The following is a 69,523-nucleotide window of genomic DNA, read 5'->3' as shown; positions in this document are numbered from 1 at the left end:
CACCCGGAACAATGTACAACAGAGCAGGCTGCATATGATGAGAAAATGAAGACAACGAAAGAAGGGGTTAATAATTCAGAGGCAACTTTCTCTCTGTTATAACTGGAGTAGCCGTTGGATCTTGGTGTGACTTTTTTTTTCCTTGGATTTTGATGTTATTTTTCCTTCTACAATGTTTATAGCTTCCTTTGTACTAATACAAGTTTATAGGGTGGAGGTGCTGTAGAGGCAGCAGATCCACCAATATAATTACATTTCTCTTATTTATGCATGTATTTTGTTTAAAATAATTGATATGCCATAGGCTCTCCCTCACAGTTTGCCTTGGCAAAGAAAAGAAAGAACAGAGGCAACACGATGGCAAGAATCCTTAGTAATATAACTCACCTGTGCAGCTTGAAACCAGTTCATCACTATTATTGTTACGGTCAGACCCACGGTATAACCCAAAAATGCACTGTTAAAGTAACGGTTCTTAATTCCTCTTGAGACATCAAAGCGCAGTGCAAGTGCAACAAATATACCTGGAATCAAAAGTAGAGGTGCATATTATGTGTTAATAGAAGTGTTACAGATTGCATAAATATGTAAGAATTTCATCATTTACAATCCTGAATGATGCAGAGGCTGCTTAGGAAAGGCAATTTATCAGCAAGTAGCAACAATAAGTTCTTCGCACTTCAGTGCCAATAAAGATAACAAGGAATTTAATGCATCATTGAAAGGAAGGCACCTACATACAGTCACTAACATACCGCCCAACCAAACTAATCCCTGGAAGGAAAATGTCAAATCAGGGCTTCAAAGTAGAAGTGATTCTGTGATTCATTGTATTTGCTATGATTCAACTATATCAATTACCAAGTAATATCATACCGAAAACCAACATATATCCTCATTATACAACTAAGTAGTTTGAAGCCAATCTTGTTAGCTTTGTCTAAACTAGCATAGCCCATGCGTTGCAATGGTATTTCTACATGTAGCCCCCCCCCCCCCCCCCCCCCCCGACATACGCACACAGAGACTCCTTTCTTCCATAAAAAGTAGGGAGTTAGTAGTGGGGTGGAGGTGGTGGCAGATTGACCACTCACCTTCATCGCGTGCTTCTTTTAAAGTAGTATAGATAACAAAGGCAGAATTCAGATTCAGAATAGACTTTTACAAGCAACTCAAAGCAGCTACATTTATAATTATTTTCTGGCAATACACGCACCTGTACTCCTAGTACCAGCAAAAGGAACTTAAATGGTATCTACATTATTTTATGATAGTTCTTTCATTTCTTAGCAACGCCCCTTTAGAGCCACAGAAAAAAAGAACTCAAATGATGTAGCAAACAGATACAATTTGAATCAGTTACTATTGTCAACAAACAATCCAGCTGACCTAATAGCTTGGAGTTTGCTATAGATCATAAGTTCAAACAAGTTCTCAATCTAATGTAGCTGACAGCCTGAATGACATCACTATTAAATCAGAAACCACAGGCCAAATAAACGTTGAAATAAATAATCTAAAGATTTTAATACTAACCAGGAATTACAATGTCACCAAGGCCAAGCATAGAGAATGGGCGTGCAGCATCACCTGTTGGAAATAGAAGCTATGCAAAAAGGGGGGAGAACTAGATTAATTAAAAAATGACATGGTTATCAAAACAAGAGTGAATTCAAAGAACACTTACCTTTATTGGAGCATCAAATGACTTAGCAACACTGACCATAACTGGAGTGAAGAAGACCCAGAAAATATCATAGACAAAGAGTCCAGCCTGAATTAAAAAGAAATACCACAATACAGTGGAGTTAGAAATTAAAAATGCTTTAACTACAGTGGTCTTTAGAAACATGGACTTTAATTTAATAGGCAAACAAAAGGCATATCAGAAAAATCTAATTTAATTGAAATGCTCCAGTAGTAATGATTTAGATAGCAGAACAGTGAGAAAAAAAGTAAGATTCATGGGTGGCTGAAATAATAAACGGTATTTTGACAAGTACGACCAGAAAATATGAGTGTCAGTTCAGTACAAACAATCCATACCAAGAGAATAGCACCAGTTTTAAATGATCCAAGTGATAGCATCTCGATCCCCTGGATGACAAAGAGATTCAGGGATTCAACGTTGTCTACCAGTAAAGTTCGATGAGATAAAAAAAAACATATCTACAAAGCTTTCATACCACAATTATTTACTAATGCATATTAACATTATATTTTAAAATGGCAATAAGCGCAAACCTGAATGCAGAAAGCAATCCCCAAAACATTGTTCGCGAGCCAATGCTTCTTTGCAGCATACCATATGCAAAATAAAAATCCTGGGATCGATGCAACAACTTGAGATCTGGTAAACTCCACCGAAAGTGCTGAAATAAGAGATTAATGAACTTAAAAAGATCACCAAGACTTGAGCTTGTAAAGAGGCTACTAGCATGATATAATTCCAATGTTATTGAAAGGGGCATCCTTTTTTACTTTTTCAATAATTTACTAACAAAAGGAGCTTCCATATTAGTAGCAGCAAGATCATTGCAATTTTTGCAGACCGCAAATCTGTATAGTTCAACCAGGAAAATGGGATACCTCAGTATGCTGTTAAGAAAGCACATGTAGATGCCAGTTAATTGTTTAGGTACAATTGAAATACTTGAACTCTACTCTAACATCATTTCAATAAGTTGGGTTGCTTGCTTGTATTGAGAAATATCATGTATTTATGATACTGGAATACAGTACAGATAGTTTCAAGTTCTGCTCTAGGAGGAATTGGTCTACCGAGAAAAAAAATGCTGCCTAAAATAAAACGAAGTCCTTACTATATGTGGCACACAATAAGTATATGGAATTATGGATTATGTCACCACAGCATTGTTTTGATGCATGGTAAATTGGCAAATGGCAATATTAGAGATGCAACCAAATAGTTCCCTCAGATAGTAGACTAGTAGTTGATACATAGATGTATTGGTTGGCATGAAACATGATGGAGATAATGAGGAGTGTCATACAGTGGAAAAGTGGAGCGTGCCAAACGATAGCATTATCGTTCCATTCTTTTGGAAGAAATCTTTTTATTGAAGGCAACAATGTTGCACTGCAGGAGGGAGAAAATATAAGCATTCTTAATTTCACAAAAACAGTACTAAGTAGTTACATGTATGGGAAACCTCTTCCATGGAGGGTTTGGGCTTACCAGAGAGCAGCAATGCCAAGAATGAAAAAGTAGGCAGTGAGAACAGTATTGACCAAATCTTTTGAGAGAAATTTGAATAGAAGAAAGAGGGACAAAAGCATAGCACTTCCCACCAAAGGAAACCGCATAGCATGTTCTTTGGACATCGTCTCCTGTATAAGAAAAAGGTAAAAGTTAAGTTATTCAGGGCTATATTTAGGAGGTTGGATGAACAACCTATCACGTTAGTGGATAAAACGAGTTCAAGCATATTGCTTACAGAAGGTGGAGTTGATTTAACAGAACGGTAACAACCCACATACACAGCAAGGCATGCTGTTAATATCACATTCACATTGGGGTTCACTTTAACCACAAGTGGAGCCAAGCTCAAACCTGCGTACAATGTAAAAATGTATCGAACTGCAGATCAGCAAAAAATATTCAGCCTGTCCGAAAGAAAAGAAAATGGTAATGGGAAGTGTCAAAGCCATGGTGGCTGAACTGAACGCATAAATGTACCTGCAAGAGCAAAATTAGCAGCTCTCTCATGCGTTTTCATTGTCATGGAAACTTTCAGGAAGATTAGTTCTGAAGTTTCGAGGTGAATCCACGAAAATAACGAAGAAACAGCCCAGGTGCTTCACAGATTTGTCACTGCTGAGAAATAAAAGATCATGGGTCACTTAATTATGGTTTAGTAAAGATGAAAAGTATGCTAGCAAGATTTCACCTTCCATTTTATTTACCCATTTAAAAGTATCTGGGAGCGATGGTGTGCTCTACACCCACAAACAAACCTAATCAACAGAGGACAGACCTAACGTGGGGCATTGCCGCATTGGGCTTCATTGGGGTTTTTTTTTTTTTTTTTGGGGGGGGGGGGGGGGAACACAAGCTGCTACTACCACTACAGCACGCATCAAACAAATTCAGAAGAAACATGACGCGTTAATTGGGTGCAAACAGATCAATCAACTCGTGATGAATTTCCAATCCACACCACGCCGGCTCATCAAGTGGCAAGGCGCGGAGGAGGGAGGGCTACGACGACGAGAGAAGAACGAGGAAGCAGACCCTCAATTCGAGCCGAGCCAGGCCGAGACGGAGGCAGGTGGGATGAGATCAGCCGCGCCGCGCCGCGCGGCCCCTCCAGATCCGCTCGACGGCCCGCGAGGCCGCCGCTGGCACTGCAGACAGGAGAGGAGAGCACACCGATGCGAGAGGGTTTTGAGGACTCGAGGTGTCGCAGAGCCCCGGCACCATCCATCGCCATGGATCTCAAATCGAAGGTGGGAAAGGGATGCGCGGATACTCGCGTACCTCGGTTGGAATGGATCACTCGCTCGACCGATCGATCGATCGATCGATCTGAACCTGAAGCTGCTCTCCCCCCTCGCCTTCTCTTTCTCCTCCCCGTCTTTGCCAGCGAGGGCTTTGGGCGTTCCTGAGTCGTGACGTTCGTCCGTGTCTGCTCGCGTACTGTATGTCTGTATATGCGTAGGAGTGTGTATCTGTATTCTATAGACCGAAATTAATACTTCCTCCTAATTTTTTACATTATAAAATATTTTTACATTCTTTATAACAAATAATTAATAATTATATAAATGTTCGAATAACATATTTCTCTACTTTAACTTTATGTCATTGACTTTTGAATTTACTTTTAATCATTCATTTTATTCAATTTATTTTGAAATATACAAAATTATAAATTATACTTAAAATATCTTCAGCAATAAATCAAATCATAATAAATAAAATAGTTAGTGATTATGTAAAAAGTTTAAATAAGATAATAAATTAACAGAACGAGGAGGGGTACTGTTTCTTACAAAAATCTAATATGATCATTTTCCATACTTAGCACCACTAGTGCAAATTAGCGGCCAACATACTCACTAAACAAGAAAAATTTATATTAGTACGTGGCTACTTGGGCTTCCTCCCGGATCGGCCCAATTCATATGCGTGCCCCCGTGCCCGCGCTCGCTGCATTCCTCGCCGTCGCGCGGCATGGCGCGCCACAGCGCCCACCGCCGGGCCGCCACCAACACTCCAAGTCTCCAACAGCGACCTCCGCGAGATCCAAGGCCCTCGGCTCGCCAACCATCCGGCACCTCCTGCTTGACCCCGGAACCGCAAAAGCCTCCGAGACGAGCGAGCAGCCGCAGTGGTACGGCGACGGTGGCCATGCACGGCGCCACGCCGCCGGTGTGTGCTGCCTGCTGCAGTGCTGCTGCTGCTGCTCCGTGATCCCGCCCGGCGCCCGCCCCGGCCACGCAGCGGCAGCCGGTGAGGAATTGTTGGCCAGCAACGACAAGATCCATCGTCGCACCGTCCGGGCGTGATTGATTGGTTTATTATGTAAAAATGTAAAACAACATATTTATTGTTAGCGATCGTATAAAAACCCAAAAATATATTCTAAAGTTAATATTGAAAATATAAATTTTGATTTAGCAGAAACGGAAAGATAGTTGCAGCCTTGCAGGTCTACATCCCTCGCGCACTCTGTCAACCGGTCACCTGCCATTTCATCGCCTCTTTTAACTCTCTGACCCCCTGCAGCTCCAGTTCTTAGAGGTTGTTTACATAAGACTAAATTTTTTAATCCTATATATTACATCGGATATTTGGACATTAATTTGAAGTATTAAATATAGACTAATAAAAAAGCTAATTTCATAAATGAGGGATAATCCGTGAGACAAATTTTTTAAGCCTAATTAATCCATAATTAGATCATGTTACTGTAGCATCACATAGGCTAATCATAGATTAATTAGGCTTATTAGATTCGTCTCGCAAATTAATTCAAGATTATAAATAGGTTTTATTAATAGTCTACGTTTACTATTTATAATATGTGTTTAAACATCCGATGGAATAAGGGGCTAAAGTCCCAAACACCATCTTAAACTAGAAACTTCTCCTGCCCATGCTCTGGTGTCTGGCACTCTGGTTTCAGTGGATCGTGTTGTCCCACTCAACCAAACTGCAATTCTTGGATGTCATGAACAGGAACCCGCCGAATGCGATAACTGTTCATCGCTCTTACAGCTACAAGAAGTTAAGAACTGTCAGGCAGTAGTAATGTCTCCGATCGGTAGCCAATACTAACCACCTCGTTTTTCCCTTCTGCTTCGGTTTATATGCCAAAATTTAAAAATTTAACATTAAATTTAGAGTTGATTTTATAAATTTTTTCACCTAAATTTATTTTTAGTCTTGATTTTTTTAAATCACTGAAAATATATACATATATAAAAGTTTATTCACAAATTACTTTTTGTTTATAAATATATCTATTGGGCCAAACAATCAAACCGTCCCGTACTGTAAATCTGTCGCTGAAGGTGGACCATCCGACGAACAGATTATTCCTCACGGGCGAGAGGTTTCCGTTTGCACACGACAACGACGCATAACCGTCGCCTTGTTCGTGGAATTTTATTCCAGGGAAGAAAGCAAACGGGCCTTAGCTGCGTGGCATCCCTTGGCCTCAACCTCAAGCTGCCCCCATCACCCATGGATCTTTCTCCTCCGTCCTGGCATGGCGATGCAAATCCTGGAGGTGATAAATTAGAACTATTCGCGAATGCATGCAAATGCACATGCACATGCACCTACCCGGGAGGCCAAAGGGAGAACGCCAATAAATACGCAGGCACAATCGACAAGCCACAGGACAGGACAGCCAAGAAGCTTCGGTTTCATACTCCACACTTGAACTCTTCATCTCGCCGTGTCATTGAAAGATCAGCAGCCCGCAGGACAGGAGTTGTGCAGTACTTGCAAGCCATGAACACGCAGGGGCAGTACAGTAGCGAGCCGATTTCTTGGTGCAATTTGCAAGCTTGCGACGGCGAATTGAATGCCTAATAATCGATAGCCTGAAAGCGGCAGCAGCACAACCCCCAGATCTTTATGCCTTCGGTCGAGCACAACTGCACATTAGCACAAAAGCATTTAAAGTTTTAAACCCAATGATACTTTCATGCCAAGCAAGCCGGGGCGCCCTCCCTGCCCCTGCCCGTGTGTCGCCATGCCTGCATGCATTTCCCGGTAGGAGCGGTTGCCGCCGTCCGTTCGCCGGCACAGATGTCCGGCGAGGTAAATGGCGCGCATGCAGTACGCTTCTACGGAGAACTTCAGACCTTTTTGCTTCTGTTTATATTTATAAGTCAAAATTTAAATTTTTAACTTTAAATTTAGAGTTATTTTTAGGTTTTTTTACTGAATTTGATTTTTCAGCTTTAGATTTTAGAATGCTAAAAATACATATAGTCTCATAAACGTTTTATTCATAAATTATTTTTCGTTTGGAAAATGTCATTTATCTTTTTCATTAAAAAATCAAACAATCACCCCTATAAACTTCAGATTTTTTTCTCCCAATCATATATCACATCTGCATTATACACAACACATTCGATGTGGCAGCTCTGATCTCTGAAGGAGGCAATGGGGGCCATTCTCATCACGGTGATACCGACTCAGAGAGAGACCTAGCTATCAGGCCAGCTCGCGGCTTTTTGGAGGCAGCTGCCATTCCAAGCTCCTCCAACTGTGCTCCGTGTCCCGTTCCCAGTAGCGTGTAAAGCAGAGGAGAGAGTCCTCTATGCATGTAATTACTTCCCATCTTTGCATGTGGATGGTACGTACGTACCGATTGTTCAGATCTATTCGCATTAGAGAGAGATTAGCAGAGCCTCCGCGTGTTCGTATCCAGATTGTCGCATGTAACCCGTCCGTGATTCGATCGGGTGGCCTTCAATTTCTGCACTCAACAGGATGATCTGCGTCCTGGAATCGCTTATAAAACGCATGCAAATTGCAAAGGGTAGGCCCATTTACTGCACGCTGTACTGCCACATTCCATTCATTCCAAGATGGTAGTACCAAGGATATAGTAGTATTGTTTTCTGCAGTGAGTAACAGCTGCATCTGAATTCTGAAAAAAGAAATGATCCATCTGCAAGCAGCAGGCTATTGTTTTCTGTAGTGAGTAACCTGATGGATCGACATATTCTTGGAAGTTGCGAGCTCGTTCTATGGGGGTTGTTTATATTGAGAAAATTTTTAGAAAAAGTGTCACGTTAAATATTTGACCGAATGTTGGAGGGGTTTTCGAACACGAATGAAAAAACGAATTTCACGGCTAGCCTAGAAACCGCGAGACTAATCTTTTAAGCTTAATTAATCCGCCATTAGCATATGTTGGTTACTGTAGCACTTATGGTTAATCATAGACTAATTAGGCTCAAAAGATTCGTCTCAATATTTCTTCCGTAACTGTGCAATTAGTTTTCTGGTTCATCTATATTTAATATTTTATTTAGGTGTCTAAAAATTCGATGTGATGTTTTTGAAAAAAAATTTAGGAACTAACAAGGCCTATATATATGCTGCGGTACTGATTGAATTAACCGTGCAGTCTTGCCACCAAAATGCTTCTACTCATTGCTCAGCGGTTACCAGCATTACATTGGAATCTTGGCACAGAAGCGACCTCCATTCCTTCTCTCACCTTTGTCTGATCATTCATCCATTCATGCATAGGATTAGAGATCATCGAGCTTTTGCACTAGCTAGGTTATCGTGAAGCCTAGTCACGGGTCATGGCACGCTACAAAGAAAGGAAGAGGGGCACTTAGGGCACAGAGTTACTCATTTCACATCAACGCCACAGCTGCACAGATTGTCGGTAGCTCGCTTTGCTTGCATGCTGGCACATGGTGACATGGAGGTTTTTCTCACAAAATGGAGAGAAAAGGTGCGAGCAGAAAAAAGATTGGCGTTTTTCTCTTCCTTTTGGCATGTTTAATAGCAAGACGGAAATGAATTCATAATTGGCCCCATATATATATAAGGTTTTTTTATCATCTTTAAAAAATATCTTGAGTTATAAAAAATTTTAGTATAAAATTCAGATACCTTAAGTCCTTAATTTTTTAGCTTTGCTCCGGTCGTTCCATTTGTACCGTGAAGTACTAGAGTACTCAATTATGCTACCCACCTCACGATCAAGCTGATACTAAAATATTGACTGTGGGTGTCGATAGGTCAAACGATTACGATTGCATGGTACCTCGAGGTAGCAGTTTGGTCGTGGGATAGATAGCACGAGTAAGAATATTAGTACCTCACGGTACAAAAGGAATGGCTGTAGCAAAACTTTAAATTTTTACGCTGAAAATGATAGCACCTCACGATACCTTTTCAAAAATAAATAAAAAAACTCAATGTAAAAAGACAAAAGGTTAGTATGAGTACGTAGAGGACAATCGAGGCACCAACCTGTTATCCGTTAGATTGTCATGTAGATAGCACTTGCATACAGTGCATAATTCACGGTGTCTCGGTTAGCTAGTAGTATGAACAGAGGTATAAAGCCAAAACCGAGTGGTTGGTGTTGGATGACTGGTTTGTTTTCCTTCAGAGGGGACGTGTATTAGAGCATCCAGCATGCGGTGACATGGCGTGGAGCTCTAGCCATCCACGTCATAGATTCTCCGCCAGCTCGGACTGCATCGGGCCTCTACCGAGCTTCTCGTTCCCTGCAGGGGGCACGGTTGCCTCGCCAGCTTTTTGTCAGAGCTGCAACTTCGAGCGGGGATGCGCGCGCCGAGCTCCGTCTCCGTCGGGACTCGTCACGGCCTGCCAAATCCGCCGCCGGGGACGTGCGCCGACCTTCGCCGTCCGCCCGCCTAGATCCGCCGTCGGGGACGCGCGCGGGCCGAGCTCCGCCGCCGGAGATGCGCGCACGCCCAGATCCACGCGCGCGCGTCGAGCTCCGCCGCCGGGGACGCGCGCGCGCCGAGCTTCGCCGCCGCCTCCGTCGGGCTCCATCGAGCTCCACCTCCGGGGCGTGCGCGCGACGAGCTCCGCCGCTGGGGACGCCCGCGCGCCCAGATCTGCCGCCGCCTCCGCCGAGGACGCTGGCGCGCCGAGGTCTACAGCTCGCTAGATGCACCGGCGTCTCCGCTGGTCCACCGCGCCGGGAAGAGAGAGAGAGAGGGAGGGAGACGAACGGGAGAAAGGGGGAGATGGAGAGAGAAGGAAAATAAAAAAGGTTTACAAGGGTCCCACTTAGAGACACATATACTGTAAAAGTAGTATACTATGTGTGTGGCGTTATCCTATATAGCACCATTTTTTTCGCTGAGACTCCTCCTTCACGCAGCTTCCATAATGTATGCCCTTAGCGTTTCTGTGAGTAGTATGTCAGCATACTTCCCCCGTGTCATCGGTCCCCCGTCTTGGCACGTCTCAGCTTGGGACCTATCTCCGTACTACGTATCAAACAGAACACAGAGAGAGAAAAAAGAGAAGGGACTCCATAATTGCTCATAGCAATCAAAATACCAGCGGAGGTCATTTGTATTTTGATTAGGATATTGTTTAAAAAAAAGACTCGAAAATGATTTGAAGGTCGAAATAATCGCTCTTGACCAAAATAAAAATCCAAGATACTGCTCGCTTTCAGTGAACTGTCTACACATTTCTAAAACCCCAAGGGATCATACGAATTTAATTTTGGTTAGTTGGATCACGCTTCGAGATTCATATAAGCACCCAAAACATAACCATCTCTCCTATTCTTTTATATGCTTTCCCGCACCAAACAAGTCCACCGGCGTCGTTGCCTGGCCTCGCGGGACGTTGAAAGCTGCTAACAGTGCCGATGAGACTTGCCATCCTCCCAACTTCTCCTCCTCACCTCTCCTCCACAAGTCAGCAACACCATGGTGTCCCCGCCTCGTCGTCTTCCCTGTTTCCAAAAGGCCCTCGCTCTTAGTACGAGAGAAGCCATTGCCATCCCTCCCACCTAAGTGTTCGAGATTTGACACCCTACCACCAACAACAGCCCTCCACTCACCGTAGACGTCATGGATTTTGGCAGCGGTGGCAGTGGCACCACCTCCCATAATCATTCTTATATGTCAGTAGAATTCTCTTTATTCCCGCTCCTCGCTCCATGAACCCAAAACTTAGCTATTGGGCTACCATCGTCTAGTTAGAGCCATGAGAGAAGAAGGCCAACACAAATCGTGGCGTGGAACCAACAATGAAGGATTTGACTGAAATTCATCTTAAAATCTATTGAATGAATGTTAACAATTCCCTATTTTTTATCCAACTAGTGAAATTAGATTTTTACCGGAGGCCATTGTTAGCCATGTACTACCAACAAAAGCCAAAAGCCACAAACACGCCTTGACTTTACAATTTTGGGCCATCTCATATCAATCATGTAATTACCTAAAAGAAAAGTCGTTCAACAATAATATGGTAGGACAGAATACCCAAAGGATGTAGAAAATAGGTACTCCCTCCATATTTTTATGTATGACACCGTTGACTTTTAGATTACGTTTGAGCTTTCGTCTTATTCAAAATTTATATCCAAATATGCAAAATTATAATGCATACTTAAAGTTCCTATAATAATAAATCATATTATAACAAAATAATTAATAATTATATAATTATTTTGAATAAGACGAATGGTCAAACATGAATCTAAAAATCAACGGTGTCATATAAGAAAAATATGGAGGGAGTAGCAAAGATCCACATATCAATTCTTACGCATGCCTAGTCAATTGTATTGTTGACATAATGAATAGACAAACCGAGGTGATTCTAGCGAAAATAAAGAGACAATGGCTTGGTGCTTGGCAGGGGTAAAGAAACTTTGAGGTTGTATACTACCCGAGAGTAGGTCTACCCTATATAACACATGCATTTGTAAATATTCACTCTTTTCTTCTCTACGACAAAGAGGCAATTTCTGTCTCTTTGGAAAAAAAAACCCATTCATCATCTATGGGTAAAGGTGTCAAGAACACCGCTAGTATTTTTTCAACTGAACTCCCTCACAAAAGTTTGTAAAGCGCACATGATATTGACATTATTTATAATTACATATTCTTATTATTAATTACTTTCACAATATATTCTCAGTAATCATGAATTCAATATCATATGAAAGCTACTATGGAAAATTAACTCATCGATATCCCATGCATGGCACTTAAATGGCACTTAAAGACATATAGTTAGTTTAATAATTACTCAGAAATTATAAATATTAACTTTACATAAAATAAGAGCAAGTTAATCTTTATAAAGAGGGAGTCCCCCACAAATACAATCTTACATGTATTATTATTTTTTTATGTTTTCAAACTAAGCACGCACCTTTTTTCCCCATTGCTCCTCACCCAAATCTCCCAATATATAGTGCATTTCACCGTTTTCCCCTGTGAACCTGTCATCGTATCCAGGGCCAGAGATTCCCCTGTCATCGCTGTTACCAAAAGGGATCGACCCGACCCTAGTTCTCATCCCATTCCAGCCTTTCAGGCGATGCCATCCATCCGATCGACCGATGGACGGTCCAGATCAATCTAGACGCACACGATAGATCGCCCCCAAAACTTTTTCACGTGTCGCAGGCAGTGCAGCGAGCGCACTGTTCGTGACTTCGTGTGCCCACCGGAGAGGCGCGCAGAGACGAACGTACACCCGGCACAGTACCGAGTACGACTCCACACAGTAGCGCCGAATTTTTTAACCCCGAACCCTCCCGTTTTGACTTTTTCGTGGGTAGGTGGATCAAATGGAATTTTAGGAGTAGTACTACTGCCAACAGTGGGAGACTAGGAGAGTAATTAAAATCATGGGACGACTTTAATTACTCGCTCCAGTGTCGGTTTAACCCAGGCTTCACCCTGCTACATATAGTGGTACGTACTTCCTCCATGTTTTATCTAGAGCATGTATAATAGTAGATTACTTCTTACATAAATTTATATTATGAATTCTAACAAATCTAGACATATATATACGTAATCAATTGATTAATTTAACTAAAACTAGAATAATATGGAACAGATATAGTATAAGTTAACCAGTTAACGTGGACAAAAGAGATAATGTACAAAAGTGAGTTTAGCTCTCATACCAGAGCTAGCTAGAAAAATACATTAAATATAAAGGTAGAAGAAAGAGATAAAAGATAAAAATTATAGCAATCTCATAACTAATATATTATATTTGTTGACTATAATACGAGTTTATAGTTTGCAAGTTAGTTTTACTATTAAGCTTGCTCTTATATGATATTATTGATTTTCATTTTTATTGTCGATCATCTTATTAAAAAATAGTTATTAACTATTTTATTATTATTTAATTTATTATTATAGAAATTTAAGTATAATTTATAATTTTACCTAACTTTATAAATTTTTTGAATAAATTTTTAAATAAGAGAAATGGTAAGCCGAAAAACACGAAGGGAGTATTTACGTACTAGGGCCGGGCCTACGCGCACAGAAACGGACAACCTTCCGTGCCCAGCGCGTCACCCCCACTGACTCCTCCGGGCCCACAGAAGCCACTGCTCGTGCTCTCTCGCTCGCTCGGGCAGTCGGTCACTCCTCGCCTCGCGCTATATGCCGCGGCTGCAGTGCGAGCTGCTCGTGCCAGTACTACCATGCAGTGGTAGCTAGCTAGTAGCTAGGTGGGGGAGGAGGGGGAGGTGCGACCGTGCGAGTGGCAGCGGCGATGTCGCCACCTCCGCCGCCGCCGCCGCTGCTGAGGAACGAGCTGTCGCGGAGGACGGCGGTGCTGGGGCTGCGGCTGTGGGTGCTGGTCGGCATCGCGGTGGGGGCGGCGTTCCTGCTGCTGCTCGCGGTGATCTCGGTCCACCTCGCGCTGTCTCGCCGGCGGAAACCCACGAAGAAGCGGGCGGTGCCGCTGTCGCCCGCCACCATCCCTCCGGTGTCCAAGGAGATCCAGGAGGTGGCCGTCCACGTCGGCTCCCTCCGCCACTACCTCGAGGCCGGGGCCACGTTCCTCAAAGAGGGCGGCGGCGGGCTCGCCGGGGCCGACGGCGAGTCGCTGGGGGGCTCCACCGTGTACGGGTCGCAGCGCGTCCACATCGAGGCCGGCAAGGGCCGCCGCATGGTGGCGTACGCCGACGGGGAGGTGGGCCCCGTGCCGTCCGACCTCGCGGCGTCGGCGCAGGCAGCGGCGGGCCCCGAGGTGTCCCACCTCGGGTGGGGGCACTGGTACACGCTCCGGGAGCTGGAGGAGGCCACCGCCGCGTTCGCCCCCGAGCACGTCGTCGGCGAGGGCGGCTACGGCATCGTGTACCGCGGCGTGCTCGCCGACGGCTGCGAGGTCGCCGTCAAGAATCTCCTCAACAACAGGTGCGGCGAGCCGGCGACCGCGCCAGATCGCATCTCTCCACATGCGCCGTTGCATGCCGTTTGGTCCCCGACCGTTCTTAACAAAAACAACAACATTTTCACACACTTGTTGCTGCTCGCGGCAGGGGTCAGGCGGAGCGGGAGTTCAAGGTGGAGGTGGAAGCAATCGGCCGCGTCCGCCACAAGAATCTCGTCAGGCTGCTCGGCTACTGCGCGGAGGGAGCTCACCGGTACACGCAAAATGCCAAACTACAACACGTTTTTTTAAAAAACAAATTTCTCACCTAACACCCTTGCCTGTGATCTCAGGATACTTGTGTATGAGTACGTCGACAATGGCAACCTGGAGCAGTGGCTTCATGGCGACGTTGGACCGGTTAGCCCTCTGTCTTGGGACACCAGGATGAGCATCGTGCTTGGGACAGCGAAAGGGTGGGTGAACTATATCAATGCTCCCCGATTTTCTCGGCATTCGTCTTGATTTGCAGCTTGGATTGGTTCGTGAATCTGTGTTGCATCTAAACTTTGGGTTCCGCATGATTTCAGGATTACATATTTGCACGAGGGGCTGGAGCCGAAGGTGGTGCACAGGGACATCAAGTCGAGCAACATCCTGCTGGACAAGAGATGGAACCCCAAGGTCTCGGATTTTGGCCTCGCCAAGCTCCTCGGTTCCGACAGCAACTATGTCACCACGAGAGTCATGGGAACATTTGGGTAAGATGGATGTGAGCTTCCCAATTGTGTCTGGCCCGGTGAAATGTGGGATGTGAGTACCAAATACTAATGCCCTCTGAGGCCATTGATTCTGGCATTTGCAGTTATGTCGCACCCGAATACGCAAGCACTGGGATGCTGAACGAGAGGAGTGACGTGTACAGCTTCGGGATCTTGATAATGGAAATCATCTCTGGTCGGAGCCCGGTCGACTATGCAAGACCTCCAGGAGAGGTAGCATCTGCATCTGGTTGAATACTGGAACAAGCTCATGCTATGTGATACACAATTGTGCTTCTTAGCCTTAATTTCTGTGGGTGAATTTCAGGTTAACCTTGTAGAATGGCTCAAGAATATGGTGAGCAACCGTGACTATGAAGCTGTTCTGGACCCAAAATTACCAGAGAAGCCTACCTCCAAGGCACTGAAGAAGGCTCTCTTGGTTGCTCTGAGGTGTGTGGATCCTGACTCGCAGAAGCGGCCGAAGATGGGGCATGTCATCCATATGCTCGAAGTCGACGACTTCCCATACCGAGAAGTGAGCCTTTTTGTTCTTTACATCTTTCTGAAGTCAATCATATTTGCTCATTTGCTCTTCAGATCATACCATATGTGCATGTTAACCAATCCCAAGCAAGTTACATATGGTGGAATCCACGCAATTGTCGGGTTACCGTCGTAAAATGCTAAATTATGCGCTACCAATTAATCTATGCATATGTTTTCTGATATTAAATCGGTGACACGCTCTGCATCAGGATTAAAATAGACAGGGCAGGCGCATCAGGATTAAAATAGGACACTGTTGGCTCTGATTACAGGCTCCATGTCTGACCCTCGGTCGAGTGTTCTTTGCAGCCTCATCGAGACCAATTATGTTACTGTTACTGCCATGTTACCTAACTGTGCTCTGAACTTCTCTACGAGATGTTAATTACACTCTGTCATCTCGAAAAAGAGTATTAATGGCCTCGAGATCACCACGTCAGACTTGATTACTTTTGCTCTTCATCAACTAATTAAAGTCCCCTAGTTGGTACAATCAGTACGCTCCCTGCATAAACATTAGTTCACAAAGATGCTGATAGTTAGATTTCTTCTGATTTCTGAACAAAGCGGCATGTTTCTATACTGTTCTACGTCAACCTGTCGTTTTACATGCCATCAGAAGATTCAGAAACTTGGGTCCTCATGCATGAAAGCAGTAGTCTTGCCACCTTGAAAATTCACTGTGTTTGCCTATCAACCCTGCAGGATCGTCGGACGCCGAGGCAATGCCAGGGCAGCCCCCTGGACAGAGCAAGAACATATGCGAAGCCGGTGACAGAGTCAGGCGACAGCAGCTGCTACGATGGCAACACCACCACAGCTGCCAGTACGCCATGCAGATTGCATGAGAGCTTGAGATAGCTAGCTCTCCCATCTCGAGTGTGCAGTAGGAAGCATGGGATCGATCGATGGCCTCGGGTCACCGTCCTGTCGCTGTAACCTTTTTTTGTTATTTGTCCATGTCGTTTGCTCCGGTTTCTGCATGCCATTTGATCTGTTGGTGCGTAAAATTTTTGTGCAAGTGTGTGGTTAGCTGTGGTCGCCTTTGCCTTCCATGCATGCTGTTGAATGAACACTCATGCTGCACTGTGTGGATTGACATAGCTTGCTGGCCGACTGGTGTATAGAGAATGCTTGCGATTTCTGGCAGTTTGGACTTTTGACCGTTCATATCCTTGTGCACAAAACGAAATGGTGGGCAAAAGCCAAAAGTTCCTAAATTTTTTTTTTAAAACATCACATCGAATTTTTGAACATCTAAATAAAACATTAAACATTAAATAAAGCATTAAACATAGATAAACCAAAAAACTAATTGCACAGTTATGGAACAAATCTTGAGACGAAACTTTTGAGCCTAATTAGCCCATGATTAGCCATAAGTGCTACAGTAACCAAACATGTGCTAATGACGAATTAATTAGGCTCAAAAGATTCGTCTCGCGATTTCTAGGCTAGTCGTGAAATTCGTTTTTTCATTCGTGTCCGAAAATCTCTTTCGACATCCGATTAAACTTTTGACGTGACACTTTTCCCGAAAATTTTCTTAATCTAAGGCCCCGTTTAGTTTGCAAAAAGTTTTCGCAAAAACATCACATTGAATCTTTGGACGCCTAAATAAAGCATTAAATATATATGAAAATTAAAACTAATTACATGGTTATACGGGAAATCGTGAGACGAATCTTTTAAGCCTAATTAGGACGTGATTAGCCATAAGTACTACAGTAATCAACATGTGCTAATGACAGATTAATTAGACTTAAAGATTCGTCTCGCGGTTTTCACACGGATTCTGAAATTTGTTTTATAATTAGACTACGTTTAATACTTCAAATATGTGTTAAAAAAACTTAATGTGATGTTTTTGCAAACTAAACGTGATCTAAACACCACCTTATCTTACCTGTCCTTAACGTTTCATGTGTAGAACCACCAACCGTGGAAACACGCGTTCCATCATACCAACTTTAGTCGTTTCAAAGAAGATGGCGTTAACTATTTTTGGGTAAGATAGAGGCATCTTAAGCATGGTACTTCCTTCTAAAATTATTTATATACTTCTAAGATTTGATCACACATTAAAATTCTAACCATAAATAATTTATTAATGTTTAGTATAAATACAAAATAAATGATATACATATATTTATCTTTAAAATTACAACCATAATATCAAAAGCTTATCAGATTTTATAAATTTTTTGACGTAAAATTAGTTGCCAGATTTTTAAAGATCTAGCCAAATCTTGTCTCGAACAACAAATATTTTTGGTTAGAGATAGCATGTTGCATTATCCACCCAACTTTACCACGGGTATATCTGGTTGTAGTACACTTCTATAGAATTTCCTACGGTGCTCGACAAGATTGTGTTATCGGATAGAATTTCCAAGATATACCGTAACTCCGTAAGATATAACTAACAAATTCCTGATATGTACATCTAGAATACACGTGTTAGGTAGAATTGTTCTTAGTACTCGATAATACCGAACGGAAAAAAAGAAAACCTTAATAACGTTATAAATGGTATCAGGGAACTAATTAAAGACATGGGATCGGAACACAATTAATCAACTGGCCCACGAGGACGAAAACCCAACTAGAGACGGCAATGAGTAAATACTCGTCGGGTATTGCTATCTTATCCCATACCCATTAGTAAAATTTTGTACCATTAAAATACTCATACCCGTCACGGGTAAGAAAATTTCCCCATACCAATACCCGCTTTGGTAAATTTTACCCGTCGAGTCACCCATATACCCGCAAAAGTTCAAAACAATCTAAATATCACAATTTCCATATAGTATATTGCATAGACGCTAGATACTTAGGACATCACACAGTGTGGTGGAAAATGTATGGATGGTTTAAATACCTATAGTTTTGGTTAATTAGGCTAGGCTAATTTGATATTAGGCCATGACATGCATTTAAACTTACAGGTATTTATTACCCATGGGTAAGCAGGTATGGAGATTATAAGAACATTTCTATACCCGTGTAACCGTCGGGTAAAATTATTTGTTCAATTACTTACTCATGGATAATATATTTAACTCATACCTATACTCTAATAGAGTAAATACCCATCGGGTCTCGGGTCACGTGTTCCCATCACCATCTCTAACCCCAACCGCTTCGTCTCGCACCACAGCACAGTACCCCCACACAACCGCCGCCGCCCCCTCCATGGCATCGACACCGAAGTGAAGTTCGATCAGCGGCTGAACCAGCGAACGGCTTCGACCCCCCCCCCCCCCCCCCCCCCCCCCCCCCCGATCCACCGTGGGCCCCCGCGCGCGGCCGCAATGATCAGCCGGGGGAAAAGGCCCGGAGGGAGGGAGGATGGCCCTGCTGCTGCTGCTCCATGTGCTGCCGCGTAAACAGAGGTCGCTGGCCGTCTAGCTAGCTCTGGGACGAAAGGAGGGGGACAAGAAACGCCTTTCTAGCCTTTCCTCGCACTTCGGATCGGGCCGCGCACGGTGGATGGTGATCGACCTGGCATACACCAGATACTACTCTCAGATCTGTTACGACTGCGCCGCATTAAGGGGCATTGTCAGCGGGATGCATCAACTTGCCACACCAGGTAAAGATTCTCGTCTTTTCGCTTTTCAGAGGAATAAGCGAAAACGCGTTTTGCAAACGAAAAATAATTTGTTCGTAAAAATTTTATATACGTGCTTATAGTGACTCAAAAGCGAAATGTGTAAAACAAACCATAATGAAAAAAATCACAAAATCAAATCCAAAGTTAAGTTCTAAAATTTAAATTTTGGTTTATAAGCAGTTACAACTATGAAACGATGGAAACCAAAGTCTCCTCTTCGTGCGATGCAAGTGCAAGCGGGAAAGGTTCGAGGTCTTCTCGCTCGTACCATGAGTTGGTGGGCTAACCGGTTTAGGTTGGAGTCTTATTTCTTTTTATAAACTGGCAGGGTGGCCCGCGCATACTGCTAGTATCATTATAAATTATAAATTATAGCTACATATGTATCTTATCTTCATAATAATTAGGTTATAATTGTTATTTGATTTTAAATTTTTTAAATTATATTTTTACATGAAACTCTATTTACCTGTATTCTGTATTCTAAATTGTACTGGTACATAACTCGTTTCTACATAATATTTAATTTATAATTTAAATTTTAGATATTTCTAAATTGTATTTATATATTGACTTTTTCTCTTAATTTTTCCTAATTTTTAACCAAAATTTTAAATCTTTCCAAATTGTACTTTTAGATGGACTCTTCCTCAATATCAATTATTTTAAATTTTTTAAACCAAGAATTATTTGTGTATGGACTCTTTTTTATTATTTTTCTTAATTCTGAAATTGTATTTCTTATCTGATTCTTTTTAACCAAAATTTAAGATGTTTCCAAAATTGTATTAATTTATAGATGGATTCTTCCCCAATATCAATTATTTTAAATATTTTAATCTGAGGTTTAGATTTTTCTAAACTTTATTACGCATGGACTCCTTTTTATTATTTTTCTTTATTTTTAATTTCAATAATATGAAATTTTCTAGCCCATAAAAGTGAACATGTTGACTTATTTTTTTATTATTTTATATATAAGATTCGGTGGACTGATCATTATAATGCACATAAACATCTTGTCGTGTCTTTGTTTCGTATAGGCTTCACATGGTTGAGTTTTTGTTTGATTTTACGTGCGCTAATTCATGGGCTTAGCATATACTCATACCGGTCTGGAGGTGAAATTTGTGATTGTTTAACAGGGATTTTCCTTGTCCGATTAAAAAACAGTTCTTTTCTCCTTTATTTGTCCTATTAAAAAATCTTTTTTTCTATATAATCTGTCCGATTGTTTTTTTAATTGCTATTAATCGTGCCTTTTTTCTCTTATAGCTGTTTGAATAAAAAAATATATATCTTCTCTTTTGTTCCTTATATGATCTATCCGATTGGTTTCTCTGTCCGATTGTTTTTATTGCTATTGCTATTTTTTCTTCAGTCCGACTGATCTTTTTTCTTTTTTCTCTTATTTTTTTTTATTAATCTCAGAATTTCTAGCCCGTGAGAGACAACGTGAAGGCTTCTTTTTCTATTACTTTATATATATAATAGATTTTAAATATAAAAACTTATTAAAACCTTATTCGTTCTAAGAGGGTCGTGGTGACTTTTTTTTTATGTCAACTATGATACTCTTTTGCAGTCATCGTATGTTTTTATTTATATGGAAGTATAACATTTTACACCAAACCTCTAAAATAGGAAAAAAAATAAATCCTATTATGTTCCACTTTCTCAGAGAGCATGGCTGGATCTAGCATGGGGACGGCGGGGGTTTGAGTCCCCGCTACCCAATTAAAGCTATTAGAGCCCTAATAAAACCTCTCTAAAATTTTAAAGTAATTTTACCATTCTTAAGAAGGTATCACTGTTTTTTATGTAAAATTTAGTATCTCTAGATACCTTAGATAATACAAGATACTAAGTTTTACATAGAAAACAGTGTCTGAGGGGATGGAAAAAATGCTCAAAATATTATGGCAAAGATCTTTATAAAAGTAAGAACTCTATGTAACTTCGTTGGCTAGAGCCGCCACTGTCGGAGAGTATGCCCTCCCCTCCTTCAGCGCACCCCCCTCCTCTCCTTCTCCTCCTCCCCTGGACGACACCCTTCTCACCTCTTCCCCCGACTAATCGTGCCGACAAGCCTGATAGCAAGGGGGTAGGGGATGGCGGTGAGCTCGACAACATGAATATGGTGGTGGGATTAGCTCGAGCCATTCTCCCCTCTCTAGACACAAAATCTAGCCTCGATCTCATGGGATCTGGCCTCGAGCTCATTGGATCCAATAGTCGGTGGCTCAGTGATGGGCTTTAGGGATGAGTAGCTCGAGCTCAAACCCGTGTTGAATTAAAGGAGCAATTTAGGGTGCTAGAGATCAGACTTGAGTACATGTTAGCTAAGAAACTTGTGGTGGACTACGACGATGACCACTGTAATAAGACAAGAAAAATGATAGGGGAAGTGACCTCTCTCTTCCATATCAATGTGCTATGGATGGTTGAACATTCGTCTGTCTTGCACTCGGCTTTTTTTATTTAAGTTTTTTTTCGTGTGGTTTTGATATATAAAACATAAAACTTTAAAAAAAATATAAATATGCTAAAATTATATGGTCATACATCAGGGATAAAAAATAAACAAAATTTCAAAGACCCATTATATATAGGGAAGCATGTGAATGAACTACACTGTTACACATAATTTACTTTGTCCTGCTCACCGACATGCACCGGTAATCAAGAAGGCAGGTTTATAAAATCTCACCTTCAAAATCCTTACCACAGGACGACAAACAAGGATTTTGGAACAAAATTAGTTTGTCTACTATGGCACATGTTTCTCATTGCTTAGACACTGTCACCCTCGTCTTTTCGTTTTATTTATGCTTATAAGATAAAATTTAAATTTTCAATTTTAAATTTGGAGTTGATTTTAAAGTTTTTTTATCGTAGTTTATTTTTAGCATTGGATTTTAGATCGCTAAAAATACATATATAAAAGTTTTATTCTCATATTATTTTTTGTTTGTAAATATGTTGTTTGTTTCTGTCCAACCAAAAGTCAAAAGATAACGGCCGCGTGTGATCATTGACTCCAGTGCCATGCATTATCCACGTGGTACCTGCGCGTCTCTTGCTATAAACCTAGTTCTGAAAATTGACGGTATGATTTAATTATGTTGAGTGTATTAGATCTGTTCATATGTATTATCGTCATATACATATGTAAGGTATACTTGATTGAGATAGCTATATGAGTTCTTTCTGTTTGACATCAAAGTCTCAACACATGAATAATTGAACCTTAATCAACAGGACATGGCTCTGTGCAGTGCTCAATGTTCATAATTCACAAAGTAAGCAGGCAATCTTATCATCAATAGCTTTGTCCAGCAAGCAAGTAAAGTGGAGTAATATACTGTAGAACCAACCCATGAAGCCAAGCAGCTCAAGTCCTATTGGCCAGTACAGAAGGCCTTAAATCGTCCGGTACACAGGAAAGTAACGAGCTGCTCGTTCCATGACAGTTTCGTAGCTCCATGAATGCTAGAATGGAACACCAAAAACGTTCGTGATACGTCCTAAATATACAGGTTAAACTCAGCTCTTAATTACGTTAAGTGCTCGATCGACTTAAAAGCCATGAGCTGTTACCTCAGTAGTAAAATTCTAGAGCTATCATCCACATCTCTCTTGCAGATACAAAGCACGACGACCTCCACGAACCGGAGCACCGCCGGAGCGTCAGAAATGGGCCGCTTCACCGTCGCTGCTGCGTTGTTCGTCGCCGCCGCCATGGCGGCCGTCTCGGTGGCGCACGGTGGGCGCGTCTTGGAGGAAGGGATGTGGATACCGGTGGGGGCAAGGCTGGCATCCGCGGGCAACTGGCCCCCCATCCTCGACTCTCTGCCGCTCGGCGATCCCGACGTCGCCGGCGCCCGTGGGCCTGCGGCCTCGGCCTCGGCCTCCGCCGGCGTTGACGGAGCGGAGCGCTCCCGCGCTTCTGTTCCTGAGAGGTTAGGGGAGCTCAGCATCAACGTGTACGAGAAAATACCTATTTTTGGGCCGTGATTTAGTATTTTGTTTCGTGTTGACTGTACGAGAGAGGAATCGAAATAGCTTCTCGAGTTCGCAATAAAAGAAAAGGTACTGTAAAAGATGCATATCTCTACAGTACCAATATAATGTATTTCTGTGTATTATAGGATAGTCTCGATTTTTTAAATGTTTTTGATTGCTAAAAATGGTAATGTTTGGTGTCGTTTGGTCATTCATCTTACTTAAAAAATTATGCAATTATTATTTATTTTGTTGTTACAAGTATTTTATGCATGAATTATATTTTTTATGTTTACATAAATTTGTGGAATAAAACCAAATGGCATCAAACGTCTTAAAACCAGAGGTGGTATATGTACTCCAAAAACTGAACAAGCCTGCAAGAATTGTCTTTAGGACAGATTTTTTCTTAGATTTTTTCTCGGCTTTTGAGTGTACGCTTACCAAACGGCTAAACGGTGTATTTTTTAAAATTTTTTATAGAGAAGTTTATAATCTCATATTTCTAAAATAGACTTTTAACTTTATAGTAGTCATTCTATTATTTATATCATTAAATATCTATCACAAGATTATATAATTTTTCATCTTTCATCAATAATCTTACGGAAATGCTAAGATATGGGATCCTGTTTTGACGGGATCTACATACGGCAACTATGCTTAGATGGCGACGACGTTTTTTTGCTTCTACGAACCATAACGCCTCCACCATCGCCGCGTCCACATGCTCTGTCTAGATTGCCACCTCACCGCCGATCACCAGCTTGGCCTCCTCGACAATAAGCCCGTATGCGATGTCGACTACCGCGACGGCAACGATGACGACTACAACAACATCGGCAGTGGCAACGACTACTGTGACGGCGACGACGACGACTACAGCAACACCGGCAGTGGCGACGACTACCGCAATGGCGATGATGCGGCAACAACAGTAGCGGTGGTGGCCGAGAGCAGCTAGCGACGGTCCATGGCAGCTGCAACATCGACGCCGACTATGACGGCTGCGACGGCAGTGGCCGGGGGCAGCTAGCGGCGGTCCACGACAGTTGCAACGTCAATTGCGACGACAGCCGTGAGGATGATGGTGGTGACGACGACGAGGATTCTCTACCGGTGATATGGTATTGTTTATGATATCACTAGTACCAGATATAATACTGTTTAGATATAATACATGGTATATGTGAGGTAACATGTTACTTGATGTTACCTTGAAGTATCATATACGATACAGGTAAGATACCATGTTACCTGAACATAGTACCATACCTGATACATTGAGATACCATATTATCTGGGAACCATTATTAACGGTACACCGTACCGCAGGAGCCCTAATAATCTTAAGACAAGACGGCCAAAGAGAATCTACAACTGCGTGAAGTCCATTATAGTTGGGCCGGAACGTGATTCGCAAGTACGTGCAGCCCATTCGAGATGGCCCGGAACTGGATTACCGCGCGTGAGGCCCATGAGTCCATGAGGGTTGGGCCGTAACAGTATACCTCCTCTACTACTTGTAAAAGAATCTTCCAAGATCACGAGAGCAACACAGGCAAGATGCACCTCCTGGCCATCGCCGCGGGCGCGTCCGCGACTCCCTTGCGGCCACCCTCGAGTCCCATCATCATCACCGGCTCCGGCGAGCTGCTCTGTGCTCTGCATGCGTACGTGTCTACTGTACTGTCTCAGCAACAACATTCTCCCACACCACCAGCCCTGAGCCCAGAACCAAAAAAGAGAAAAAAGAATATTCTGAAACCGTATGGTACACCTCGTCAGTCGTCGGCTCGCCACTCGCACAAAACCACCATGGACGGGTGTCGACCGTTCCGCCGCTATCACCGGCCTACGCAGATCGACCGATCGATCGATTTGGGTCGCGCACCCACGGCGACAGTGGCGACGGCAGTGGATTGCCTCGACCGATCGATGTACAGCGAGCACTACACAGCAGCAGCGAACCGCGCGCGACGATGCCGTGTCCCTTTCCCGGCGAGCTTGATCACTGCACGCGCAGCCGGTGAATGCGGGGCGCCCTGTTTGCGTCTTACGTGAGATCGAGTCACAGCCTCACGCATAGGTAACATGCACGTCGCGATCAAGCATCGGGGATTAGCCACACTGGCCTGGCCACCAGCTAAGCTAAGACGACCCAAGTAGTAGTAGCTACCCATCAGTGGTCACTGGCCACAGAACGAGAACTTAAACTACTTATTAAGCATCTGGGCGAAGCTGCATGGACGCACCATAATGGTGTCATGATTGCCCTTCTGTCTCTGATCTTTCTACTTGGAATCTCATCTTTGGATAACACATACATGCCTTGCCTGATTAATCAATCAATCAGGGAAGCAAAACGATCATCGCATGGGTCGTTTAATTAGTTATTCTTGGAGCGATTCTCTTCTGCTTGGACCGCTTGGTCCATATATCGTTGAGAGTAAATGCATGTGATGCTTGCTTGCACGAGTACTAACCAACACGTACGCCCTCTCCCAACCAGAAGCCGTGGGGTAGCCTCACCATGAAGGGGGTGCTAACCGTGCCTTCATATCTGTCGGATAGCAATCACTGCCTGATGATTCTGAACTCCCAAAGGAAAAAGGCAGCTTCAGCAGTTCTGAACCGACATCCGACAAATGCACGTTGTGAGTTGCTCGCTGATTAGGAGTCGAAGTCTTCTCCCGTTTAAGAGATTTGCTCCAGTACAACAAAAAAAATCTCGAGGTATCAGTATAACGGTATCTCACGGTACCAAATTATTTCTGATCGTTCGATCTAACGATGTCTATCCTGCTCAGCTAGATTCAATGGTGGAAAACAATTTAGTACCGTGAGGTATCGGTATTTTGAGATACTTTTTGTTTGACCGGAGCAAATCTCCCTGTGTAACGAGTACGCCTGTTATCTGCTCTCCGACGATTGTGCTGTGTTTAATTAATCTGTTCTTCGCTAGAGTTTTCACTGAAAAAGCATCATGACAGCATGATTACAAGAGGGGTGCTAACACAGAAATAGTTCGGCTACGTGACCTTTTGGTTTGTGCTCTTGTTAGAGGTGGCCAAGTGGAAGGCAAGAGAGCTAGCTGTCCCCTAATTCCGTTTTCAGTTGTGACAGAAGGAAACAAAGATTCAGTCTTTCAGAGCAGAGTTACAGAAAGATAAGAACAGGGAAACACAGTTGCAGGACGGCATTAAGGGAATCAAGAAGATCAACTTAATAAGCACACCATGCTGTAAACAGCCGCTGTTCTTGAGCCGTATCGCCTTAATCTCTGCAACCTGATGCTCCTCCCTGATGAACTGCAGCTCCTGCTTTTCATTCCCCGAGAGAAAAAAACGTGCATCATAAATGGTCACACAAAGCGACTGGCGAATGCGTTAATATGCAAATGATTGAGCCGCTCTAATTCGTTCGTTTTGGCAATCTAGTCGCGTGTGGGAACAAAACTTCACAATGATGAACTTCCAATGTGTCTGGTGTTCATGTGCCAACCGAACACATGGTCAAGTCCAAGACCAAGAGTGTACCTGTTTTCCTTTGCCACACGTTGTCCATCATATACAACAATTTCGAGCAGAATCTGCACTGAACTAACGGGATTGCTGTAGCCTGTGCAGAGAGAAGGGACAGAGAGTGCAACGGTAGATGCATGATACGCTATCATACACTTGTAAAGTGTACTTTCCGATTGCCCGGCCCTGCACTACACGACGCTACGTCCAGCGCCGCTGTGGTTCTTAGCTTGCACTAGCTTGGCCATACAGGGACTACGCAACCACCAATCCGGTCGCACAACCTTCTTTCCCTTTATGATAGATGTGCTTCAGTCCAACGGAAAAAATATCTTATAAGCCAAAATTTTAATTTTCAAGCTTAAAGTTGATCGTGTGATTTTTTACTGTAGTTTATTTTCTAGCATTGACTTTTAGATCATTAGAAATATGTATATAAAATTTTTATTTATAATTTTTTTTATTTACAAATAACCTTATCGAGCTCTGAATCGTCAACGATCCACTGCCCCAATCCCCTGTAACACCGTATGCCGATCAGCCCATACGAGTTAAATAGCCGGTGCATGCTACGGTGTACCACGCGCTCGCCTGCGTGCCGGAGATCATCGCCGGACATGGCCGCCGCCGCCGCCGTCGTAGCCAAGCTTTGCCGCATGGCGTTGATGTGGCTTGTTCTTGTGCTCTGCGTGCCGGCGGTTTTGACGTTGGCGGCGGCAGAGAAGGAAGGGTACATTGTGCACATGGACAAGTCGGCCATGCCGAGGGCGTTCGCCAGCCAGGCGAGCTGGTACGAGTCCACCCTCGCCGCGGCGGCGCCGGGGGCCGACATGCTGTACGTGTACGACCACGCCATGCACGGCTTCGCGGCGGGGGTGACCGCGGAGGAGATGGAGAGGCTGAGGGCGTCCAGGGGGTTCGTGTCGTGCTACCGCGACGACGGGAGGGCGGTGAGGCGGGACACGACGCACACGCCGGAGTTCCTCGGCGTCAGCGCGTCGGGCGGGCTGTGGGAGGCGTCGCGGTACGGGGAGGACGTGATCGTCGGCGTGGTGGACACGGGCGTGTGGCCCGAGAGCGCGAGCTTCCGCGACGACGGGCTCCCGCCGGTGCCGGCGCGGTGGAAGGGCTACTGCGAGTCCGGCACGGCGTTCGACGCCGGGAAGGTGTGCAACCGGAAGCTCGTCGGCGCGCGCAAGTTCAACAAGGGGGTGGTCGCCGGCACCAACGTGACCATCGCCGTCAACTCCCCGCGCGACACCGACGGCCACGGCACGCACACGTCGTCCACTGCCGCCGGCTCGCCCGTGGCCGGCTCGTCGTTCTTCGGCTACGCTCCTGGCACCGCGCGCGGCATGGCGCCCCGCGCGAGGGTGGCCATGTACAAGGCGCTGTGGGACGAAGGCACGTACCCGTCCGACATACTCGCCGCCATAGACCAGGCCATCGCCGACGGCGTCGACGTCCTCTCCCTCTCCCTTGGCCTGAACGACGTCCCGTTCTACCAAGACCCCGTCGCCATCGGCGCCTTCGCGGCGATGCAGCGCGGCGTGTTCGTGTCAACCTCGGCCGGGAACGACGGCCCCGACCCCGGCTATCTCCACAACGGCACGCCGTGGACGCTCACCGTCGCGTCTGGCTCGGGCGACCGGGAGTTCGCCGGCATCGTCAGGCTCGGCGACGGCACGACCGTCATCGGCCAGTCGATGTACCCAGGCAGGCCGAGCACCATCGCGAGCTCCGGTCTCGTCTTCCTCGGCGCGTGCGACAACTCCACCGCGCTCGCGAGAAACCGCGACAAGATCGTGCTCTGCGACGCCGCGGACTCCCTCAGCGCCGCCATTTACTCGGTGCAGGACGCCAAGGCGCGCGCCGGCTTGTTCCTCACGAACGACTCGTTCAGAGAGCTCTCCGAGCACTTCACCTTCCCCGGCGTCATACTGAGCCGTCAGGACGGCCCCGCGCTGCTGCAGTACATCCAGAGGAGCCGCGAGCCCAAGGCGTCGGTGAAGTTCGGGGTGACCGTCGTGGACACGAAGCCGGCGCCGGTGGTGGCGACGTACTCGTCGCGCGGCCCGTCGGCGAGCTGCCCGACGGTGCTCAAACCCGACGTTCTCGCTCCGGGGTCTCTCATCCTCGCGTCGTGGCCAGAGAACGTCAGCGTCGCCACCGTTGGGAACCAACAACTGTTCAGTCGGTTCAACGTCATCTCCGGCACGTCCATGTCGTGCCCGCACGCGTCCGGGGTGGCCGCGCTCATCAAGGCAGTGCACCCGGAGTGGAGCCCCGCCGCGGTGCGGTCGGCGATGATGACGACGGCCAGCGCGGTGGACAACACCAACGCGCCCATCAAGGACATGGGCCGGGGCAACCGGGGCGCGACGCCGCTGGCGATGGGTTCCGGTCACATCGACCCGAACCGCGCCGTGGACCCGGGCCTCGTCTACGACGCCGGGCCGGAGGACTACGTCAGGCTCATGTGCGCCATGAACTATACCGAGGCGCAGATCAAGACCGTGGCGCAGTCGCCGTCCGCCGCCGTGGACTGCACCGGCGCGTCGCTGGACCTCAACTACCCCTCGTTCATCGCGTTCTTCGACCCGGGGGCCACCGCCCCCGCCGTGAGGACGTTCACCAGGGTCGTTACCAACGTCGGCGACGCGCCGGCCAGCTACAGCGCGAAGGTGAAGGGCCTGGGCGGGCTGACTGTAACCGTCGCGCCGGAGAGGCTGGTGTTCGGCGGCAAGCACGAGACGCAGAAGTACACGGTGGTGATCCGCGGCCAGATGAAGAAGAAGACCGACGAGGTGCTGCATGGGTCGTTGACGTGGGTCGACGACTCCGGCAAGTACACGGTGAGGAGCCCGATCGTAGCGACGACGGCGAGCTCGGCTCCGCTATAGGACACGTTGCACAGTGACTAGATTACGCTCTCGTACATGTGTTCAACTTAAAAGGAAAACAAATAAAACAACTCATGCTTTTGCAGCGCAATAGAGTATACGAAATGGATTTAGATGTTGTAACTTTTGAAATGACTTGTTCAAAGCAAAAAAAAGCTTGAAACGGTACTGTTGGAGCTCAGCTAGATTCTACAATATGATTGTGTGTGCATTTAATCTTTTAATTATTATTTGAACTTTTATTTTTTAATTTTAAAACTAAATCATCCCACTAAACTTTAACACTTTGGCTACACCACTCCTTGTAGTATGGCTAAATAATAGTGCCACATCATAAGGAGTTGGTATGATAATATTTGTCGACGATGCTTGCAGTGTCCTAGGCGAATAATTAGGGAGGTTGAAGGCTAGGTGAAGAATGCAATGACAAGTCTGGTTAGGCCATGGTTGCTAGACCAAACAATGTAAGGGGTCAAGATGCCTCGGCCTCTCCACTCGTGAGGCGAGTAGGCATCGGGCTAGTCCCACTTATCAAAGGAATACTAGACTAGGGGTGTGCACGTGAGACCCCTGAGGGCTGCCTTTGGATTGAAGGTGCCCTCTCTCTCCAACCCTATTTAATGACACCCTTCCCTAACACAGAGCATGCGCAACAGTCTGACATGCCCTGCCCCATGCTCCAACATTAGTTGAGACAAGAGGGGCCCTGTTATTCTAGAGTAGGTGTGAAAAAATGGTTGTGTGTCTCACTTTATTACTTTAGTCTATCAGTCATGTCCTCATCACTTTATACGGACCTAACAGGAGATACTCGTTGTCAGTGGTTGATGTAACAACCAACAATCATCAATGCGCCGCTAAAAGGTAGCATCACAGTTGAAATCGTTCTAGCAGGCAACATCCCCATTTACCTTTTTCATTGCACAACCCGCATGGAGCTGCACAGACCTCCTAGACATCTACCTATGTCTTACCCCTTTAGTCCCATCGCCGATTAACAACAGGAGCATGACGTGCCCAGTCCTTGATAGACGCAAGAAGCATTAATTAAGCTCTTGTCGCCGTTCCCATCCGAGGCACTATGAAATGTACTTAAGACTATAAAAGAAGGACCATACTTAAGAGAGTGGAGGATGAACTAAGGAAAACTTGAGCCCTACATCTAGATTTTGTAAATTACCAAGGAGACATACGAATACCATAAAAGTAGTGTATTATGCCTCTACACGGCACCGCTTCTTGCACTCCCTAGGCTAAACCCAAAAGGGGTCCCCACAATCCCTCACTGAACGAGCTTGCTCTCTAGTGTCGTCGGTGTGGTCAAATCATGCAATCCAAGCTAGCGTGGCACTGTTATTTGATCACGTTAGATAGGTGGCATGGTCAAAATGTTCAAATCATAAGTTTAGGGAGAATTTAGTTTTAAAAGTAGAAAAAAAAAGAGATCTATGCGTTTATTAGTTTTCAAAACAGTTCATTACTATTTCTTCTTCCTTTTCTGTTTGATGATTGTTTGACGATGGGAAGACAAAAAGGATAAAGTGGAGCACATTTTCCTTATCTTTTGATGCAATCATTTGTTAGGTCTGAGTCGATCATAACCCGTGAGAGTCGAATGATTAGGAGTGGCAGAAAAGATGTTAAAGAGTGGCACAGAGATGGTCTGTAGGTATGCCAATGGATCCAAGCAATACGCTGTTGAGACTGCTCATCAAGGAGTTCCTGTGGATCCCAATTTCAATAGTAGTACCCGGCAATCCCAATAAAAGTAATGGAGCATCTGGTCTTTGCCATGTCATAGAAAGGCAAGTGATTCATGCATTTGATGTCAGCATTCAGCAACATGGTACCCATCTATCTATCTATTTATCTATCTATTATATTATAATATAAAGACAGTCTGAAAATGAGGCTCCACGTTCGCTTTGGGAGCTAGAAATTATCATGTTAATCGGAGAAAAATAAGAAAATAAATAACCGTTGGATTGTGATAAATCTATATCAATGGTTGTGATTTAATGAGCTGAAAAAACCGCAGATAAATCTGGTGTGCCGATTATACATGAGATAAAAGAACTTAGCTCTAACTAACTCCTCGATAGATAATGCGTCATCATACATGTTCGGTACGTGAGACCTCCATACAAACTCACGTGTATACGCGTGCAAATAAATAAAATGGAAGCAACACTGGATACTAGAAATTACCACATTAATAGAAGAAAAAGAGAAAAATCTACATTGTTAAATCATGATAAGAAAAATCTATATCGCAAAATCATGATATATCTAGATTATATGATCTAGATTTGTTATATAAAAGGAAAGCAAATAGATTACATGGACTAGGCCCGTACGACCGAGGATAGCCTTGCGCGAGAAAAGGATCGATCTCCGTATTCTTGATCAATTTGACGCGCACTAGAGAAGTGCGACGAGGACCTCAAGACGCTACGGCGGATCATCACCGCCGAGATGTGCGTAGCTGCCACGTCCAATGTCCCGACGCCAGAAGCCACAGGCAAGAGATCAGACGACCACGTCCAATGTTCCGATGCCGCCAGAAGCCACAGGCAAGGGATCAGACGACCAGTGCAAGGATGGCCGTGACACCGATCCTTCGTCGTTGCCGATCGACGACGCAGAAGCCGCGGTCCAAGAAACATTACCCAAGTCCTGACTCCGTGCTGGACGCCGTAACCTCCCTGAGATTCCCATGCAGGAAGCGGTCGTCTCCCTGGACGGATCTCGATGCAGTTCGCAAGCTCAGCTGCGGTATCGCCGTCGTCGGATCGAAGATCGTGAAGCCTTGATGAATTAATAATAATTTGCATGTATATAACAAATATCTGTGGAGATAACGAGGATAAGGAACGAGATGGAGTAGCTGGACGGCGGCATCATGAAGTTCACCGGCGACGACCTCTCCAACCTCACCCTCGCCGACAGGGAAATTTAACTATTTGCCACCATTAAAAACACTTACTCCTGAGATACCACTATTAGCTTTCATCCTCATTATTTGCCATAAGCAAGGGAAGGTTTGCTAATGTGGCAGTCTGAGATGATGTGTAATGTCTCTTTTGCCCCTAGCACTATCTTATGTTTCATAAGATACAAAACTAATTATTTGGATATTTTTATAGCAACACATATATCTGACAAAATGAATATATACATATATATATATATGTATGTATATACATATATATATATATGTATGTATTTATACATATATATATGTATATATATATGTATGTATATATATATGTATGTATATATATATGTATATATATATATGCGCGCGCTAGCAACTCTTTAATCCATGAATAAATAACGATCACCATTTTTTTATTATTTAAATATGGGTTGGAGACCTAGTTATTATGTATATATACATGTATGGTAAACTTTTGAATCGAGAAAATTGGTGATTGTTATTTATTCATGGATTAAAGAGTTGCTACTGTATGCATATATGTTTATTTTGTTAGGTATATATTGCTATAAAATATTAAGTAATTAGTAATACACAAGATAATGCTAAGGGCAAACGAGATATTTCGCCCATGCTTTTCAAGCTTACATGTGGTTCCAGGCTGCCACGTGTGTAGAGTTGGCAAAAAATAGCATAACTTCTCTGGCCAGTGGCAAAAAATGAGGATGAAAGCTAACAGTGACATCTCAGGAGTAGGTGTGTGTACCGGTGGTAAATAGTTAAATTTCCCTCGCCGACATCAATGACCCCAAGCAGCAGCTCGAGTTCTCGGTCACCAAAATCCGCGCCAGAAAGGCAAGTATGTATATATACATATATGAATTAATCATATATTCTTCAGAATTCAGAACGATCAATTTGATTATGGTCCAAATGCTATTGATTAATTAATGCGCGGTCATAGCACTATAGCATTAACATATCCATTGAATTAACATATAAACATATATTAACATATAAACATATAAACATATAGTATCATACATGTATATATACGACGGACATAAGGCGTCCTTTCATCATTCCTTTTGTTGCACTGTATATTGAAACGAGTGAGCTAGCTCCGTATAGTGAAAAAGCAAAGTATGCTAACAATTTTAGATTAATCAAAGAAAAATAATTAAACTGTTAGATTATAACTGATGTAGATTATAACAATTTCGTATTTGATGTATATTATCATATAAAAATACAATTATATCAACAAAAGGAAGATAAAAATTGTATATGAAATCCAATTATACCTTTAAAAGGTTTTGTGTGGAAAGTAGAATTATATCTATGAAAATATAATTTAAAAATTTTATATCACATATAATAGTATATCAATTATCCACGTTAATCAAAAAGGGATATTATTCCAAGCCGTTAGATCATAGTAGATCTAGATTATAAATATTAATATTTTAATTAAACTATGTCTAAAATTTTGACTTGGTTGATTTTTTTTACCTATGGAAATTTTGAGATATTACTGTTTTGACAATGAATCCAACTCTATTAGTTTTGTTCTAGGAGTTGGGTGTGAAATCCAATTATATTATCGGTTTTATATATATACCATAATTTTGTTTACAAAAATAGAATATATATATATATATACATATATAATTCAATCTTATTTTAAATATATACACAGTATGATCGTGCTAACTATATATAGATTGTAATGGTTGAGACGAAGGAATATATATATATAAGGAAAAAACAACTGTGCATATCCTATTTGAAGCCGTAAGCTCTCATTGAGTCTGTGCTCATCGTATTGCTACCTAACAAAATTTTAAAGATATACAAGATTAATATTCTATGAAGTTATGATAAGAAAAATAGAGATAAAAAAAAGGAAAGATCACACTCATCATCGTAGTATCCCATTGTAGTTAAAACAGTAATTGTATTTTATAGATACAAATAGTCTAAAGTGATAATTGGATCTAGCCGTGCAAATGCGCGGGCTAAAATGCTAGTTACATTTATTAGAAGTTTGCTCAAACATGACAATAAGTCATTTACGTTAAATAATTTACACAGCTAGGACAATGATATATACTTAATTAAGGGGTTGTTTAGATCTATGGGACTTTTTTAGTCCCTTGTCACATCGGATGTTTGGACGTTAATTAGGATTATTAAATATAGACTGATAACAAAACTAATTGCATAAATAAAGACTATTTCATTAGACAAATTTTTTAAAGCCTAATTAATTCATAATTAGTAAATATTTACCGTAGCATCACATTCACTAATCATAGACTAATTAAGCTCAATAGATTCGTTTCGTGAAATAGTCAAGAGTATGGAGTGAGTTTTATTAATTGTCTATATTTAAAATTTCTAACTAGTGTTCAAACATTTGATGTGACAAAGTTGAATGAAAACAAACACCCCCTAAAACCACCGATAAAACCACCGATGAAAGGGCAGCCATAGAGTAGAATAGTGAACTACAGGGGATTTCTTCAGATGGTCTAAATTTCTAACCACCGTACACCCATCACTGAACCAATACATTCCCTCCCATAATTGAACCAATAAATCCCTTTGAAAACTGAAAACGAATTAAATCCAACAGATGACACATGTATAACAAAGGTGCACTCTGTACAACTCAACCTTGCAAAAAATTGCCACTTGCCAGGACTTTCAAAAAGCAACGACATCGTCCATACACTATGCCTAACATTTTCTTAAAAACAATAAAATCTAGTTAATTCAATTTAACATATTTGGCATGACAGCATTATATAGCTCTGCAGTCCTGCATTAAGCATCACCATCCGGACTAGACTATATGAACTGTGTTACAACATAGCCCAAGACTTGATTGTGGTAGGCAAAGAAGCTGATTGGTTCGAAAATATTGAAACACAAAACTTGTGCCTTATTCAGATCCGGTAGCCATCAAGAACTCTCCCTCACATACTAGGTCGCCTCCAACATATGCTTTTCCTTCCATCTTTGCAATTCCAAACCTCTTCTGCAACTTGATCAGAGTCATCCTCATAATCAAGGTGTCTCCAGCAATCACAGGCTTCCGAAATCTCACTTTATCAATCCCTGCAAAAAAGTTCTCTCGAGATCCACCAACTTCAGGTTGCAACATCACTAGACCTCCAACCTGGGCCATTGCCTGCACATCAAGGTGTAAACTAGTTTGTCACTAGGCAAGAAATACCTAAGACCCAGTACACCTGTTCTCAAACAGAATGAAAAGGAAAAGTTCAACCTATGGCTTATACTTATAGTCCTATGAAGGGTACCAAACAATAATACCACATACATGATTATTTTAAAATCCTTCTACAACTATTTAATTTTCATGCATCCTGAAGAAGCTTGCATATCGTTAGGTCATCATTGCAATGCAGGATAACCTTCATGTAAGATAGTAAGATACTAATGCATGTTGCTAGCAACTACCAGTTACTTATGACTATAATTTTCCAGGATAGTCCACTCAGTTCTTTGCTTCATTAGTTCGTTAACTCTTCAGGCACGCCGTCCTAGTGCCAAGTTAAATAAGCATGCCTATTCTCTTAGTTTAGTTATGACAACACTACGTTCAGTAGTAAAAAAAGAGCAAGGAAAACCTTCCATGCTGAAATAAGGCCAGTTGATTATAATTTCAAAGGTATCAGTGATGTAGGAGAAAACAAAATCAATGTATACCTCCACCATAAGAACACCAGGCATTATAGGTCGCTCCGGAAAATGCCCTGGGAAGAAGTTGTCATTTATTGTAACATTCTTGATCCCAACAGCACATTCCCCTGGCTTGTAATCAATCACTCTATCAACCAGAAGGAATGGAAACCTAAAGTGCACACACAGAAAAAAATCCTAGTTAGTAGAACCAAATCGAAGTTTAAGTATGCTCAATCAAATATATATGAGATAGAAAATCCATAACAAACTAATGCTCTTTTCCCCTTTGCTGACAATATGATGATGTTTCCTTATTAGAATTCTGCAAGGTTGCACAGCACATGTAAAAGCACTCATCTTTTCAGAAAAATAGAAGAACTGAAGAAGAACAGTTCTTCTCATCCCACTCTCTTCTTTTTGTAACCGATACATTTTTTATGCACATTATGACCAGTGCTACAGTGGAGAAACTCAGGTCAACATACACACTCCAGAAGCTCAACTATCCAAAGCCGCACAATAAATGATGTTAATAATGGATCTAGTAGATCATTAATCAGATTCCGATTCCTAAAATTTCATCTTAAATCTCCATCAGTGAAATGCACCAACACATATCTATATCTATAAATACACTAATCAGTTAGATAGATCGTATTACCATGACTGTAATTTTGAGTCATGTTAAAAACCCATCTATTCTAATGTTGTGGGGATTGAGACTGCAAACTTAATTTAGTTCTTGTTGATCCCAAATTTTGGAATTAACAAAACATGGAAAAGTTACATCGAAGACTCCGAATCGAGTACATATCAATGTTTATTAATTACAAATTTCAGAAGTATTAAATCATGAGAAGCGTGTTTTAACAGTTTTAGATGACAATAAAAATAACAATAGCAAGGGTTGGAGACTAGTATAACATGATCCGGCAAAGCCACGCACACAGGCATGCTTAAAAGTTAAAATGATCGAATAGTTCCCCAAAGAAAACTAGTCACCTGTGTGGCAAGATATCGCGGATTTGGTTGATGTCCATCACAGTTGGGAAGGGGGAGGAAACCCTGAACCACACAGAGATCACCATCCCACAGGGCGAGAAGCACAGCGCGTCAGTCCAGTGACCCAAATAATTACTACTAGTTCCCAATAACATCACGAGCAAAGCGAAAAAAAAAAACAAAGATCAAGAAGGGTACCGACTCTTCTCTATGGGGGTGGTCTCGTTCTCGCCCCTGTGGCCAGCGGCGGCGCACGGGGCCACGACTGGCCTGGCGGCCGGGGCCGAGAGAGCCAGCGAGCGGCGGGGCCGAAGTAGGAGGGACAGGTGGGCGGGGAGGCGCGGAGAGGAGGGGAGGGAGTGGCACGGGGGTCTTGGCATGGCCGCGGCCTCCATGGGCGCCCGGGTTCGCCGCTGCCGCTGCCGCTGCGGAGGTGGTGGGGAGGAGGACGACGAAGGAAGGGAGCGAGCGGCGCGAGGTGGTGAGGTGGGAAAGGGTTTTTAGTGGAGCTTTGGGATCTCACCCCAGGTCAATTTAACTTTCTTCTAGCATTGTCGGAGGCGATTTTCTCTTAAACCTTCACATGTTTTAATGTTATGAACTAAACTATCTCAACACATTATTTTACATGCCATATCAGATGTTTAACTGGAAGGGGTTTTCGGATACAAATGAAAAAACGAATTTCACGACTGGCGTGGAAACCGCGAGATGAATCTTTTGAGCCTAATTAGTCCGTCATTAGCGCATGTGGGTTACTGTAGCATTTATGGCTAATCGCGTACTCCCTCCATATTTTTTATACGACGCCGTTGACTTTTAGGTTACGTTTGACCATTTGTCTTATTCAAAAAAATTATATAATTATTAATTATTTTGTTATAATATGATTTATTATTATAGAAACTTTAATTATGCATTATAATTTTGCATATTTAGATATAAATTTTGAATAAGACGAATGGTCAAACGTGATTCTAAAAGTCAAAGGTGTCATACATAAAAATATGGAGGGATTACTAATTAGGCTCAAAAGAATCATCTCACAATTTCTCACATAATTGTATAATTAGTTTTTTATTTTATTTATGTTTAATGCTCTATTTAGGTGTCAAAAGATAAAATTTTTAAGAACTAAACAGCCCCTAAAATATCTGGACTTTATTTCCAATCTATATCGTGTGGGAGATGCTATTTGACCAACGTTATTTGGACGGGGAAGAATAATGTCTAAATAAATATATTTATATTGTTGGAGTGTCAGGTCGGACACGGTGATAGGCTCAATATGTTTAGACTTAGAAATGAGTTTTATGAGGTTATTGCTTGACTTCTTTGTGCGAACGATATATTTGTAAATAAAAAATAATTTATAGATAAAACTTTTATTTTTGTATTTTTAGCGATAAAAAACATCAAAATCAAATCCAAATTTAAAATTTAAAATTTAAAATTTGGCTTATAAACATAAGCATAAGAAGAAATATTAGGACGAGTATCATACGTTCTCTCTGGTTTTACAAAACTCTACCATATGACTGTGTTATCATGTACAATTTTTCCACTCCTTGCTTAATATAAAACCAACACTGTGCTGGACTGGGTTGAAAAATGAACTTTTAGAGTAAACTTAAAATAATATTATTTTTATTTTTTATCTCTCATTGTTTTGTAAAAAGAATTATCGCTTAAATATATTAGATTTTTTTAATATATACCATTTTTGGTCTTTTTTACGTGTATTTATATCTCATCATAATTTGTATAATATAGATATGCCGCGGGGTAGAGAGAAGTAGTACTGCACCCAACACGTGGTACCATGTTCCTACCACGGGTGCCGTATCACCATGCGCGCGATCAGGTGGTTGCACCGTACCGGTCGACCATGGTGATAGGGCAAGCCAGTGGGTGCCGCGTGGTGGTAGCGCAGTACCGTAATGCGGCTCGGTGGGAGCATGCTACCGTCACGATGCCGTATTACTGTGATATGATACATGTATTTCTTTTTTAATTTTGTTCTATATGCTCGTAGAACTGACAAAATATGTATATTTTAAAAAGTTATCCCAATATTATTTTGTTCTTAATAAGAAGTGTTTTGATCATTTGTAGTCATCATCTACTTCTGCTTCGAAGTACAGAGTTGTCTTTTTTATCAACAGGGAGCGAAACAAAACGTACGAATAATTTAAAAATGGGGGTAAAGTGATTAACAACAATTAAAAATGATGTATTTAAAACGGTCTGCATAAGACTAATGACAGGAAATATATCTACCTTTTCGGCCCATTTAGCAAACGGCCCAACTAAACTCATCTAAGTATCTAACCAACAGTTCTTGTTACCCCAGCATGTTCCAGAAATTTTCAGATCCCAACCCGACCTCTCTAGAACGACAACAGAACGAAGTAGCGAACTCTTCCTCCCCCTCGTCCCTCCCTCTAGATCAAACCAGGCGCCGCAATCGAACCGAGAGCCTGCCCGCGTGATCGACTGGTGAAGTCGAGGCGGAGAGTCGACGATGTTCTTCTTCTTCGTGGGGGGCGTGGAGCAGGGCGCCGGGCGGGTGCTGAAGGAGGCGGCGGGGCGGTGCCTCCGCTGCGGCGGCGCGGCGGACCTGGTGGAGACCGACAAGGTGCTCAAGCTCTTCTTCGTCCCCGTCAAGCGGTGGCCGGGGAAGGACCCCGCCTACCTCTGCCGCGAGTGCGGCCTCCTCGCTCCGGGATCCCTCGGCGGCGGCGAGCCGGGGACGGGACCGCCGCTCCTTCTCCGCGACGCGCGGTGCGGCGCGTGCAACCGCGCCGTCGCCGACCCGCAGTTCCGGTTCTGCCCCTTCTGCGGCTCCGCGCTGTGATGTGATGCGGACCTGCGCTGCCGGGCAATATGCGATGGATTTCTCCTTGACTTGTCAGTATTTTGCTCTTGCTTTTATCTACCACTAACCATTTTTTCTGCCTGATTGAGTGTGAATGTGATTGTGTGAGTGTAGATGTAAAATGGAGCTCGTTGTAATATACGAATAGCTATAATATGAAGATTAGCGAACCAAGAGTTAGTTAAATGAAATTAAGTAAAATACTTGTGTCATATCGTGTTTGTGGCATTGCTTGACAAACGTCTGCTCGTGTTTGTGGATCAATTCGTTGTTCGTGTTAGTCATGTCTAGGTAATAGCAATATATTGTACCATTTCATCTATGTATATTGTGTATCGTTGTTTGTATTGTATCGACACGGGATTTCTACGTATGTACTCCCTTTTCCAACTTTTTTAGACCTGGCTAGACTTATAAATGTATTTTTTATATGTGTTTAGATTTATTTGTATTAGTATATAAATGAATCTATACAATTCTATACAATTCTAGAAAATCTTATAACATGGAACAAAGTGAATATTTAACAGTAATTTTCTATTAAAAGATAATAAATAAATAAATGCTTACTTTATGACCGATCACATCCCAGTAATTTCAAAGTTAATAGGTAAAGTTTTAAAAGTTTTGCCACGTCATTGTTCAAAACGAACCGCAGGTAGCACTGAATAAAATTATAAATTTGCACTGAATAAAATTATAAATTTACCATTTTCACTTATGAGATGGCTGTCTCCCGACTCGCCGCCTCCCGCCGCGCCGGCCACTCGACGTGACGGCCGTCCCCCGCCAGACAGAGCCTCCCCTGCACGACGCGTCGGTCGCTCGTTGCCTCAACCCCCGATGGCCGACCCCCGACTCGCCGTCCCCATGCCGCGTCGGCCGACCGCCGCCTCTCCGCTTGACAGTTGGCTTGCTCCCGATGCGCCGCCCGGCCGCCCGTTGCCTCTCTGGCCGTCGGTCGACCCTAACGCGCTGCCCCCAGCCGCGCCTGCTACTGACGGCCGCTAGCTCGCCATGGCTTCGGCCTTTCCCCCCGTAAGCTCCGACGACAACGAAGGAAGGTGAATTGTCCTCACACTGGCACCCATCCGGTCATCGCATCTGTTGGACTCCCCACACGGTGGTCGTCCTCGTTGTCGCTCGTTTCTCCCTGATCTGCCTTCCCCTTTAACCCTAGCCGTCACTATTTCTCGAGTCAGAGTATATTTCCTTTATTTTAAAAAGACATGCTTGTCATCTAAATAAATTCTCATGCTATGGTTTACTTTATGTATATATATGGTTACCTGGAATTGATTATTTTGTGGTGTTAAACTTAACTGAAATTTGAGGGTTCTTGACTCACTCTATTCCCACCAGTATATTAGGTATATTAGATAAGTACTATGTGCATAATTATCAAACTACCTATATTGGATGAGCTCTGTTTCATTCCATTTTTGTGGTGTGTTCTTGCTGTTTAACATAGTGCCCAAGAAAATTAAAGTAAAATCTGAAGGTTCAAATTAATTTTTGCCATTTATGTCTTTGTATCAACCTAGGTATGTTAAAAGTCAGCATCGTCATCGGCTAATTAAAAAGCAGATTAGTGTGAAATGGATGTTAATATAAAGTGGAATCTTTTTTTAAATAGAGAAATAAGTGCATCTAATTATAAATGTAGTTGTTATGTGGTATAAAAAGGAAGTATGGTTTTCTATGCCGATGTAATGTGAATTGAGCTTCTAAAGTTGTTGTTGCTAAAGGAACAATACTCATGATTCTATTACCCATTCCGAGTGTTTTGTATGATCTAATTGTACATCATCTCGTGTTATTTTACTTATATGTGACAGTGAATAACGCCTTGTTCCATCAATCTACCGTGTCTTTTGCATGTTAGTGACCGCTTTCAACTGCTGAAATCGTCTCGGTTGTGCCTGCTTCGGCCAACCTTTCTTTGAAGGTATCTTCTTTCCTTGCCTTCCTTTTCCCTTTTATGTCTGTGCATACATTTTAATATTGTATTTTTATGCTTCTGTGTTGCTTTGAATGTCTACCAGCAATTGAGGTTGCTTCCTCTTTGTGCCTTCTCTTATTAATTTTCATGTATGCATTGAAGTCTTTTTTTTCCATGCAATGATCACTGATGCATATTAATAGGTGTACTCGGCGTCCGAGTATATAAAGGTTGCTGAGCTATTGTTGTATTACAGTTACATGTATTAACATGGAAGGCATTTTTTGCTAAACAATATCAAATTATTATTTGATGGCCGGACATTATTACATTTTCATGTCTAATGGTATTCACTCAAATTGCTATAATTCTTATGCTATACACATTTATATTTTATAATTCACTGACAATCTTTTAATTTTTATAATTTTTATAGATGATTGACAATATTATACAAACAATAATACATTCAAATTTTATAGATCGACTGGTTATGCGTGCATCGCGCTTTGGCTATCACTCTGCGAAGGTAACCCTTTCTTTTTGTCGTTACGCCTGTGTTTACAGAGTTTACTGCTCTTCCACTATATTCCTATGATGTGTTTTATCTCCTAAACTCGATCTATATATAATTAACAAAACTAGTTAACTGCATATTTCAATTAGAGAAAATCTAAAAAATGTCATTGACAAACATCTAAGTCTAAGAAATACCATTGACGAATCTAAGTTCTAAGAAATGCTATCATACAAACAAATTTATCTAAAATGCCATTGCCGTTAGGTTTCTGTCTATTTTTTTGCCGTTAAATACATTGTTCATACTATAGCACTTAACGAAAAAAGTTGACGGAACTTTAACGACGATGGCATTTCTTAGACAAATTTATTTGTATGATGGTATTTTGTAGAACTCACATTCGTCAATGGTATTTTTTAGAATTAATGTTTGTTAATGCCATTTGTTAGATTTTCTCTTTCAATTAGGGCTCCATACATCGGTATTTAATAATTTCATATTTTGCAAGTCGACTAGTTATGAGCACATCGCGTGCGGTCCACTCTAGTTCATTCAATATGGCCTGTGTTACAAAAGTTACAACCATTTACTATAGAGGTTACAAACAAATAGCCACAAATTAGAAATTAATGAACTTATGTAAATAAGAAAACTAAGGCCGCATTCGGCCACCCCCATAAGATAACTAAACCCCTCGTTTTCCGCATGCACCCTTCTTGAACTAGTAAACAGCGTATTTTTTGTGAAAATTTTCTATAGGAAAGTTGTTTTAAAAAATCATATTAATCTATTTTATATTTTTAATAATTAATAATTAATTAATCATGCAGTGATCTATTACTACGTTTTCCGCGTCAGATAACTAACCCTCTCCTACTACCGAACGTGACCTAAGAATCGTGTGGAGTCCTTGTATTCCTCAAACTAGTATAATAGATATCTGAAAACAACAGTTGATCCTAAGTCGATTGAATTATTCTCCTAGCACTAGTAGTGACTGGCATCAAACTAAAGCAAAAGATAATGCTGAAGAATAGCTGAGCTATAGACCAATCATCTCTCTAGATCAAGTCACTACTATGACCATTAAATCCAATCTATGAGGACACTACCACAAGTACCTCTAACATAACACCATCAAGAAGGTCATAACATTTAAAATGTCACCGACACTACATTTTCATCTGGAGAAAGGAGGATTCATGACATTGTCTTCAAGAAGATGTGCGGTGTCCACTGACGCCACCAATATCTCTCCTAAATGTTGACAATGTCTCTATGACCATCTTCGTCGGTATTAAAGGTGACCAAGAGCAAAAAAATGCGGTAGAGGCACTGCCGGTCACAAGTAGCTTTCATGATCAGACTTCATTATACCCATATGTACTCCACCACCCGACGGATCACACACCAGAGGTCACCACCCTCGGTGTTGTATCCACCATCATAACTAGCCTCATTGCCACCAGATCCACGACAACCCTCCGCATCCACCGCCACCACTGCAGGGTCTCTACCCCTCTAGCTCCATGGCAGACGAGGTAGAAGTCATGGGAGTACCTCATCATCCTCATGGATCTCGAACATTGGTGCATACTAAGAGTGCCTGAGACTCTTTAGCTAGAGCCACCATATCACATGGCACCAAGAAGCTTCCCACGCCGTCAGACTCATCGTTGCTGGCATCATGGCTCTCGAAAACCATAACCTTGGTGGTTGAGTTAGATTGGTCCACATCAACAAAATGCTTTGCTTTGTCGTCGTACCCATTGGAGTGCATGGCCAAAGTTGACCAAACTTCTGGCTACGACGGTGGGCGGCAACAAAGAAGTGGTGGAGGGGGTCAAGCACATCCTTTGGGTAGGCGTGACAGGGCAAGTAGGATGGCAGTGCTGCCCACTACTGGAGATTCCCTTCAATTCTCCCCGGTGCCACTGTCCTTGCTTGCTTGACACATGAATTAACTCTGGTAATGATGAGTTGGAGTGGCGGCGAGGCGGGGGAGGAGGGATAAGAGACATTGATGACTAGGGTTGGATCGCCTCCCGGGTCACCCAATCACCCTAGCAGACATTTGTGCATAAACCATTGTGTATGGCAGGGTAGAAAAAAACTTGAACCGTATTGTTCAGATTAGGCCGCTATACGGTATTAGGTGGAACACCAAGTGCTTGGGCAGGTTCAAATTTAAATTGATAATGAGTCGAGCTGAGCTAAGCTTTTAGCTTATTAAGTGAATGGACCATCTCGTGAGCTACTCATTTAGCTCACAAATGGTCACCATATCTTTTTATATTTAGTGTTTGTTAATTGGTATTATCTCTATTTCATATTGTAAGATTTTCTAGCCCCTTCTAGATTATTTTGGATAAATTTGAATTTTAAAAATATACTTATTACGGAACATAGGTAGTAAAAGTTATGGTCGTACGTCATAGGAGAGAACGAAAGGATAGAGGACTGATTTTTTTTTTTTTAAAAGTAGGGGATATATAAGCATGTTACATGACAGACACTCATACGTCCCGTATCACAGCAACTCAGCAACCGGTAGCTAACTATACTATACATGAATATTAGAGATAGCACGTATAGGTCTCGATTCGCTTCTACACCACAGCGATACCGTGATATATGTTCATGGTCTACACCTGCGCATGCCCTTTAATTAGGTGGAAGCTTGGGCAGGTTCAAATTTAAATTGATAATGAGTCGAGCTGAGCTAAGCTTTTAACTTATTAAGTGAATGTACCATCTTGTGAGCTACTCATTTAGCTCGCAAGTCACCATATCTTTTTATATTTAGTGTTTGTTAATTGGTATTATCTCCATTTCATATTGTAAGATTTTCTAGAAAAACCCTTTGTAGGTTGTTTTGGACAAATTTGAATTTAAAAAATATACTTATTATGAAACATAGGTAGTAAAAGTTATGGTCGCATGTCACAGGAGAGAAGGAAAGGATAGATGACTGAGGCTGCGTCCGGCATGGGCCAATAAGTTAACTTATGCCCTGACACGGAAAATATACTAATAGATTAGTACATGATTAATTAATTATTAATTATTAAAAAATATAAAATAGATTAATATGATTTTTTAAAACAACTTTCCCATAAATATTTTTTTACAAAAAATACACGGTCTAGCAATTCGAGAAGCGTGTACGCGAAAAATAAGAGAACTTAGGGGTTGTTTAGATGGGGCTAAACTTTTTAGCCCCATGTCACATTGGATGTTTGGACACTAATTTGAAGTATTAAACATGGACTAATAAAAAAACTAATTTTATAAATAAGTGCTAATCCACAAGACGAATTTTTTAAGCCTAATTAATCTATAATTAGAGCATGTTTACTATAGCATCACATAGGCTAATCATGGATTAATTAGGCTCAATAGATTCGTCTCGCGAATTAGCCCAAGATTATAAATGAGTTTAATTAATAGTATGCGTTTACTATTTATAATAAGTGTCTAAACATTCGATGGACAAAGGGTTAAACTTTAGCCCCTTGTCCCAAACAGCCCCTTAGTTAACTATCTGGTGGTGCTGAACTCGGCCTGAATTTTTTTAAGAGTGAAGTGCACCAGCGGTCCCTAAACTTATGTGCATGTGCCATCTAGGTTTCCGAACTCTTAAAATACATTTTTGGGTCCCCGAACTTGTCCGGGGGTGTCATATAGGTCCAAACCGGCTCCGATCCACTCCATCCGTTGACGTGGCATACCACGGTGGCGCCTACGTGTTGGTGGTGCCATGTGGGTCCAACATGTCAGTATCTCTCTCCTACTTATTCTTTTCTCTCCCTTCTCGTAGGCGCCACCGTGGCATGCCACGTCAGTGGATGGAGTGGGTCGAAGCACGTTTGAATTTATATGACACCCCCGGACAAGTTCGGGGACCCAAAAATGTATTTTGAGAATTCAGAAACCTAGATGACATATGCACATAAGTTTAGAGACCGCTGGTACTATTCACTCTTTTTTTAAAGTAGAGACCTTTTAAAGTAGGGAATATATAAGCATGTTACAAGACAGACACTCATACGTCCCGTATCACAGCAACTCAGCAACCGGTAGCCAACTATACATGAATATTAGAGATAGCACGTATAGGTCTCGATTCGCTTCTACACCAGCGATACCTTGATATATTTTCATGGTCTACACCTGCGCATGCCCTTGAGGATGAGGAGGCAGCTGCTGATACGGCGCGTGCGGTCCGTAGCCTTGAACATAAACAGCAGCAGAAGGGGCAGCCATCTGCTGGCTCGGCGCTTGTCCGTCGACGTCCACTCCTTGCTGCGGCGGGGCAGAAGGAGGAGGAGGAGGCTGCTGCGCAGCGGCCGGCGGGAAGTGGGCCGGGTGTCCCATCGCGATCCCGGCCGGCCCCGGCTGCGCCTCTCCCGGCTTGGGCGCCTGCGCCTCGCCGCTGGGCTTCCTGCGGAGCAGCACGTAGGAGGCGATCCCGAGCGCCGTGGCGGCGAGGGCCAGCACGGCCGCGCCGGCGAAGATGCCGTCCTTGAGGACGTAGCACACCGGCCCGGTGTCCCTCGCTACGTTGGCGTTCCACGCCGCGCCCTCCACGAACAGCACCCAAGCCACCCCCGCCGCTATCCTGCACGTACGTACCAGAGGTCGACGACGAGACCACGTCGGTCGTCGGAGCAACGGCCGGCTTCAGCAAATGAACTAGCTGGGAATACCAGGAGACGTACGATCCGTGCTATTCCACTCTCACTCACCATGAGACGACGCCGCAGACGATGCCAATGACCCGCTTGGTCTCGGACGGGATGGCGCGGGACTTGCAGCAGCCGCAGCAGCCGCCGACGGCTGACGCGGTGATCTGCGCCATCAGCAGGAAGACGGTCGCGCAGATCCCCAGCGCGAACGAGGGGTTCTGCGGGTACAGGCACTCGTAGCCGATCACCAGTACGTCCGAAACCTGCACCAAAATCATGAGTTAGTGATCAATAATTACGCATGTAAGCATCAAGATATATATACCAGAAAAATTTTATCAAGACCATTAGGTGAGCAATATCGAGACAGAGAGATCGGGAGTGTGCTCACAGTGATCTTTGTGCCCTCGGCGGAGAACCCCAGGATGGCGCTCAGCATCCCCAGGGAGCCGATGATCACAGACACGATGATCGCCGTCTTGTCCATTTTTCCCGGCCACCCTTCTCCGTCGTCTTTCGTGCGTTTTTATAGATAGATCGAGCTCAGCTAATACATTCGTTCTAAAATAATATCATTTTTATATTTTTTCCAAAATAAATTTATTTTTTGCAATTATTATTTTTCTCTACTTGGTCCCAAAATAATATTTTTTGAGAAATAATGGCATAAGAGCTTATGGAAGTAAATAACGTGAAGAATAATCATATAGAAATTGATAAAATATAGGACAATATACTTTTTTTCGTTTCTTATTAGTATATATTAGACGGGAGAAAAAAAGTTATATAATTTAAGACGGACTGAGCTCGGCACGCAGTCGTCTCTGACGCAGTTCGATTTGGACACATGCGTACGGTAATTTGTCCATGGATATCCTTCAGGCAAAAAATTGCTTCAGGCACTAACAACAGCTGCGCCTTTGTTTACGTCGACCCTGCCGGCACGGCAACCTGCATGGCTGCATCGATGATTCACTGCGATGTTTCCGTAACGCGTTGGTAATGGCGGATTTTGACATTGTTTTTGGACTTTTTGTGCTTACCACTTCCATGTTCGATCGTCATCTTCTTTAGTATCTCTTGGATTTTCCAAAATTCGATCTTTTGCGTCTCGTACATGCGAGTCAAAGACATGACAGATAGGCCCGTAAACAGGATGAGTCCATTTGTTGTTAGGCTCATACTGGCGATCCAGTGTGTGTGGGCTGCTTATGTGGTACCGGCTCAAATGGGCTACATGGGCTTAGCGGGATAGTAATCTGGTCCACAAGAGAAGAGGAGAAGGCGGTAGGTGGCGCGCTGGTGATCATGATTATTGGTCATGACACCAAGGTGCGATAACAATTTGTCATGGTTCGTGTTGTGACCCAATGTCACAGAACCAAAAAAATGAATATTTCGATGGGAGACAATTTCTCTCGCCTATCCGATATGAGTATGAACTCAAGCGTATAAATGGTCAAATAATGCTCATATAGTGTATTTCTCGGATAATCTATGCTTTTACAGTGATGGTGACGAGCTTTTATAGCCCCCGGATAATCTCGGAAAATTACAAGAATACCTGTTGATCTACACATAGCCTACGAGTATATTTTAGTAATATGAGCAACTATTGGAGCCACATCATCAGTTGTCAATAAGCAACTTGGACTTAGTTTTATGGCTCCTTACTAAGCATGTTGCCCTGTTAATATTGGAAGGTCGAATATTTCAGACACATATGTCACACTCGATTACAAATAGTTCATATTTCTATATGACTGATGGTGGAGGTTGAATACTCCGAATATGCTATTTGTGTTTCGATAGGACCAAGATAATCCTGTACCAACAGTTTTATTCGGGAAATATCGAGAATTCAAAATTTGTGAAAAAATCAGGAAAAAATTCATGGTTATATCTATATAATCATGACACATCACATGGTTTTCACACTAAAGTTACGATTATCGATACTGTGAAAACTGCTGTGATTAACGTCTCAGATGTCGTGATTATCGTCACTTCCAAAGAAGCTGATTATCACATGATAATCGCATAATATCATGCAGTTTGACCATCTGAACCGTGATGGTACGATTCAAATTTTTATTCAAATTTATGTGGTTTTTCTGCAATTATGACCCTATCGTCGGCCCCTGATTTTGGCAAACAAAAAGATAAGTGAAACCCTAGACGATATGTGACAAGGACGTTGGACATCCCCGATGAATCGCATTGCTTTACCGTTGATTTGTTTCTAAGTCAGCATCTTTTTGTAAGATCATATGTATGATTAATATTTTCTGATGAACAATTGGCTTGCGATTTGGTTTATAAATTGAATTTGGTTTGGAAACAATTAAGGTGTTGGTGCGAGTGTGTGTGATTAATGTGGGTCAGGTTACGATATCTGTGCCCGAAAATGGTTGGTTTATTTCTGTGTGTACAGGTGACTTGGAGGTCAGTATCGGTCAACGACGGCGGGATTATGACTAGGCATAGAGAAAAGCTGAGGTCCAGATGATCGAGAATGTCGGGTGACGATATTAAATACAAGGTGACATACGGTGAAGAAACATCGTATGGGGATGTATGTGTAACGGAATTCACATACTGTGTGTGAAAGCATCTGGAGAAATTAGGAAGAAATTTAGAGATAAACGGATGAAGGAATAAGAAAAAAAATGTGCTACAGTGCACGCTATACGAGTCGGACTCTGCGTCCGTGTTGGAGCGTTCAGCCGTACGTGCAAATTCGTGACATGCTGTTTTTTGATTTGGCAACAGCTACGTTCGTCCGAGCTTTGGAGATAGAAAGAAGGAGATTCAATTTTGGTAAATTGAATTACTTTAGAAATTAGAGAGATTGAGTATAATGAGTCCTATTTTTAACTAAAGATAGATTTTTTTTTATATAAATAGGTACTGAGGGGTATGTCTTCGGTGTGCTTTTTGTGAGAATTAGTTGTTGATTCTAGATCGACGATTTTGATAGAAGTGCTGTTGGTGCACTTTGTAAAATACCAGTTGATGCAATAAAGTCAAGATCATTCGATCTACGTTTTCGGCTTTTTTCTACTGGTGATTTTTTAATTGCGACGATTTGATCGACGTCATAGTAGTGGCGCGATCCAATGATCTGATCGGCGGCACATGAGCGGCGCGATTAAGGTAGCGGTAGCACAGGAGCGACACGATTAAGGTAGCAAGCCTTCGTCAATTTCTTCGACAGAGGTAATCATTTATTCCACGAAAGATTTTTTGGTTTTGTTTTTCCCTACCATTCACCCCCCTCTGGTAGGTTTGTTTGATCTTGTTCGATCCTACACTTTTCACTTATGTTTATACTTATAAGTAAAAATAAAAATTTTAAAATTAAACTTAGAGTTGATTTTGTGGTGTTTTTTTAAACGTTGTTAAATTTTTCATTCTTTTAGATTGCTGAGAGCAAGTGTATAAAAATTTACCTATAAATTATTTTTTAATAGGTAATGAGTCTTGCTTATGCTTAATATTAGTAAAACAATGACACCCAGAGATGTAAATGGAGGATTTTTTTTTGTCATCCTTAAGTTATTTTGAGGTACTAGTGTAAAATCTTAGCCTTCGTAGGTACCTAAATTTTACACTAGTAGTTGTAAAATTTATCTTTAAATGATGATACTAAAACTAAGCACAATTATTTGAAATGTTTGCTAAAATTAGTGCACATGTCTGGCTCGAGGTTTAAAATTCATTTTCACGAGCATGTTTCGTCTTCTACCACGCGGTCGGTCCATGTGAAGGAGGCGGCGGCGGGAAATGGGGGTTGCCCATCGCGATCCCGGCCAATGGTGGCTGCTCCGCCGGCTTGCCCCCCGGCGCCTCGCCGGCCTGCCTGCGAAGCATGACGTAGGACGCGATCCCAAACGCCGTGGCAACGAGGGCCAGCACCGCCGCGCCAGCAAAGATGCCGTCCTTGAGGACGTAGCAGTCCGGCCAGGTGGCCCGCGACCCGTCGCCGTTCCCCGTCGCGCCCACCACGAACAGCACCCACGCGAAGCCCGCCGCTATCCTGAAATACAGCCGCTTCCACGCGCGACCGCGATCAGCTTGAGCTGCATGAACTGGCGTACGGTATGATCGAGATCGGCAGCGACGACGAGTCGACGACTAACCATGACACGACGGCGCAGACGACGCCGATGATCCGCTTGGTCTCCGACGGGATGGAGCGGGACTTGCAGCAGCCGCAGCAGCCACCGATGGCCGACACGGCGATCTGCGCCATCAGCAGGAAGACAGCCCCGCTGATCGCCAGCGCGTTCGCAGCGTTCTGCGGGTACAGGCACTCGTCGCCGACCACCCGTATATCAGAAATCTGCAAGAACACCATTCACCCCGTCCGTCATGCATGCTCGCTGATTCTGATCTACTGCAAATTCATACACTGCTCACAGATAGTGCAACAACTTATAATTCGTTGCATTTTTTTTTTCTGTTGTAATAAATAGGAATCCTTGTACTTGTGCAAGCTCATTGCAGAGATTGCATATCAGGAAGAGATATATCGCCAATGCGCTTACAGTGATCTTTGTGCCCTCGGCGGAGAAACCCAGGATGGCGCTCAGCAACCCCAGGGAGCCGACCACCGTGGAGACGATGATCACCTTCTTGTCCATTTTTCCGGCCATCGCTTCTCCCAGGTCTTCCCATGTCTTGCTGCGTGCCTGCCTTTATACGCAGCGAAATGATCTGCCACATGTACTGCGGCTGTCACCAGATTTACGTACGCCGATTAGACTGAGAAAAAGCTGGTAGAGAAACAGGCGTGATTAGGCAAAGTTGGAAGGGGTTATCGACAGCTGCCGGCGCCTTCGTTTACATCGTGCTGCCGGCACGTTAACTGCATCGACAAATCAGAATGCTGCCGCGTGCTGACAAACGGTAGTGTCTCGTGTTCTTCCCCGAGGGAACGATGACAGGGCAGACAGGCGACTCGCAGACCACTCGGTTTCTGCATCCGAGGAACATTATCCCGGACGGCTCAAATCGAATAATTTCATCACGTTATTGGCCAGACCGTGGCGTTGAAAATGGCTATACATACAATTGAAAACTTACGATCGTTAGCAGCGAGGCGGTACCAACGGGAGGTGCACCGAACACTAAGGCATGCATCATCTTTTTTTAGCAAAAAATAATTTTTTAACATTAAATTTGAAATTATTTTTTGAGTTTTTTTATCAAAATTTATTTTTCAGTCTTGTCTTTTAGATCGTTAAAAATACATATATAAAAATTTTATTTATAAATTATTTTACATTTGTAAATATTACGTTTGTTTTAAAAAAAATCCAAACAATCTGAGAGTAATAGTTCCTCCGAAACTGTTCACTGCGCAAGTGCGCCATGCCCTTTACACCGACTCAGCGTGGTCATGGGCCATCAGCAGCGGGCCTGTAAGGGGGGTGTGTTTGGTTTCTTGATTGAATTTTTTTCCATCCTTGATCAGGGAGGTATCACTTTTTCTACGTAAAATTTGATACCTTCTAGTACCTAAGATATTAAGAGATACCAAATTATATATATATAACAGTGATAGCTTCTCAAAAATAGTAAAATTGCTCTTCTTGATTAGGTTGAGCCTGGCCCGTATCACTGCACCTGGGCAACCCTATCCTGGTTCATATGTGTTTTGCTGTTGTTTTTGGTTACACGCCTTTGTATGGCCAGGCTAGCTAAAAACGATGTTATGTTTGGTAGCTAGCTTGCACTTGAATAAAAAAAAAAGGGTTTAGAGACCACACAACACATACACATCCATTTTCCACAATCGCGCCAGCCAGGCCCGCCAGAAACGAAAACCAAGTCCGTTTCCACGCAGCCAGGCGCGTTCTCCCTTTTCGCATCGATCAAACTTGGCTCACGAGCTTTCCCATGAGCCTGGCCGAGGCTGCGTGCAACTAACCAAACGCATCCTAAAGTAAGCAGTTTTTTAATTAGTATACGGGTGGATGTTCTCCATCTGTTGTTTGTATATCATCTAAATAAGTATAAAAAAAATTTAGTAAGATAGATAAATATGAGTTATATCACTCCACAAACATACAAGTTTAAATTTAACTTCTACAAGTTATAGCAAAAATAACAAAAACAAATATAAATATGCGTATACTTGGATTCAGTTTTATTTTTTGTTTTTTTTTGCAACAACTTGTAAAAGTTGAATTTAAACTTACATATGTTTATGGAGTGATATAACTCATATTAGTCTATCTTATCAAATTTTTTTCATATTTTTAATAACTATTTATATAGCATGCAAACACACGGGTGGATGTAACTGTTTCCCGGCCTGTAAACTGTAATCGCTGCCACTACCATCAACAAACAAAGGAAGCAACAGTAAACAGCACTCAAGAGTCAAGACGACACCAGTGTAATACTACCCTTGTGTCGGTAGTATTTTTCCTCAAACAAAATGCTGACACAACAGTAAGTTAGTACGTCAAGAAAATGCCGATCGACACAAGCACAGCCTTAATTACTAGAGTGGAAGTTACAAGTTAGTACAAAAGGAACCAATATTCTCTCTCTCTTTTTTTCTCGTTAACTCAACACAACAAATAAACACCTGTGATACGTATACAAGTATACATTGGATCGATGGGCATCCTAATTGATCCATCTATACATATGCATATTCTTAATTTTGATCTAGGAGTTAATTAGTACAGTACTCAGTGTCAGTGCTTCTGGAAGATGACCATGCAGAAGAAGGCGACGCAGCGGAAGAGCACCCCGTTGGCGGCGAGGACGACGATGCACAGGATCCTGTCGTTGATGTCGTACCCGTTCTTGATCAGCGACCCGCACCGCGTGATCAGCCACACGCCCGAGTACCGCTGCGCGTTCGCGATCACGAACCCTTCCAGCGCCCACTTCGTGTAGCACAGGTTCGCGAAGAAGGTGTCCTTCTGCTGCGTCGCTATCAGCGTCAGCACCACCGGGAGCAGCGCTGACCACTGCACCCACAACCATATCCACCCATCCATTCGTTCATCAAACCACATGAGGAGTAATTGTAAACCAAAAATAATTTATAAATAATAGAGTTAGAAAATAAGCTATACGAAAAAAAACTTAAAATCAACTTTAAATGTTAGCTTATAAATATAAACAGAAACGAAGAGATGAAAGTGCGGGTACAATGATATGATAGGATAGGACAGAGGAGCTCACCAGCTGCGCAGATCCTGGCTGGAAGAAGATGGCGAATGTGTAGCCGATTCCTGTCACGCAGTAGACCAGCGCCACGAGAACGACGTAGTTCTCCCAGATCGAAGACCTCGGGTTGTTGAAGAAGTAGAACATGGACAGGTAGACCATGGGCTTGACGATCGTGTTGAAGTGGTCTATCGTGTCTTTGGACATGAAGTATGCTAGCGAGCTCATTCCGGATGCTCTCTCCCTCCAGTAGTGAATCTTCTCCAGCGAGAACGATCTCAGTGCTCCAATTTTGCACAACAAAGCTGCACAGCCGACACTGGCTTAATTAGTTTCTTCATAACTTGCACGCCTTTTCTTTCTTTTAGCTAGCTATCAAATTTGCAAAAACCGTAGATATTTCTCATGTTATACGAACAGGGAAATTTTACCACCCTTCGAAAAGTAAACTGAGATATCATATTTTTATTTTTGAACCAATTCTACTATGAACAATTTTATTATATTTGAGAAAATATTTAGAGGTATTATATTTTCTAGTGTAAAACTTAGTTTTTTTATCTTGAGGTGCTAAAATTTTAAATGTAAATTTTGGTATTTAGAGATATTTTCTCAACGATGGTAAAATTGTTCTTTTGCTATTCTTAAGAAAGGACCGGAAATCATTATACTTTCTAGTGTAAAATTTGGTAACTTAAATTACTTTGTTTACCAAAATTTTAAGGATAAATTTGGTTACCTATAGATACTCTATCAAGGATGGTAAAATTACCATTTTCTTAAAGTACTAAAATTGTTAGCATAAGTTTTCTACGAATAATCAAGATAGAGAAACTTACATACGGCAATGACAGTGTATGTGTAACCGAGTGCCCCAAACGTCTCATCGCTCACTTTAGCTAAGGTCCCGAGACAGATACCAGCAAGCCCCAGTATTAGATAGTCAACTCCTTGTATTCTAGCTTCACGGAGCCTCTGCTTGCCACATCTGAACAAAACGAAAACAAAGATGTGAATACATGCTTCAAGAACGGAATACCATGGGAGCTCATTTCAGAAAAAATCCTATACAGTGTCAGCAAGAGCATTTTACCTCCCCAGGTAGTACTTGTACTGCCTGAGGATGCCAGGAGTGCATCGATTCGACAGATTTTCAGAGGATTTGTTGTAGTCATACTCATCCTTCTTCTGCCCGACAATGTCCCTGACATTGCCCCACACTTCGCCGGCGATGGACTGGCCGGAGTCGCCGCCGCCGGGGGCATGGTCGCCGCCTCCCCTGAACGACGATTCTGTATCGGAGCCGCTCTGCAGCATGTCCCGTGGAACCTCGTACCCATTGTGCAGCATCCATCGCAGGGGGAGGTCCTTGGCGTTAACCGCGACGTTTGAGTTTGGCTTCACGATCCCCTCCAGGATGTCGATGTAGTAGTCCGGAGGGTTCACGCGGTCAGGGACAACGATCCCCAGTCCTGTGAAGTATTCTTCCACTTTCTTCACAGGTCCATGGTAAACCGTCAGACCACCCTTTGCGAGAAGTATCAGATCATCGAACATCTTATACAACGTATAGCTGCAGATAAACCCAGTTGATCAGTCGATTAAAGTGCATTAGTGTAAAGCTAGGGGATGATTACGACATATTTGTAAACGAAAAATAGTCTATGAATAAAAGTTTATATACATATTCTTAGTAATCTACTCTCTCTGTCTCTAGTTATTTGACGTCATTGATTTTTTATACATGTTTGACTATTCGTCTTATTTAAAAAAACATAATTATTAATTATTTTTATATCATTTTATTTATTGTAAAATGTACTTTTATGCATATATATAGCTTTACATATTTAATTTTTTTTGAATAAGATGAATAGTCAAACATGTATAAAAGACGTCAAACATTTAGGAACGGGGGAGTAAAAGCCAAGACTGGAAAATAATCTTTGGTAAAAAAACAATCCTAAAATCAACTCTAAATTTAAGTTTAAAAATTTAAATTTTGGTTTATAAGCATAAGCAGAAAAAAAGATGAGGATATAGGTTTTCATATAAATTGTGGAGAAAATTAAGCTTGAATCTGCAAACAACCTGGGCTGATGAACCACCATGGAGATGTTGACACCTTCAAGAGCTTCCCGGCGTAGTGCACGAAGCAGTAGCAGGGACGAGGCACTGTCCAAACCAGATGTTGGCTCATCTAGAATCAGCACCGAGGGTTCCATGACCATTTCTAGCCCAACATTTACTCGTTTACGCTGGCCACCAGAGATGCCGCGCTGTTCGACGGTCCCAACCAAAGAATCACGAACTGCTTGCAGTCCCAAAGCCTCGATGACTCTTTCCACAACAAGGACCTTGTCAGCTTTCGACATGTCAGCAGAAAGCCTGGAACACAACAAAGAAATGCGCAAGACATTCAGTCTAAGCTCAGCTTAATTAGCAAGTCACTAGTGAAATCATAGGATCTGTTGGCACTGGAGATATATATACAGATACCTGCATCGTGCGTTAAACCAGAGATTCTCCTGAACAGTCAAGTTCCCATGGACAATGTCATCTTGTGGGACAAAGCCGATGATTTTCTTGTATGCACGGATGGGTTCCATTTTGCCATTTATGAGTATCATACCTGTCGTCTCGCACCCAGTTGCCTTGCCGGCGATTGCACTCAAGAACGTGGTCTTTCCTGCGCCGGATGGACCCATCACAGCAGCTACCCGACCAGGCATAAGCTTTCCAGTCACAGACCGCAACAGTTTCTTCTTGCTCCCCTTCAAGGTCAGGGTAAGGTCTTTGAAAGCAATCTCGATTCTAGGCCTCGTCTTGACATCCTCGTCGGTGGCCATGGATATCAAGCCTGAGAAGGTCAGGTTCTTGTTCTGCTGCTCCATCGCCTTCTCCTTCTCGATCTGCCCATACGCGTACTTGAAGATCTGGCTCTGGGTGTGAGCATGCCTCCCTTTGGTTTTCTTCTTCTCTCCTATCTCCACGTTGAACCCTTCTCCCTTCTCTGGATTCTCTTCGAGCGATCGCATCATGTCAGTGAGATTGCTCTTCTTCTCTCCTGGAGGTTCTCTCGATGCACCGGCACCGGCATCGGTTTCAGCCGCTGCCGCCGCTGCGCCCTTGGACGCAGGATCGTGCGTCTTGAGCGTCTTCTTGCGCGAGAATGTGCGGGACAGCGATGACTGCAGGCCGGCGGCGTGCTTCTTGGCGACGTCTTTAGCCGACTTCCACCTCTCGCGAGCAATGAAGGTCTCTTTCGCGTGTCTTGCGGCGGCCTCCCGAGATTTCGCTTGCTTCTTCTCTCGGTTGGTCAGGAGTTGCCCTGAGAAGTTGTAGATGATCAGCAGCACTAAGCTCAGGGCACCCTGCAGGATCGTAGAAGAGCAGAGTAAGGTCGGATTCATAGATTAGAAGGATCATACTGAGTTCCACTAAAACTGTACTTTACCACAAGCAGTGCACCAAATATTGTGATGTCCTGATTTGCAGAGTTTGGTTTACAACTGCCCTTGTGGAAGCATTCTGCGGTTAAAGAAAATAAAGCAGCCACTCTCAGACGTTGGCAATTTTGAGAAACAGAACTGTATGTAGTTTACATGAAGACACACATTCTAACAAATTCGTTTATGTATTAGAATAGAGCATCCTTTTACACTCTCGAGAAGGTATTTTTATAGAAGCAATTTTACAGTTATTGAGTACATACTGGAAGGTACTAAAATTTTAATGTAAAATTTGGTACCTCTAGTATCTAGGTACCAAGAGATACTAAAATTTTACACTGACTTTTTGATACCATCTTTTTAAAGACGGTAAAATTGCTCATTTTGTAGATAATTTTTAGTGTAAAAATTTAATGCCTATTTATGTATCCAATGGTACCAAATTTTGGTACCTCTAAATACATTTCCAAGGATTATAAAAATATGTCCTAAGAAACCAGTTTCTCCGACTTACTTTCCTATCACTTTGGGTTACATCTTAGATGTAGGCCCGTCAATCCACACACATACATTGCCACATGGTTAAAGTAAAGAAGTAGTCATTGAGTGTGGAAGGTATATAGGCCGTGTTGGGCTTGAAGAGGGTAAGTTAACTTATCTCTGGCACGAAAAACGTAGTAATAGATTAGTACATGATTAATTAATTATTAAAATATATAAAATAGATTAATATGATTTTTAAAACAACTTTCCTATATAATTTTTTTTTAAAAAATACATCATTTAGCAATTTGGGAAGCGTGCGCGCGGAAAACGAGGGGATCAGTTATCTTGTTGGGGGCAAACGAACGGGGCCTTACTGGTTTGGGAAGTTGATCCCTTCCTGCAATAGAAACTGCAAAGGTGCAACATAAATCTGTTAGTATTTGGCAAGGACACAAAATTTAAAGCCTCCTGTCAAATGTTACTAGCATATTCAGTAGCATGAGAATTAATCATTCTATACGACTTGCGAGGTTGATCAGATATTAGAATTGAAGCATTTTGTTATATATATATATATATATATATATATATATATATATATATATATATATATATATATATATATATATATATATATAAAAGAATTGAAGCATTTGTTAGATAGGATTACCCACTACTACAAGAGAGTTTCTTTGTAGTGCTTGGACAGTAGAAGCCGGCTGGACAGAAAACATCGTCAGTGCTCACAACATCTGCCCATCTATCAGCACCACCACAAGTATGATTCGGTTTCCCAGGAGGTGGCTGATAGTTGTATCTGCACCATGTATTTAGTATTGGCAAATTAAGCAATCGAGTCTGTTCCCAATTACTGGAGAGACTGGAGGGAAATGGATGTATGCAGCTAGCAACTTACGGATCACAGACTCCAGTTGTTTTGTTTAAGGTGGATTCTGGACAGTATGCTCCCAAAGGGCATGCTGCACACATAGTGGAAGCAGACAATTAATTAATCAGAATGCTTGTATACTACAAGAAGTAAATCTTGAAAGTCTCTACTCTTGAAAATAACAACCTCTACATTTATTGTGGAATAGACTTAATAGTAATTAGTAAGGGCTTCTTTTACCGTTCTTAGAAAAGTGCTTTGAGATACCAAAAAATTTAGTATAAAATTTTGATACCTTAAGATACATTATATCTCAAGATATTAAACATTTAGAGCAATTTTATGGTCCTTAAAAAGGTATCAGGAGATACCATTTTTTCTATATAAATTTTAGTACCTTTTGGTACCTTAGGTACTGTGAGGTATCAAATTTTATACTAAGAGTCCCGTTGAATTACGGGAATGAAAAAACGGAGGAATAGTAAAAACATAGAATTCTGACAAGAATATAAGTGTAAAACAGAGGATTGCAAAACACAAGAAAAATATAAGAATGGCCGTTTGATTGGACCACAAGTAAAACACATGAATTTGAGGAGAGATAAAGATTCAAAGGATTTTTTTTCCATGAGGTTCTACCTCTTATTAAATTTTCTCCAAAACTTGTATGGGAAGAGACATTCCATAGAAATTTTAGGATTTCATAGGGTTAATTCTTTTGATTCAAAGGGCTTTATTAGAAAAATTCTTATTGGAATAAAATCTTCTAAAATTCCTATAAATTTCCTTGGAATCAAATGGGCCTAAATTTTGATACTTCGTCGTATCTTCTCAAGGACCGTAAAATTACTTAAACTTTTATACTAAGAAGAGAAATATGGTATCTTGAGATATTTTTCAAGAATAAAAAAGAACTCGATTAGTAAATGAACGAAGGTTGAGTAAATTCTTGCGTACGTATCATGCAAGTGAGGCCATGAGGGCAAAAGAATCCAGCGCAGCAGCCCTGGCAATTAAGTGTTCTGGAAGGGAAGTTAACGGCATCCTGCATGTCGACCTTCTGGTCGCTGCCTGCACTGCATGCCCACCCAGCCTCACAGCCATCCATCCACGATGTGAGGTTGCAGTTCTTGTTGGGCCTCACGTAGTTCTTTCTCCCATTGCTGTCCAGGAAGCTCTCGAAGTAGAACTTCATCTCAGCGGCCGTGCACACACGCTGCGGTAGGTCTCCTGTTGATTGAAATTAGCATGGAGGATTAGTTTGTACTGTGCAGGAGAGAGAGAGTTAATCAAGAAATGAGAGGCATATCAATGCTTGCTTCAGCAGCTAAGGTGATTGATTAGAAACTTTTTACCATTCTTGAAAAAAAGTTTATCAATGTATTATATTTTTTAATGTAAAAGTTTAGAGTTTACTCCAATCCTTTTTTTTACACTGTAAAGTACCAGTACCTTAAGGTACTAATATACTCACTCGTGTTATCCACAATACGATCAAGCTGGTATCTCAATGTTCAATGCAATCGTGACCGTTCGATCTATCATCACCAATAGATCACCAATAGTCGGAAGTTTAGTACCAACTTGATCGTGAGGTGGATAGCAAGAGTGAGGATTTTAGTACCTCGCGATACTAGTACCTCGCAATACAAAAGGAAGGATGAGAGTGAAGCTCAAAAGTTTAATACCTTAAGATATAGGGCTTCTTTACCATCTTTAAAAAAATACCTCAAGGTACCACACTTTTTAGTGTAAAATGTGTGGTACCTTGAGATACCAAAAATTTATACTAAAATTCTTGATACCTTGAGATACTTTTTAAGGATGGTAAAAAAGCCCTAAGATATATTATTTTTTGAGGTACTAACATTTTTGTTACCTCAAGTTATATTTCAAGTTATATTTCAAGTACGATAAAAAAACCCGATTGATTATGTTTGCTTGGCACCCAAGGTGAAATAATCTTTTTTTTTGTCGAAAGAAAGGTGAAATACTCTTATACACACTAATTGGATATATACTCTTATACTCATGTTAGGACATAGACGTCGATTACCATGTAAGATCATAGAGGGACTACATGTAAAAGAACACATGTAACTAAAAACTTTATGTGCTCCCAAATTTAATAATTTTGAAATTAATACATATGAAATTGTGTATGTATTGGACTCTCATTTAGCAAGTCATTAACATGAAATCATGTTTCAAATATGAACCGCGCTATATATCTCAAAAAATAGAAACAGTATAATAATAACCTGTGCAATGCACATGTTGGCAATTAGTTATATATAATATAATTAAGCAAGCAAGAGGAAATGATTGGAAATGGAAAGAGGAATGCATGTACCGTCGGTGGCCTGCATGCAGTTGGAGAGGAAGGCGGGATCAGAGGAGAAATTGAAGGCGGTGTTCCACTCGTCGTCTCTGTAATGTAATCACCCGGAGAGATGCTGAAGGGAATTTTGCTGAAGAACAAATTGGAACGGACCGCACATGCATGGACTGGACCGGACCGACTTACGTATCCTTGATGCAGTAATGGAGCTCCTTGCCCACCTGCTGAGCAAACGCGTCCGTGAGGGACTTGAGGCGTTGGTTCATGACTCCGGTGACGAGGGGGCTCCCGGCGGCGAGGGAGGCGACATCGCCGTTGCCCTCGTCGGCGAGGGAGCGGCGCCGGCGCACATCTATGGCCGCGGCGGGGGCGAGAAACATCAAGAGGAGGAGGAGGAGGAGGACGAGCGTGCGCGCCACCATGCTCATGGTGGTGGGGGTAGGGACGACGACGCACGTCGACCACGACGACGACGACGACGACGACGATCACGCACGGAGATGGCGACGCCGATGACGACCATGGAGGAGGACGACGAGGAGGAGGAGGCTGCACTGCTGGTGCAGGTGCAGGAGCAGGGGGTGACCCATGTCGTCGGAGCGAGGAAGACGGGGTTGCGGGGTCCCGCGCCGTGGCGGGCGTACGTATGTGTGGCTGTGGGTCTGGAGACACTTGCGCGGACGCAAACGCAAACCAGTGGGCACGTCCGCACGTGCCTTGCGCCCGGGGGCACGTGCCTTCATCCGCACAATAAAGGGCCGACCCCTTTGCATGTTAGTGTACGGTTTGGGATATGATGTCAGCTTCATGGATTTCTAATTTTAGCACGTTAAGCTATGAACTCTTATATATAGCATGGCTCACCGATTTCTATATATAGCACGTCCAGCTTATAAAATTATATGTAATAACTATGACGGTGGCTCACACATACTGCACGCCTGCGCGGTTGTAGTGGTGACAGTGTATATCCTTTCACATTTTATTGTGAGAAGTTTTAAAATGGTAATATGATTTTAAACTTTAATCTAACTTGAGAAAACTTATATGCCTGATAATCTTATTTTATATAGTAATTAATGTCCATAAAACAAACATGGCGGATTAGTGAACTATACGATATATTTGTTTATCTTATTCCATGCATTTTTACCTTTAGACTATTCTAGTGTATTCTCAATGTCTCTAGTAATAATTTTTGAGCATTTTTATAGTAATTGAGAAGATAAAATGAGGTACCACTTTTTTCTATATAAATTTTGGTATCTGTTGGTACCTTAGATACTAGAAGATACCAAATTTTACATTAAAATTTTAATACCTCTTGGTACACTTTCAAATACTGTAAAATTGTTCTATTTTTATATATACTGAAGATGTCATATTATACCATATATTCGTAATAGATTACAACCATGTTCAAATATACAAATTCGTAATATAAAATTGCTCTAAGTTTTTTATTTTTGTTCTAAATTTTAATAATTTTAATTTATTTCTACTTGACTCTATTTTTATATTTTCAATTAATGTGAGAATTCTAGGCTATAAGAGCAAATAGGATGGCTCCTTTTTATTACTTCATTAATACTAATACAAGTAACAACCTCGTTCATTATGGGAGGGTCATATAATTAAGGGAATTGCTACAAATCGGTGTACCGTCCGTACGGCATCGCCAGGAACAAATTAAGCAGATGGTGTGCCGTGGTGTCCTTCGGCAAGACCATTGCCTTCTTAGCATGACAAACAATTTGATTAGACAAGTATGCAGCTAGCATTATGTGATTACATTTTAGTTTTGGTTTTATTTTTTTCTTTATAAGTTAAATTGAAAATATTATAATACGGTGTCCCGACTTAACGGTACCACAGTTTCTCATTACTAGTAACTTCTTAATTCATTACATGTGTTGATTTTTTTCCATTTATTAGAATTTAGATATTTTAAGATATCATTTATATTACCGTTCAATCGAAGAGTGACGGGATGCTTGTGGCGGTTACAACGTTCGACCTCGCTGTGGCACTGTAGCAATATTCTGGCTATGACGTCACTGCCGACCGCCAGAGAAGAGAGCCTCAATGTGGCTAGGGCTGGGGGCGCCGTAGCCGCCCTTGTGGGCGAGCGAGGTGAGGCGGTTTATGAGTACATGCAAAAATTTTACAGTACTTGAGGTATTGAGGGTTACTAAACTTTTAGCACTTTTGCTGTTGATCAAACGTTTGATTTTTTGTTCTTCTGTCAAACACGCACCTAATGTATGAGGAGCTGGCGGAAGAGCATGTATGGGTCTTTTGACTTGCATGCATGCTTTCAGATTATCATCCAATGATAGTGACTGGATTTGATTGATTGAATTAAAATTTTCAAACATTTGATCACTAGGTGGACCCAACTTTTAGTATATTCTAATACTTAAGGTACCAAGAGAGACTAAATTTTACATTAAAATTTTAGTACTTCCTGCCTTCCTGATACCTTCTTTAAGCCCAGTCTCAACGCATAGTTTCATGACACAATTACCAAGACGGTAAACTAGGTAACCAAGTCAGATGAGTTTCATGGGGATGAAACTCCCCTCTCATCTCATGAAACTCCCTCGTTCAATAACTCTGTCAAGTCAGCAATTTTGCTAACGTGTGATACTATATTTAATGTGCATGACACCCCCATAAAATACGTATTGAAATAGACCTAAGTACTGTAAAATTTCTCATGACACTAAATACAAACGTTGACATAACACTCTTATTTGCGTCCTTAATATAATACGGTCAATACTTCTTAAACTAAGAAAGTCCTGTATCAACCCGTGATCAGCGGTCAGTCCAAGGTCAAGTCCACTCACACGATTCACTGCAACAATAATGCATGAATCTGGAAAAAAGATCTTCACGTTCTAAGTTTACTCTTCAAATTTTTGGTGCATATATATATCTTTCTTGAACAGATAAATGACAGGTATACAGGCAGTATTAAATCAAGAAATAAAGCAAAACACAAAGTTACAGACTTCACCGTCGACTGGATATATATAGGAGTATTATCAACACCTGCCCACTGATACGATCGTGGATCGATCACATACGGACGGCATCCACTGTGCTATGGCGCCGGTTGACCGCCGCTTCCCTGAGCCGCCGCCGCGGGATGAGGAGGCCTCGGTGGGTACCCGGGAACAGCGCCCATCGGGATCCCGACCGGCGTAGGCTCGCCTCTCCTCGCCGCCGCGCCGTCGTCGGGCTGCCCGAGGAGAAGGATGAAGGAGGTGATCCCGAGCGCCGTGGCAATCAGTGCCAGCACGCCGGCGCCGGCGAAGAAGCCGTCCCTGACGATGAAGCACTGCGACGCCACGACCCCGGCGTCCAGGAACATCACGAACGCGATCAGCGTCGCTTTCCTGCACCGTACCACGCAAGCATATATACGTTGATGCCATGGCGACGTGAGAGATCACCGGAGCTAGCTACGTCATCATGCTAGGTGACGACTGACGACTCACCATGAGAGGACGGCGCAGACGATGGCGACGATCCGCTTGGTCTCGGACGGGATGGCGCGAGACTTGCAGCAGCCGCAGCAGCCGCCGACGGCCGTCACGGTGACCTGCGCCATCAGCAGGAAGATGGCCGCGCATACCCCGAGCCCGAGCGCCGATGAGTTCGTAGACGAGTACAGGCAACTCTGCAGTTAAAAAAAAAAAAGAGCGCCACAAATTATACACGAGAAAAATCGAAAGATGAGGCTGATCAGCTGATGAGCTGACGAAATGAGCAGCTAATTACAGTGAGCTTATTGCTCTCGGCGGCGAACCCCAGGATGGCGCTCAGCAACCCCAGCGACCCGACGACGGCGGACACGATGATCACCGTCTTGTCTATTTTGATTGCAACTACGGCCGTCGCATCTTGCCCCATGTCGATCTATCGGACTCACGATCGACCGATCGCCGCTTCTTGGACAGACAGAGCTAGAACGGAGTGGCGTTGCTACCCGTACGTCTGTTTATATAGAGGGGAGTGCTCGCGAGCTCGATCGGTCACATGCAGGCTTGCTGTTGCTGATGGATGCTGTTCGATCGGCGATCGCCATAAGTAGGTCTACGTCATTGCTGCCAACGCGAGGAGCTTATAACAAGAGATTTGCTCTGCTCCAGAAAAAAAAGTATATTGAGGTACCGGTACCTCGAGATACCAAATCGTTTCTCACCATTAGATTTAGCTGAGTAGGATATGAACTGTTAGATCTAACGATCAGAAACAATTTGGTACCACGAGTTACCAGTAACTCGAGGTACCAAAATATTTTTCATTATTGAATCTAGCTGAGTAGGATGCACACTGTTAGATCCAATAATTAGAAACGATTTGATATCCTGAGATACCGGTATCTCGAGATATTTTTTATTATTTTTTGTTGAACTATAAAATTACTCTTCTGTCGAACTGAAGCATATCTCTATAATAAAACAGCCATTGCTGCATGTGGCCATGTTCTGCGTAGTACTATGTCTTCGATCATTCATGCTCTGTAACATGCAGAGCAAGTTGCCGGGGGTTTACGTACCGCGCCTGTCAGCAAAGTCAATTTACAACAAATAGTTACTTAAATGTAGATGCCATCGACAAACATTTGAACTGGTCTTGAATCTTTTTTAAAAATAATAATATGAACTACAATGTTATACGTACTACGGAGTACGTACTATATATTGCTACCAACAATGAACACACACTAGAGAATTAAATAGCACAGATCTCAATTATTGAACTTGTGCTAATGTCCGGATTAGCCCGGGTATCGGCTGGAAGTCCACTATGATCAGGTCAACCAGGAGACTACGACTGTTACGTGGAGTAATTTACCGTTGGCTTCGGTGATACATAAAGAGCTGTTGTGTCGTCCTGCAGGCTAGAGGTCAATGCCGCATGGCCGATTGTGGGGAATTGCTATGCATGCAAGCAGGCAGAGGTACTTGCCATTTTGCCAAGCTACTTCTGGGCCCAATATAATCAATTGATCACGGTGCATTATATTAGCAATTTTATCATCCTTTAGTAGGTATCATGAAAAACTACTGTTTTAGAGTTTCTCTTATCCTTCCTTTTGTATCTTGAGGTACCGGTACCTCGCGGTACCAAATCGTTTCTGATCGTTGGATCTAACAGTGCATTATATTAGCAATTTTATCATCCTTTAGTAGGTATCATGAAAAACTACTGTTTTAGAGTTTCTCTTATCCTTCCTTTTGTATCTTGAGGTACCGGTACCTCGCGGTACCAAATCGTTTCTGATCGTTGGATCTAACAGTGCACATCCTACTTAGCTAGATCCAATGGTGAGAAACGATTTGGTACTGCGAGATACCGATACCTCGAGGTATAAAAGGAAGGATGAGAGTAAAACTCACTGTTTTATATGTAAAATTTGATATCTTTTAGTACCTTAGATACTAGAAGGTAATAAATTTTACATGGAAAACAGTGATACCTTATGATATCTACTTAAGGATAGGAAAAATGCTCATATCCATCGGTTAGAGAAGAAGTTGACATAAAAAAAACTATGCAATATCAATCATAAAAATGTTACCAACAACTTTGAAAGAAAAGGTGAATAAAGTTTATGAGAAATTTTACAGTTATTGATAAAGTATTTGGAGATATCAAATTTTTACACTTGTAAAGTTTTAATACCTTATTATCTCTGTTTGTATTATAAGATTTTATTGTCATCTCTAAATTCATATATATACTAATAAATCTACACATGTATATAAGATATATTCATTGATCCATGAATACATCTATATATGACTAAAACATCTTATAATATATAATATATAAAATAGATGAAGTAGTATTTAGAGTTACCGAAATTTTATACTATAAAATATGTTATCTTCTCTTGGATGGTCAAATTGCCAAAACTTATAATCCATCAATATAGGGCCAAGTAGGTTACAGACTTACAGTGACTAAGATTAAACGGAGAGCCTATACATTCGAGTTTATACCACTACTACCAAAGCTGTTTTTATATGTGACTAAAATTGGATTTTTACAAACGAGGGAACCAAGTCAACCAACAACCGAGAACTAAACGCCTATCAAATGGATCAGTTTCACAAGAAGGAAAGACTATCACCTGTGAAAGTAAACTTTTAGACTTTTATTCTTATAGGCCCCAAAGTGCACAAACAAAATATTTTCGGTTATACAACCGCATATCGAAATGAGTTTTCAGATTTTAATTTATAGGCATAAAAAAAGCATGAAAAAATTTTGGGCTCCTTTAGAATGCAGGATTTCCACAAGAATTTCAAAGGATTCAAATCCTAAGAAATTTTGGGCTCCTTTAGAACGGGCTCCTTTAGGCCGTTTGCACATATTTTCGACAAGAGCAATTTTCCCGTCTTTGAGTAGGTACTGAGAGGTACACAAATTTTATTAAAAAATTTGGTACCTTCTAATATCTGAAATTTAGGTTTTTTTATCATCCTTAAAAAGTATCTCAAGGTACTAATAATTTTAGTACAAATTTTTGGTACCTTAAGTTACCATACCTTTTTTAGCTTTTTTATCATTCTTGAAAAAATATCTCAATGTACCATCCTTTTTAGTGTAAAAAAGCTTTAAAAAGTATGATACTTTGAGGTACCAAAAATTATACTAAAATTCTTCATATATTTAGGTACTTTTCAATGATGATAAAAAACATATCTTTTTTTGCACTAAAAATAGTGATATCTTAGATATCTTCTCAAGGATGATAAAAAAAACTCACTAAATTTACATAGAAAAAAGTGGTACATTCTTATGGACCATAATATTACTCTTTCGACAACCATGGATGCATGTTTTTTTTAGAAAAGGGTATTTTTAGCTGGCCTCTACCCCTCAAATACACAATTTAAAATTTATGTTCCTGTGAAGATTTAAACCTAGAATGTTACATGCTACTCATGTCACTGTAACAACTGGATTACGTACCCTTTCGGGATGCATGTTTACCAATAGGATTGTGTTATATATGTTTTTAAACAAGTGTTCCTTAATGTCCATCAAGCTTTGATTTGCAGCTCACAATACTTGATCTATAAAGTCGACAATGATTTGCTTTAACTTCTTTAATGCAAGGAGACCGCAAAATGAATTTCTGTATTAATTACTTAAAAGATAGAGAACCTGAATTCGGGGGATTTAACTTTTTGCCACTTTTAAAAATGACACCTTACATATTTGCCACCCACTGTCTATGACACGTGGGTCCTTATGTGTCTATGACATGTGGATCCAGTGGCAAATATGTTAGTGCCATTTCTAAGAGTGGCAAAAAGTTAATTATTCCGAATTCCCACTTCGCTCTCATGCACCATTATACGTTACCTAAACACATGCTAGCTTTGTGTGTTCTTTCTAGCTAGTAGTGCAAAAGGGAGAGCAAGTAGTGCTAGACACAGGTTAATTCTATGCATGTCCTGTCACCACCGTCCACCGAGAACTAGTTAGTAATATGGGGATTTATAGAACCTTGACTTAGGATGGATCAGAAACCAATGGCGCAATATATCTTTCGCGGAGAACAACCGAAGAGGATAACTGGCCCGTGATTTAAAATATGCAAAACTTTATATTATAAGACTTTCTATATTTATCTAAATTAACATTATAATACTTGAGTAGATACTGAAAAATACCAAAATTTAATATAAAAATAAGTACCTAAGATACCAAGAAGTACAAAATTTAC

The 69,523-nt window shown here is 42.2% G+C and overlaps 9 protein-coding genes across 13 annotated transcripts in view; 3 read left to right on the top strand and 6 right to left on the bottom strand.

The window, feature by feature from the left end:
- LOC102720146 (signal peptide peptidase 2-like) overlaps positions 1-4,652 on the bottom strand; it is a 6,043-nt gene extending 1,391 nt beyond the window's left edge. The window contains exons 1-12 of one of the 5 annotated variants that reach the window (XM_015836932.2): positions 4,502-4,652; positions 4,256-4,368; positions 3,701-3,838; positions 3,459-3,574; positions 3,200-3,351; positions 3,015-3,100; positions 2,245-2,372; positions 2,047-2,097; positions 1,688-1,774; positions 1,537-1,606; positions 388-524; positions 1-28 (exon numbers count right to left, since the gene is read on the bottom strand). The exon at positions 1-28 is cut by the window's left edge and continues 50 nt beyond it. In XM_015836932.2, coding sequence (XP_015692418.1) covers positions 1-28; positions 388-524; positions 1,537-1,606; positions 1,688-1,774; positions 2,047-2,097; positions 2,245-2,372; positions 3,015-3,100; positions 3,200-3,351; positions 3,459-3,574; positions 3,701-3,746 — 901 coding nt within the window. In that variant the 5' untranslated portion in view covers positions 3,747-3,838; positions 4,256-4,368; positions 4,502-4,652. Of the gene's footprint in view, positions 29-387; positions 525-1,536; positions 1,607-1,687; positions 1,775-2,046; positions 2,098-2,244; positions 2,373-3,014; positions 3,101-3,199; positions 3,352-3,458; positions 3,575-3,700; positions 3,839-4,255 lie in introns of all 5 variants that reach the window. The other 4 variants (XM_040524666.1, XM_040524667.1, XM_006654392.3 and 1 more) reach the window with 4 other exon arrangements.
- Positions 4,653-13,683: 9,031 nt separating this feature from the next.
- LOC102704891 (probable serine/threonine-protein kinase At1g01540) lies at positions 13,684-16,824 on the top strand. The gene is made up of 7 exons (XM_015837127.2): positions 13,684-14,409; positions 14,535-14,639; positions 14,719-14,841; positions 14,956-15,126; positions 15,231-15,360; positions 15,455-15,664; positions 16,381-16,824. The coding sequence occupies exons 1-7, from the start codon at positions 13,763-13,765 to the stop codon at positions 16,534-16,536; spliced, it is 1,542 nt and encodes a 513-aa protein (XP_015692613.2). The 5' UTR covers positions 13,684-13,762; the 3' UTR covers positions 16,537-16,824.
- A 10,578-nt stretch (positions 16,825-27,402) lies between these two features.
- On the top strand, positions 27,403-29,917 carry LOC102704616 (subtilisin-like protease SBT3). The gene has a single exon (XM_015837126.2). The coding sequence runs from the start codon at positions 27,441-27,443 to the stop codon at positions 29,724-29,726; it is 2,286 nt and encodes a 761-aa protein (XP_015692612.2). The 5' UTR covers positions 27,403-27,440; the 3' UTR covers positions 29,727-29,917.
- Positions 29,918-35,272: 5,355 nt separating this feature from the next.
- Positions 35,273-37,865, bottom strand: LOC102719864 (3-hydroxyacyl-[acyl-carrier-protein] dehydratase FabZ-like). The gene is given in 5 exon segments (XM_015837406.1): positions 35,273-35,860; positions 36,400-36,544; positions 37,378-37,430; positions 37,433-37,440; positions 37,580-37,865. Coding segments are annotated over 5 exon segments (648 nt in total). The 5' UTR covers positions 37,773-37,865; the 3' UTR covers positions 35,273-35,611.
- A 1,876-nt stretch (positions 37,866-39,741) lies between these two features.
- Positions 39,742-40,685, top strand: LOC102719585. The gene has a single exon (XM_015836937.2). The coding sequence runs from the start codon at positions 39,902-39,904 to the stop codon at positions 40,232-40,234; it is 333 nt and encodes a 110-aa protein (XP_015692423.1). The 5' UTR covers positions 39,742-39,901; the 3' UTR covers positions 40,235-40,685.
- A 5,989-nt stretch (positions 40,686-46,674) lies between these two features.
- LOC102719296 lies at positions 46,675-48,524 on the bottom strand. Its single transcript, XM_015836936.2, has 4 exons — positions 48,449-48,524; positions 47,797-47,918; positions 47,466-47,668; positions 46,675-47,338 (listed from the first exon to the last, which is right to left on the bottom strand). Exons 1-4 carry the CDS (start codon positions 48,522-48,524, stop codon positions 46,885-46,887), a joined length of 855 nt encoding a protein of 284 aa, XP_015692422.2. The 3' UTR covers positions 46,675-46,884.
- A 2,423-nt stretch (positions 48,525-50,947) lies between these two features.
- LOC102704340 (protein MODIFYING WALL LIGNIN-1-like) lies at positions 50,948-52,433 on the bottom strand. The gene is made up of 4 exons (XM_006655294.2): positions 52,255-52,433; positions 51,956-52,142; positions 51,548-51,750; positions 50,948-51,444 (listed from the first exon to the last, which is right to left on the bottom strand). The coding sequence occupies exons 2-4, from the start codon at positions 52,061-52,063 to the stop codon at positions 51,150-51,152; spliced, it is 606 nt and encodes a 201-aa protein (XP_006655357.2). The 5' UTR covers positions 52,064-52,142; positions 52,255-52,433; the 3' UTR covers positions 50,948-51,149.
- A 1,429-nt stretch (positions 52,434-53,862) lies between these two features.
- Positions 53,863-62,190, bottom strand: LOC102704063 (ABC transporter G family member 28-like). Its single transcript, XM_006655293.3, has 13 exons — positions 61,954-62,190; positions 61,780-61,856; positions 60,384-60,656; positions 59,454-59,517; positions 59,208-59,354; positions 58,912-58,946; positions 58,057-58,130; positions 57,099-57,973; positions 56,691-56,987; positions 55,693-56,172; positions 55,439-55,587; positions 54,615-54,904; positions 53,863-54,397 (listed from the first exon to the last, which is right to left on the bottom strand). The coding sequence occupies exons 1-13, from the start codon at positions 62,187-62,189 to the stop codon at positions 54,119-54,121; spliced, it is 3,276 nt and encodes a 1,091-aa protein (XP_006655356.1). The 5' UTR covers position 62,190; the 3' UTR covers positions 53,863-54,118.
- Positions 62,191-64,876: 2,686 nt separating this feature from the next.
- LOC102703782 lies at positions 64,877-65,688 on the bottom strand. The gene is made up of 3 exons (XM_006655292.1): positions 65,557-65,688; positions 65,274-65,455; positions 64,877-65,171 (listed from the first exon to the last, which is right to left on the bottom strand). Exons 1-3 carry the CDS (start codon positions 65,686-65,688, stop codon positions 64,877-64,879), a joined length of 609 nt encoding a protein of 202 aa, XP_006655355.1.
- Positions 65,689-69,523: the final 3,835 nt, after the last annotated feature.

The sequence above is a fragment of the Oryza brachyantha genome, chromosome 5 (assembly GCF_000231095.2).
Source record: "Oryza brachyantha chromosome 5, ObraRS2, whole genome shotgun sequence".
In the NCBI taxonomy this organism is placed as follows: Eukaryota; Viridiplantae; Streptophyta; class Magnoliopsida; order Poales; family Poaceae; genus Oryza; species Oryza brachyantha.
Note: the sequence above shows the minus strand (reverse complement) of the source record. Positions and strands in the feature narration are given on the sequence as shown.

What these genes read in the sequence shown, in the direction of transcription:
- LOC102704891 (XM_015837127.2), top strand. Translation starts at nt 13,763, where the DNA reads ATGTCGCCACCTCCGCCGCCGCCGCCGCTGCTGAGGAACGAGCTGTCG. An exon ending in AAGAATCTCCTCAACAACAG is followed by an intron (nt 14,410 to 14,534) that starts GTGCGGCGAGCC and finishes TGCTCGCGGCAG; the next exon opens with GGGTCAGGCGGAGCGGGAGT. An exon ending in AGAGTCATGGGAACATTTGG is followed by an intron (nt 15,127 to 15,230) that starts GTAAGATGGATG and finishes TGGCATTTGCAG; the next exon opens with TTATGTCGCACCCGAATACG.
- LOC102704616 (XM_015837126.2), top strand. Translation starts at nt 27,441, where the DNA reads ATGGCCGCCGCCGCCGCCGTCGTAGCCAAGCTTTGCCGCATGGCGTTG.
- LOC102719585 (XM_015836937.2), top strand. Translation starts at nt 39,902, where the DNA reads ATGTTCTTCTTCTTCGTGGGGGGCGTGGAGCAGGGCGCCGGGCGGGTG.
- LOC102719296 (XM_015836936.2), bottom strand. Translation starts at nt 48,524, where the DNA reads ATGTACGAGACGCAAAAGATCGAATTTTGGAAAATCCAAGAGATACTA. An exon ending in GACGATCGAACATGGAAGTG is followed by an intron (nt 47,919 to 48,448) that starts GTAAGCACAAAA and finishes AACGCACGAAAG; the next exon opens with ACGACGGAGAAGGGTGGCCG. An exon ending in CCGAGGGCACAAAGATCACT is followed by an intron (nt 47,669 to 47,796) that starts GTGAGCACACTC and finishes ATTTTGGTGCAG; the next exon opens with GTTTCGGACGTACTGGTGAT.
- LOC102704340 (XM_006655294.2), bottom strand. Translation starts at nt 52,063, where the DNA reads ATGGCCGGAAAAATGGACAAGAAGGTGATCATCGTCTCCACGGTGGTC. An exon ending in CCGAGGGCACAAAGATCACT is followed by an intron (nt 51,751 to 51,955) that starts GTAAGCGCATTG and finishes GTGTTCTTGCAG; the next exon opens with ATTTCTGATATACGGGTGGT. An exon ending in GTCTGCGCCGTCGTGTCATG is followed by an intron (nt 51,445 to 51,547) that starts GTTAGTCGTCGA and finishes GCTGTATTTCAG; the next exon opens with GATAGCGGCGGGCTTCGCGT.
- LOC102704063 (XM_006655293.3), bottom strand. Translation starts at nt 62,189, where the DNA reads ATGGTGGCGCGCACGCTCGTCCTCCTCCTCCTCCTCCTCTTGATGTTT. An exon ending in AAACTCTCTTGTAGTAGTGG is followed by an intron (nt 58,947 to 59,207) that starts GTAATCCTATCT and finishes GCACCTTTGCAG; the next exon opens with TTTCTATTGCAGGAAGGGAT. An exon ending in TACAAGTACTACCTGGGGAG is followed by an intron (nt 55,588 to 55,692) that starts GTAAAATGCTCT and finishes CGTTTTGTTCAG; the next exon opens with ATGTGGCAAGCAGAGGCTCC.
- LOC102703782 (XM_006655292.1), bottom strand. Translation starts at nt 65,688, where the DNA reads ATGGGGCAAGATGCGACGGCCGTAGTTGCAATCAAAATAGACAAGACG. An exon ending in CCGAGAGCAATAAGCTCACT is followed by an intron (nt 65,456 to 65,556) that starts GTAATTAGCTGC and finishes TTTTAACTGCAG; the next exon opens with AGTTGCCTGTACTCGTCTAC. An exon ending in GTCTGCGCCGTCCTCTCATG is followed by an intron (nt 65,172 to 65,273) that starts GTGAGTCGTCAG and finishes GGTACGGTGCAG; the next exon opens with GAAAGCGACGCTGATCGCGT.